Source organism: Equus caballus, chromosome 7 (assembly GCF_041296265.1).
Source record: "Equus caballus isolate H_3958 breed thoroughbred chromosome 7, TB-T2T, whole genome shotgun sequence".
NCBI lineage: Eukaryota > Metazoa > Chordata > Mammalia > Perissodactyla > Equidae > Equus > Equus caballus.
Window position 1 is genome coordinate 33,259,507 of NC_091690.1, and position 72,089 is coordinate 33,331,595.

Here is a 72,089-nt window from a genome sequence, read left to right on the forward strand (position 1 = left end):
TTATACTCTTTCAGCTTTCAATTCTAATAAGAAAAAAAATCTATATTTTATATGACCATACAGTTATTTCCAACAAGACTGTTGGTTTGAATAAGCCAGCCCACCATATTTCCAGTAATAGTCCTAATAATCTTTTGAATATTTACTTTTCCTGAAATAACACAAGTTTAAATGATGAACAGTGGTGTTTTTAACAAAATTAAAACCAAAAAAGTATTTCTGAGTTGAAAGTGAACCATCTCTAAATCAATGCAATATAGCTCTTTAAAATATACAGATATTTCAAAAATAATATTTCTGAGAAGACTTCTAGGAAACCAAAGAAAATGGCAGCTACCTAGATCTTTGCCTCCAAGTATTTCTGGTAAATGCAATATAGAATAATAAGAACTAATAAAACTCCATAGAAACAATATCCACAGCATAATCTAAAGACATAAAATGCCCAAAGTTCAAAATAACTATAAATTAAGAAAGAAAAAACCTCTAAATCTCAGGGAGCATTCTCTGTCACTCCTGCTCTGCTTCAAGCTTTTGCAGTGAGCAGGACAGGTGGGAAAATGCTGTGGAGAAGAGGGAAGAAGGGCATTTGCGATGGATCTAATTTGATCTAAAACCATAGGCAGAAAGAGTAAGTTCACACTAAATATGAAAAAGGAAAATGTGTCTTGATTGATCAGAGCAAGATATACAAGAAGGGAATGAAAAGGTTATGCAATTTGAAATGGAACTTCTTGGTACCTCAAGAGAAGGAAAAAATTAAAATTCTGAAAGTACCACGTGTAGAGTAAAGAAATAATAGACACTAATAACCAGAGAGATCAAATAATAATATAAAATTTGTATTTTAATGGTTTAAAAGTAAAACCTTAAAGACTGCAACAAGGGAAAGAAGAAATATAGGCAAATCAAGTAAGGAGTGAGATCCTTCACAAGGGTTGGCTTTCTCCAATCCCCAACTGAGAAGAGTGTTCTATTAAATCTCACCCAGAGTTATGCATTTGAGGGGGAGTTCATTTTCTTTGCATCAGTCACGTTTTAAAGATGCATCTCTTTCAGAAGAAAACTAAAATTAAAAGTACAGGCATTGAGCAGCAGATATTGAGTCTTTTTCTTTCCCACTTCTTCATTCCCCCTCCTCATTTGAACTCCAAAAGCCCAAAATATCTCTGGGATAATCTTGGGTGTATGGTAATAAAATTAGTGCTTGCCACATTGACAACCGGAAGTTACAAAAGTAGGTACCCAGATAAGAGCTACTCTCTCTCATGGGATCTGAGTATATGGAGAAGGGCCATAGAGTCCCAGAGGAGTCTTAATATGGTCTCATGGTAAGCCATTTTCCCCATGAGTTATGCCCCAACTCTTAGTAAGGTCCATTTTGAAATTTCAGCTAGGATGAGATCAAGCAAAGAAGTGATCTTTTCATGGCTTGAGTCAGTATAATAAAGTTGGAGATACATATTAGTGAGAAAAACAGTGGGTCTATTGTCTACACATGTAGAAATTATGTCCAAGAATAAAGCCATCTAGAACCAAGCATATTCAAGAAAATGAAACAGAGAGACACAACCTCCTTGACCCTTTGGATCCAGTCAAATCTGAAGCAAAACGCATCCCTGAACTTTCCAGTTAAATGAACTTTTTTTTCTCTCAAGTTCAAATGAAACGTAATTTATTACACTGAAAAGTTTTTAATAATATATACCATTATTGTACCTTGTACAAACTACTATAGTAGCACCTACTCCCTTTTTCTACGTAGCATTGTAAAAAAAATTAATTTTACATTAGAAAAGATTTGTGTCTGAATCCTGGCTCTCTCATTAGTTGTGACTTTGGCAAAATCATTAAACTTGGCTTTGGTTTCTTCATATGTAAAACAAAGATACCTGTCTCAGCTAGTTATGAGTGTTATAAATGACAAGTTAATAAAAGAATTTAGTATTGTGACTAGCATCAGTTATCTATAAATTGCACAATTTTCAGTTTCTTTTGTTGCTTCTTTAATTAGACTGAGAGCGCCAAGGGGCAGGATCCACATCTTATTCCTTTTCCTGTTCATAGTGCCTTGCATCCTCAAAATAAAATAAATCCTCAAAGAGACATTTATTGAATGAAATTAATCAGTAAAAGTAATAAAATAATCAGATAACTTGTTTGTGGAGTTTAAACATCAGGGACAGTTCCCTTCTCTAAGTAGGGATATAACAGCTCAGGACATGGGTGCTTCGTTACCAAGAGACGAAATCATGCTGACTTTGTGTTCTCCTAGATATCACCTTAGAAGTTCAGTGATAGGCCTTTTGACTAGAGATAATAGATTGAGCACATGCATTTAACCACTCTTACTTTCTGAACACCCACTAAAATGGTAATAAAGGCATTAAAAGTCAGAAGCACAGGTATGTTACGTTAACTCCCTGGGAGAAGGAGAACGGTAGGGGGAAGAATAGCAGGAAGAAATTTGCAAATCTGGAAAGCAGAGGAATGATCAGTAACTGACTCAGCAGTCCCGAGAAAGCTTAACTCTAAGCTATGTGGTAGAAGCAAATATCACACACCATATCATCTCCCATATGCTCAGCACTTTGTTAGCACAGATCACCTCTGAGAGTAGAGGTGAAGAAGAGGATAAAAACAGGAGAGCTACAGGGCCGGCCCGGTGGTGCAGCAGTTAAGTGTACATGTTCCGCTTTGGTGGCCCGGAGTTTGCCGGTTCAGATCCTGGGTGTGAGCATGGCACTGCTTGGCAAACCATCCTGTCGTAGGTGTCCCACACATAGACTTGAGGAAGATGGGCACAGATGTTAGCTCAGGGCCAGTCTTCCTCAGCAAAAAGAGGAGGATTGGCAGCAGATGTTAGCTCAGGGCTAATCTTCCTCAAAAAACAAAACAAAACAGGAGGGCTACTTGAAAGTCTGTCAAAGAAATAGATTCCCAGAGTCTCTCTTCCACTCAGTGCATCAAGGTGAATGATCCTCCTGAATCCCAGCAGAAGACTGGAAGTTATTCTGTAGAGAATGTAAAATGGAGGCTCTCTGGAAGGAAGGCAATAGAGTGTGCTAGTACTATACTGAAAACAACAGAAATAATCAGAAGTTCACATACTGAATGCTATCATATCATTTAAATATAAGTTTAAAATAAAGACACTTTCAGGCATACAAGATGTGGTCAAGACATACAAAATGTGGATAGGCTAGCTGTTCAACAAAATCATTTTAGAACTCATTTCCCAGCATAACTTTCAGTTACATACAGCCAGTTGCCTGAGTTCTAGTGAAAGGAATACAAGCAAAGTTAAGTGTGTCAGTTCCAAACCCACAAAAACTTCATTTTCATAATCTCTCATATTTCCCCTTTGGCCAACTTGTTGTAAAAGAGCATGTGTTAAAGATGACAAGAGCTACAAGAAGGAAGGATCTTGGGTCTAAGTTTATTAATTTTAGGGAGCTGCCTACCATTTAGAAAAACATACTTTGGGTTTTCTGTTAGTTAGATAGGAACTTTTATTGTATTTTCATTATTTTACATTTGAATTTGAACATTTAAAGGGTGTGTAAGTATAGAAAGATGATTTAAAGAACTAGGGGAGAGTGTTGAGATGAATTAATTATAAGTGTACACGAAATTGAACAAACAAAAAACCAAGACCATTATTTACTCTAGAAAGAACAAACGTTGTGAAGAAAAAGTAATCAGCATGTTTTACTACTTAGATGTGCAAAGCATTTACATCTTCATAATCATGTAAACCACTGAATATTGATGTTACTAAAAAATAAATTGTATTGGCAGGATTAGGAAGTATATTTGTGGTGATGGAAGATGAATATTGGCTAAATTCTCATTTCTCAAACTTAAAGTCAGCTAACGAGGCCTAACACTGAAAAATCAAGATGCAATTACATGTTATTTGGAAATATGGAGTTAAAGACCAAAAAAGCAAAAATCCATTAAGAGCAGCATGAATAAAAATAAGTAAGATTGAATCCTTGCCTTCTAGGAGTTTACAGCCTAAAGGTAATGAAGGTACACACATTGTGTATAAATAGGAGCATGCACAAGATGCCACAGCAGCATACAGACATGGGACTTCAGGTGCTGGGAGTGGGGACAGGAGAAGAGATCAGAACAGATATTCTATCAGAAATGAGGACAGAACTGACTCTTTGAGTATCAGTAAGGGTATCCAAGTGAACAATAAGGGAGAAGGCATTTCAGGAAGATGAAAAAACATGTAGCCAAGAAATCATCAGAATGTGTGAGAGGAACTTCAAGCTCTTCAATACTAGAAAGTGAAATTCAAGGAGTGGAGGCATGGGAGGTAAAAGGCTGTGAACATAAAAATCGGGGAGCAGACCCTAGAAGGCTTTCTGTGGCAGGCTGAGGGGTTTACACTTGTGTTGAGAGAGAAGCTGAAGAGTTTTAAGCGAGGGAATGTTGCATTTTATATAGCTAATTCTATACAAAATGTGTGAAGAATACATTTCCAGACTTTTTTGTTTGAATCGAGTTAGTCTCACCTACAATGAAAAGTAAAAACAAGCTCCCCAATGACTTTCTCCCTTGTATAATCTCCTCTTCTTTGAGTGTGGGTGGAACCAGTAAATATAATGAGATACTGCTCTAGTGATTATGCTGTTATATGGTACAGTTGACCTTAAATTAGGGAGATTGGCAAAGCAGGCCTAACCTAGTCACACGAATATTTTAAAAGCAGAGAGTTTTTTCTCAAGCTAGTGGCAGAAGGGAAAGTCAAGGAATTCAAAGCACAAAAATAATTCAGCGTGTTATTTATTGCTGAGTTGAAAACAAGTGGGCAACTTGATGAGGAATGCAGGCAGCCTCTAGAAGCTGAGAGTGATTCCTAGTTGACAGCTAGCAAGGAAATGGAGATCTCAGTTCTACAATTGCAAGGAACTGAATTCTACTAACAACTGAATGAGCTTGGAAGCAGATTCTTCCCCAGAGCCTCCGGAAGGAAATGCAGCCCTGCCTACACCCTGATTTTGACCTGGGCAGAGAATCCAGCCGGGCCATTACATACCAGACTTCTAATTTACAGAACTATGACTAACAAGTGGGTGTTCTTGTAAGTTCTTTTAAGTTTAAGGCAATCTGTTACACATCAATAAAAAGCCACTATAACAGGTAACAGTAGAACTCAGGTTAAGGAAACTTTTAGAAGACAGTCATGCACCGCATAACATTTCAGTCAATGACAGATTGCATATACAGTCCCATAGGATTACTACCATATAGCCTGGGTGTGTAGTAGGCTATACCAACTAGGTTTGTGTAAGTTCACTCTATGGTGTTCGCACAATGACAAAATCATCTAATGATGCATTTCTCAGAACATGCCTGTGTCGGTAAGGAACACATGATGGTATTTGCGACATAGTAAGAGAGGTAAAAGAGCTTTATCAAATGAAGAGGAAGGGTCAGAAACCAGGAATTTTAAGGAAAGAAGAGCAATGTAAACTTTGAAGATCAGATGCTAATGGTTAGTGAGAAGGAGGAGTCCAGAATGACAACCTGTTTCTGGATTAGCTAACTAGGTAGAAGATGTTGCGTTGAACTTAGAAAAGGATGATGAAAGGAGAAACAGTTCTTGGACCACAAGGAGATGCTGAATTCAGTTTGAGTGTGGATATCTAGTAGACAGTTGGATATAGAATTGTGGACTAAGGGAGTAGGCCCAGGCTAGATGTAGATTACGATAAAGACGAAGGAAACCTAATACTGATTTAGCACTTACCATATGCCAAGCAATGCTCTAAGTGCCTTAGAGTTTATAAGGCATTTAATCCTCAAAGCAATCTTAGGAAGTAGGAATTACTGTTAAACTCATAATGTAGATGAGGCAAAAAGGCTCAGAGAGATTAAGCAGCTTGTCCAAGAGCACACATACAGTAAGTGGAGGAATTTGAATTCAAGCTTAATCAATCTGACTCCAGAGCCCATTCTCTTAACATGTGCCTGTTATACTTCTCTATAGATATGAAAGACAACAAAAGATGGATAGTAATTAAAGCTATGACATCTACTCTATTAATCACAGAAAAATGTAAAAAAATATTGTAAATGGCAAATGACTCTATCCCTGAGCACCCTTCTTTTAGAATTAAGCATGAGCTCTAGAGGGTGACTAGGAACAAAAAGGAGGCTACTCACTCCCTGTCCAGAGAATTTGAAATTCTTAATATGAGCTGATACTTGGATAAGAGCATTGAATCCCATAGGAACCAAGGTTAATTCCTTGACAGAGGATGTAAACACAGGCTCAATAATTTCTTCCCTCAGGAGCCTTATCAAACTTTCATCCTAAATGAGACACGTTTTCCAAGTTTCCAAACAAGTTGCTGAGATCCGCAGAGAATAAGACAAATTCACAATGTTAGCCAGCTGGTGATTTGAAGATGTAAAGTCAATGCATTTGCTTTGCCCTGAAGACATGCAAATCCACAAACAGAAGCGATGTTGCATCCTCCATTGCCTGAACCTTTTTCTCCTTCAGGACAGTGAAGGGAAAAGAACACTTAAGGTTTGGTAATAGAGAGGTCTCCAGAAGGAAGTTGGGCAGCTGAGTCTTCTATTTTGTGATGTTTTCGATCCCATAGCTACAGCAGTGGTGAGGTGTGGGGAGGCTATCTGTCCTTCCTCAACAATTCCTTGTGATTTTGAAGTAAGATTGGATGAAGATAATGGATAGGAGGAATACAGGACAGTAGGGGACACTCTCGGCCCTTTCACTAAGCCAGGTACTGAGTTTCTGAAAAGTAAGAAGCAGAGAATGGGTTGAGCAATGGGTGCAATGGGGACCACACCGACATCACTATTTCAGAGCTTCACAAATTTCCTTATAAAGTGGTCCTGAGTACTACTCTTGTCTCCTTTGCTCTTTTGCTGTATGACCTTGGCAAGTCTATGCATCTTTTCAAAATACTGTTTCCTTATCTTTCAAATGTGGACATCACTTCTGGTGACCATATGAAAAGACTTTATTCTGGGTTGTGTCAGCCCAGGGTAGGTGAGGAGTTGCAGTTGAGATTTTAAAATATAGAAGGAAGAGGCCGGCCCTATGGACGAGTGGTTCAAGTTCCACGCGCTCTGCTTTGACATGCAGGTTTGTGGGTTTGGATCCTGGGTCTGGACCTACTTCACTCATCGGCCATGCTATGGAGGCATCCCACATATAAGGAGGAAGAAGATTGACCCAGATGTTAGCTCAGAGCGAATCTTCCTCACAAACCAAAAAATAAACAAACAATCAAAAATAAGCAAAATGGAAAGAAAGGACAAATGAAAGAAGAAAGTTAAAAGATAGGGAGTTGTTGCTCTGGCTCTTCCTTCAGAGTGCTGTCCCAGCAGTCACATTTGAGCCCAGTAGAACAAGTCCTCACTCTGGAAACAAAGGATCTGAGTCTCTTCCTAATGTGACATTCTTCTTTCATTTCCTCACAGATCACATCCTTGCAGATAATGGCTATGGAAAATGACTCTTCAGTAACTGAGTTCATCCTGGTAGGATTTACAGATCAACCTCAATTCCAATTACCCTTCTTCTTTCTCTTCTTATTAAACTATATGGTCACTGTGGTAGGGAATTTGAGCTTAATTAATCTAATATGCCTGAATCCTCACCTTCATACTCCCATGTACTTTTTCATCTTCAACCTATCCTTCATAGATCTCTTTCACTCTCTGGTCATTACTCCTAAAATGCTGATGAGTTTTGTGTTGGAGAAGAATATCATCTCTTTTGAAGGATGTATGACTCAGCTGTTTTTTTTCTGTTTCTTTGTCCATTCTGAGTGCTATGTGTTGACAGCCATGGCCTATGATCGCTTTGTAGCCATCTGTAAGCCCCTGCTGTACACAGCCAACATGTGCCCTCAGATCTGTTCTCTGCTGATGTTTGGTTCATATGTAATGGGGTTTGCTGGTGCCATGCTCCACACAGGGGACATGGTCAGATTGTCTTTTTGTGGTTCCAACATCATTAATCATTACATGTGTGACATCTTCCCCCTCCTCCAGCTCTCCTGCAGCAGCACCTATGCCAATGAATTGGTGGATTCCATTATTGTGAGCACAGTTGTAATAATATCCAGCTTCATTATTTTCATTTCTTATGCTTTGATCCTTTCCAGTATCCTCCAGATCTCATCAGCTCAGGGTTTGTCCAAAGCCTTCAGCACTTGTAGCTCCCACATAATTACTATAGCCTTATTCTATGGTTCCGGCTTATTCACACATCTGAAGACATCTTCTTCTGGTTCTGAAGACCAGGGGAAGTTCCTCTCAGTATTTTATACCAATGTAGTGCCCATGTTGAACCCCCTCATCTATAGTCTAAGGAACAAGGATGTCAAACTTGCTCTGGAGAAAACCCTGAAGAGAATTGCAAACTAAGCAGAACCAATGTTATTGGGTTGTTGGTGTGTGTGTGTGTGCTTGTATATGTATGTGTTTCCCCATAATTTTCTTCAGAACAAGATTTTTGCTTTAACTACTTTTTTTCCTCAAGCATGTCATTTAAACATGCTAACATGTTATTGAATCTCGTGATTATTCTCAGTTCCATACTTACTCACTTAACTGAGCTTTATTCTTAACAGTATGGTCCTGAAATTCAACCCCATTTCTTTTCCTTTTTAGACCACCTCTCACTTGCCCCTTTCCATGTATTTTTCATACATAAGCAAACATTATAGTGAAACACTGTCTGATGAAGTCACTCCTCTTTGTTTTCCCTAAAAACAATTATATATAGCCTTTTCTTTTTAAAGCATTTTAGCAATGTCTACTGTATTATAAGAGATTAGGCTATAAAGTTAAAAGCTTCGCAGATTTTCAGAGTTCTTTTAGTCATGATTTCTGTACATGGTTTCTTAACTCACAGATGGGGAAAGGTAACTTGGTGAGCTTTTGGTTTTTTATTTTTATTTCATTCCTGAGGATGGGTAAGAATGAGTGAGGGTCACCAATCTGCCCATCTTCTTTGAACTCACTGGAGATAAAAATTACAGACATTTCTTGAGAAGCATGGCTATGTTTCAAAGCATTGAGCAAATGGTCTGATGTAATAGAAGGAAAGAAGATTGCCACTGTCCTGTCTGCTGATCAGCTTTTTTCTCCTAGTGTTTTTATAATTCTTGAAAAATCTTGAGATCTGTAAGTAAATCAAATAAAATTCACAGCTTAGTGAGTGTCCTTGGTTTCAAAATAAAGTGTCAAATTCAACAAGAGGCTTCTATGCCCAAGTGTACAAAAAGAATTCCCCTTTGCATAGGTTGGAAGCTTCTGTTCAAGACATAAAAACAAGAATGGGCAGAATTTTTCCCTGAAGGGCTTTATGCTTTCAATTTTAAATTTTCTCTCTAGATAAGATAGAATTAACATTTGTTGAGTTCTTACCAGGAGCTGTTACTTTTTAAATGTATCATAATGTAAGTCTCAATGCCCTGTTTTATAGATGGAGAAACTGAGATTCAGCTCAAGGTCACACAAGTAGTTCACAGCAGAGCCCAGATTTATACCCAAGCCATCTAACTTCAAACCCTGTGTCCTTTCCACATTATCATTTCGCTTCTCAGGATGGAATTGAAAAAAACAGGAAGTGTTAGAAAAAGGAGAAAAAATCTGAAAAATTATTTTGGAATCAGCTTGAAAGTGAGAGTAAGAATTACACTCTTAGCCAAAAATCCCTGCAGTGAAAGCATGGCCCCTTAAGGTTTTCCACCAAACTATAGAAATGCTTATGCTTCTAGAAATCTTTAATCTGGCTTCTTATAATAATAGGTATAATATAGTATAATATTGATGATGCACGACAGAATCACCATGGACATTTTAAAAGTGAGATAACTAATTATTATGATATTTTACATTTGTAAATATAATAAAAACCTAGTGTTTTCATAATGCAAAATATCAAAAATAGAGCTCTACCAAATTTCTTGTTTTATGCATATACAGAGACACAATGCTAATTTCTTTCCTTTGATGATTCTCAATGGGATCAAAGGAAGACACTGTCTTAGGTGCTGCATCAGGGACTATGGAAAGCTCAACAGAGGCTCAGTGGTATCTGTGAGATATTTATGCTTAGGCAAAAGGAATCACACACATTAGCTTATAAGAATAAGTGTGGAACATGCTAATACCAGTTAGGAACTGAGAGAAATTAACCTAATTAATTTAAATTAATTTAATCTGACTTTTATAATAGCATTGGGGATATGATCTATAATATATATGTATAATATATTTATGTGTATATCAGACTATCATAATTTTGCTTAGATTTCTGTCTAATCAAGCAGAATTTTACCATCTGGTGTTCACTTCTTCCTTCTTTCCCCTACACATGCTTAGACTAGAATCTGGCAAAATAAATACTCATGAAATTTATATCTTGAATTTGTTTGATATAAATTTTATTATAAAACAAATTAAAAGTTTGTTAGTAAAAACTTTCATGATTTTCATAAAAAGAGCTTTCTTTAAATTCATAGCTATAAATCTTCAATACTGAAAAGACACTGGTTTGATATAGAAATAAATGTCATTTTTTCTAGTATAACACATTTATCTTTAAAACTGACAATGTTTCTGAGTAAATAGCACTCCTATTTGCAAAATATCTTGTTCTTTCTGAAGAACTTGAATCTCCTTTGAAACACAAAAGAATTGTTTGCTTTGGTTACAACATAAATTAGAAAAAAAACATGCAATTTTAACTTCAAAAACTAAAAAGAAATAGAGTTGTGTTGCATTTACTTATATATATGAAATTAAAAAACCTGTCTCCAGAATTCAATCTAAAGCCTACAACAGTAGAATATAATAAAATCAAGTAAATAAATTAGCTGAGCATGCAAAGTGGCTGTGGCACTTTTAAAACACAAAAATTCATCATGGTAGATAAAATCTTGTCTCAGAGTGGCAGCAGAAACAGTAGAGACATCCCTCCCTATTTTGCAGCCTCATGCCTGGCTTGAACCATGGTGAACTGGTTGCATTTCAGTTTCTTTCTTTCCTTTTTTTCCCTGAGTAAGATTCACCCTGAGCTAACATCTGCTGCCAATCTTCCTCTTTTTGTATGTGAGCTGCTGCCACAGCATTGCCACTGACAGACCAGTCATGTAGCTCTGTGCCTGGGAACCAAACCCTGGGCTGCTGAAGTGGAGCATGCCAAACTTAATCAATAGGCCACTGGGGCTTGCCCACATTTCAGTTTCTTCATGAGGACTGAAAGTGGCATTGCCCTAAATCTAAGGCCAGTAGAATGCTAGGTATCAGATACTACACTGGGAAAACAATCATTTATGATTTGGTGTGTTACCTTCAAGTCTTGTTGCACCTGCAGGTACATTTAGGGGGAAATTGGTGTGATATTACACATAAAGTTATGCACTTTTTTTCCCTAGCTTTATTGAGATAAAGCTGACAAAAAAAATTATATGTATTTAAGGTGTGCACCATGATAATTTGAAATACACGTACATTATGAAATGATTACCACAATCAAACTAATTAACATATCCATTACCTCACATTTTTTTGGGTGTGATGAATAAAAACACTTAAAATCTACTTTCAGCTAATTTCCAGTACAGATCCCCAGAACTTATTCATCTTATAATTGAAAGTTTGTACCCTTTGACCAATATATCCTCATTTCCTCCACTCTGTACGCCCTGGTAACCACCATTCTACTCTCTGATTCTATGATTTTGACTTTTTTAGGTTCCACATATAAGTGAGATCATACAGTATTTGTTTTTCTGTGCCTGGCTTATTTCATTTAGCATACTGTCTTCACGTTCCATCCACGTTGTTGCATATGGCAGGATTTTCTTCTTTTTATGGCTGAATAATATTCCATTGTGTATATATATATATATATATATATATATATATAGAACACATTTTCTTTACCCATTCACCCATTGATGGACAGTTTTATTTTATTCTTAGTTATTTTGAATAATGCTGCAATAAATATGGTGCAGATATCTCTTCAAGATCCTGATTTCATTTCCTTGGATATATACCCAGAAATAGAATTGCTGGATCATATGTTAGTTCTATTTTTAATTTTTTTTTTTGAGGAAGATTAGCCCTGAGCTGACTACTGCCAATCCTCCTCTTTTTGCTGAGGAAGACTAGCCCTGAGCTAACATCCATGCCCGTCTTCCACTACTTTATACATGGAACTCCTACCACAGCATGGCTTTTGCCTAGCAGTGCCATGTCTGCACCCGGGATCTGAACCAGCGAACCCTGGGCCACTGAGAAGTGGAACATGTGCACTTAACCACTGTGCCACCAGGTCAGCCCCTATTTTTAATTTTTTGAGGAACCTCCATACTGTTTTCTATAGCGACTGAACCAATTTTACATTGCCACCAACAGTGTAAGAGTGTTCCCTTATCTCCACATCCTCACCAACACTTGTTATCTCTTGTCATTTTGACAATAGCCATCCTTACAGGTGTGAGGTAATAGCTCATTGTGGTTTTGATTTGCATTTCCTTGATGGTTAGAGATGCTGAGCACCTTTCCGTGTACCTATTGTTCATTTGTATGTCTTTGGAAAAATGTCTATTCAGGTCATTTGCCCATTTTTTAATCAGGTTTTTTTTTCTTATTGATTTACATGAATTCCTTATATATTTTGGATATTAACCCCTTATGAGATACATGGTTTACAAATACTTTTTCCCATTCTACAGGTTGTCTTTTCATTTTGTTGATTGTTTGCTTTGCTCTTTCACTTGGTTTTATGATCACTTGCTGTCAGGGGCATTTTCCCCTGGCACTAAAGATTTCTTCTTATGAAGGCACTGTTCCTGATGCTGTGCTCTCTCTTGCCTCTTAGACCTTTCACTGCTATTTCTTCTTAGGATGCGGTTTCCTCTGGAAAGTTTCCTTTTACCACATTCTCTTACCACCATCACACCTCTACCTAGATTTTTCTCCTTTCTTATGTGTATATGTAGAATTGTAGAATGTGTATAATGTAGAATTAATAACTCATGATATTAGAGAAATACCACTTCTTGGTATTGGGGTTCTTTTTAATTATTTAGTCTTTGAGTCCATAATGCATTCACATAGTTCAAAATTCAAAAGGTACATAAAGAATATACAGTGAAAAGTTTCCCTTATATTCCTGTCCCCCAGCCACCCAGTTGTTCTTCCAGGAGGGACCCAGTACTATCAGTTACTATCAATGCTTTCAGTGATGTTTTATTCATATATAATAAAATTCGTATATATGCAAGCGATGGAAGCACAGTGGGACAGCTGGGAACCATTTGTGTGCCTATAGCAGTGTCCAGGAGCTGTGTTAGCTGTATGGAGCAGCGGTTTGGCCAGACTGTTCCTGCTGAAATACACCCTGCTCTTGGCCTCTGGAATTGCCTTGGTTCTGTCTGTTCTCCAAGTATGGTTTTACAACCTTACACCAAGTCTCTGCATCTCCAATATTCTTTCTCTAAACTCCTAGGGTCACTTTCTATCATTTGTAAATATAAATCCTGATACAGTCTTTTTCCCTTGCATCAATATAAGCCAAATCATGGACTAACTGGAAGAAGATATATATGTGAAAAGTTAAACATTGGGAAAAAAAAAAGGTTTTAGGGTGTTTTGATTCATAATTAATAATTGAAAGTAACAGTTTTTGTAACAGTCTCTGTACCTCACTTATCAAAACATAAAATTCTAGCTTCCTACTCTGAAAAGCAATATCATCAGCTTTCCTAATATTGAGTCCTCTTTCATGTAACATCAACCTCATCTGCTACAATTTTGAGATTTTGCTGCTGAAAACTATGAGAGATAAATTACATGCGAATTTTGCTTCTGTTAAAAAATATGGGGAATACAGGATCAAAAGACTTACATCACCTGAATTGCCTAATTTTGGCTACGTTCAAATCACACTAGGATATTTGATGATAATACCTTGGCACATTGGTGCCCAGCTAAATTCAACATAATGTTAATTTTACTCACCATGGACTCTAGAACCCACAATATTTATTCAGGATTAAAAGTAGAGCTGAAAAGGGGCTGGCCTAGTGGTGTAGTGGTTAAGTTTGCAGACTCCACTTTGGCAGCCCAGGGTTCACTGGTTTGGTTCCTGGGTACAGACCTAGACACTGCTCATTAAGCCACGCTTTGACGGCCTCCCACATACAAAATAGAGGAAGATTGGCACAGACGTTAGTGTAGGGACAATCTTCCTCAAGCAAAGAGGAAGATTGACAAGAATATTAGCTCAGGGCCAATCTTCCTCACCAAAAAAAAAAAAAAAGAACTGAAGAGAATTAATAGGGAAGACAGAATGTGCTAGATAATGCTCACTGTCTCTCAGCTCTACACGTCTTTCCTGTGTAGATCCAAGGTTAGACACCTACTGCCTGTGTAACAAACACATCATTGATACAATGACAAGTTAAACGTGGCCCTTGTCCTGGAAGAGCTTAAAGTATATGGTGGAGTCGGACAAGCAGTTTTGTTCTCACAGTGAGGATAACAGGTGTATTGGTACCCAAGCATGTAAGATTGGTTTAAGAGGCTTAGAGACTTAATAGAGAAAGTAATGTTTAAAGAGAGAACAGAAGAAGGAAATGACAACTTAACAAAAGGTAAAGTGTGTATTGTCAGATGGGAAGTTGAAAGCATGACAGGGAAGAGAATGTTTTAGAAGCAACAGCATGAGAAAAGGGCCAAAGGCGACAGAGCATGATGCATTCCTGGAAGAGCATAAGACTACAATGGAATGTGTATGGCAATTACAAATTAGGATTGTAAGGAAATCCAGCAAAATATTAATAGCAGTAAATTCTGGGAGATATGTAAGGTGTGGCCTAGGATTTAGGATGAGGATCTAGTCAGTCTCAGCAGAGGCTGGAATGTAATTAGGTATCCGAAACTAAGGCTGGGCACCAATAGAAGAAGCTAGGGTAAATTCCAAAAGGCCAAAAAGATGCAAGTTCCCAGAGATTTAGCATATGCCCACCAAATATTGAACTTAAGAATGCAAGCTAATGTCCCTGAGTGATGGGCATAGGTATCCATATTGCCCATCTTGGTTATTTATTGGATATTATATTTATATCCAATGGTATGGATGAACCTGCAGAACACAAACCTCAGAACTTGAGACTGTGTATAACTGAGGAGGCGTGGAGAGACTCCTTCCTCTCTAAGGTAACCAGCCTGAGAAATTCTTGTTGTGTTCTCCATGGCTCTATCATTTAGAAATAAAATGCTAAGCGAATTCGCTGTTCTGATTTTTATTGCAGTGATGACTCTCTTAAATTGCGTAAAGAAACAGTTAGTGGTAATATCCACTGGTTCGTTCATTCAGTCATTCCAAAAACACTTTTTGAACACCTATCATAGTAGGTGCTACGCTTGGGATATAATAGAGGACAAAACAGAATTCCTTACATTCATGAAACTCCCATTATGATAAGTAATTGTAGCTATGTCTTGGGGGAGAAATTTCCTATTTCCCTAAATTTTTAATGAAATATCAAACAGAAGATAGTAAAAATGATTAAGAAAAATCAACCCATAAAGGAAGTGATGTGTGCAGCTATGCATCTGGATTCACGCAGAGGAAAATGATCATTTTTCGTTTATGATTAATACTGTTCCTTTTTAATGGAGACAATTTTTTTTCTTTTTGAGGAAAGTTAGCCCTGAGCTAACTACCGCCAATACTCCTCTTTTTGCTGAGGAAGACTGGCCCTGAGCTAACATCCATGTCCATCTTCCTCTACTTTTACACGTGGGACGCCTACCACAGCATGGCTTTTGCCAAGCAGTGCCATGTCCGCAGCCAGGATCTGAACCGGCAAACCCCGGGCCACCAAGAAGTGGAACGTGCAATCTTAACCGCTGTGGCATCTGGCTGGTCCCCTGGAGAGAATTTTTTGTAATACCTAATCTTTTCCAAATATCATCAGGATTACAGTTATAATTAGTAAAGGAAAACCTCCAAATGACTGATTTCATTGTGAAAGCTAATGACTATGCTCATTTTCCCTTTGGAGTTCACGTGAATTTATCCTGACTCACAGAGACTCCTCATAACCATAGAAGACAAAGAGTTAAACTTAGCTGAGATCATCAATAAAACCTGCCAGGGAGAAAATTCTGATCTTCTAGACCCTGTTTCTAAAACCTTCTTTTCTAAGTATGATAGACAGAGTTGGAGGTCAAAACAAAAGCCCAATGGTGTTAAACCCCTTTATTTGTTCAAAAGAACACAGATTTTGAGAAAATCTTCAGGATTCAGGCATAGATTTTTAAGATTAGGCATAGGTTTAGGCAAACATAATTTTAAGACATGATGCCGAAAGCATAATCCCTAAAAGGAAAAATTTGTAAATTTAACCTCACCAAAATTAAATGTTTTGGCTCTGTCAAAGACCCCTAAGTTAATAAAAAGACAACCTACAGACAAGGAGGAAAATATCTGCAACCATACAGCTGACAAAGGGCTTGTATAAAGAATATATAAAGAATTCTCAAAACTCTACAGTAAAAAAAAAAAATACAATTAGAAAATCAGAAAAAGACATTTCACTGAAGAAGACACACTGGTGGCAGATAAGGACATGAAAAGATGTCCAACATCATTAGGTAAACATTCAAAACCACTATAAAATATTACTATAAATCTATCAGAATGGCTAAAATAAAAAATAATGACAACGCCAAATGCTGGTCATGATGTAGAAAAATTGGATCACTCATAAAGTGCTAGTGGGAATGTTAAATGTTACAATTACCCTGGAAAACAGTTTGGTAGTTCCTTATAAAACTAAGCACGTGATTACCCAGCAATTGCACTCTTGGGCATATATCCCAGATCAAGGAAAACTTATACACAAATGTTCATAGCAACTCTACTTATTATAGTCAAAAACTGAAATCAACCCATGTATCCTTCAATAGATGAAAGGTTAAGCAAACTGTATACATCTATCCATACCATCAAATACTATTTAGCAATAAAGAAGAATGAACCATTGATACATGAACAACCCAGATAAATATCAAAATTATGCTGAGTTAAAAAAGCCAGTCCTCAAATGGTATATACTCTGTCATTCAATTTATAGAATATTAATGTAATGAAATAATTATAAAGACAGAGAGCACATTTGTGGCTGTCAGAGTTTAAGGATGGGAATGAAGTTTAAGGATGGAGATGGATGTGATTATAGAAAGACAACACGAGGGATCTTTACTGTAATCAAACTGTCCTGTATATTGACTGCAATGGTGAATAAATAAACCTATACAGGAGATAAAATTGTATAGAACTAAATACACACACATACACAAATGAGTAAAACTGGGAAAATCTGAATAAAATCAATGGATTGTATCAGTGTCAATATCCTGGTTGTGATATTATACTATGGTCTCAAGATGTTACCAATGGGGAAAGCTGAAGAGGATACATGGGATGTTTCTGCATTATTTCTTACAATTGCATGTGAATCTACAATTAAAAGCAAAAGTTTAATTTCGAAGAAAGATAAAGAATGTAGGCTTTTATCTCTGAAACAGAGAGGTTAAGGCATTTAAGGAGTTTTTTGTAATTATATTCTCCTTGAAACTGAAATCTTAAGATTTACCCATTTAGGGTGATTTCTTATTTTGAATTTAATTCTAGATGAATAGTTTCAATGTAATCAACACTTTACATACTAGAACAGGTTTCTTAAACTTTGGTGTGTCTCTAATACATAATGCTATGGGGCATCCTATGTGCATATACTCCTTACTATATAAATTTCTCCCAATAATAGAGCCACCCAACATACCAAGGGATTCCCAACATTTAAAATGGGCCCACTAGAAGTGTGTGTGTTAAATGCTTGTTTTGCCCCACATCACTTTAGATTGATGAAAACAAACTTACACTCAAGCAACTTAGACTCAATATTCAGAACCAATTCTTGACCATATATCCCTAATCCCTATGCATTTGTCTAACTCATTCTCCTTAAATGTATGAGGTTTCCCATGCCCAACAAAGCCTAAATACATCTATCTTCCCTACCCTCTTTCACTATTTCTGCTTCAGATATCTTTTTAAATTATCTTACATTTGGAAGGTATCTTGAACTACCCTTCCAGAAACCTCTCTTCAATCCTCGCCATTCCCAAAAGCATTCACACTCTTTCTTTCCAGCGAACATTCATTTGATTGAGACCTCTGCCAGCTTTATAGCAACAAAAGCTTCGTACAATCCTGAGCATAAAGGAAAAAAAGAAGACCAACGCTTCAAAATGCTCAGTTTCTGGGCTCCCTAAGGGTCTAGGAACTCCATAATCTATATAAGAAAAATATATATATGTGTGTGTGTGTATTATTTATATATATATACACACACATATACAGAACTTCGAAATACTACATATTATATATATCTATATATATGGAACTTGGAAACAATTATACACACATATTTTTAACATGATATGCAAAATATGTTTTTAATCTATGATTCACTTGGACTTTTATTATTGTTGCTGTTGTTTTTTAGATTGAGCCTACAATTTCATCTAAAACTCATTAAAGATTGTCTTATTTACCAAAGCTGGTAAAATCAATACTTATTTAACAGAAGTCCAGATAAGCCAGGGAGATTCTTAATGTCTGATGAAGTGGTAGGCTCCATTAATTCACGGTGAGGGGCCAGCCAGTGGCACAGCGGTTAAGTGAGCATGTTCTGCTTTGGCGGCCCGGGTTCACCAGTTCGGATCCTGAGTGCAGACATGGCACTACTTGGCAAGGCATGCTGTGGTAGGCGTCCCACATAGAAAGTAGAGGAAGATGGGCGTGGATGTTAGCCCAGGGCCAGTCTTCCTCGGCGAAAAGAGGAGGATTGGCAGCAGTTAGCTCAGGGCTAATATTCCTAAGAAAAAAAAAAATTCATGGTGAGATGATCTGTTTTGCATCCATATTTATTTGTTGGGATAGATGCTCCATAAGAACTGGGACCGTATCTGCATAGGTCGGGGCTATATCCCCAGTGCCAGATACAGGGCCCAGTACCTCTTAGGGGCTCGGTTAAATGTTTCTTATGTGGATATGTGAAAAAGACAAAAAGCAATGAAAGTGGCCAGCATCCAGAAAGCAGCAGATGTGTGTGGGAGGTGGGAAATGAAAGACAAAGGAAATGGAATTCTGTGTCCTATCTGGTAACAGAGCCTCAGAAAATGTGTCTGTACTATGGACTGTTCTCTGAACTCTGGTAACAGAGGGCAGCATGCAAATCTGACAGAAAGTCGGGAGCAAAAGCAGCCATTCTCTTCCTCGCTGAGCAGTACATCCTCTGATTGTGAAGGAGGGGCAGTTGCAGGAGAGGGTCAGCGGAGGCCTGGACAGATAGCGTGCTGCCCGTGAGGTGACTGGTTCCTGAGCACAAGCAGATCCTTCTGGAGACTCCTGGAAATTCTTAAGGGAATTTCACAGGAGTTGAATTCTTGCATTAGCTGGTGAAAGCACAAGTGGACAAAAATCTATTTTAATGAATCATTAGTGGTGTTAAAATCTTAGAATGACAAGTCTAGTGCAACCACCCCCATCCCTGGTGAAAAACCTTTTAAGATAGCTCTGGCAGATTATCATTCTGCTTCTGCGTAGATATTTCCAGCCATGGCCACTTGGAGGAAGGGCCATCTCCAGCTCCTCAGATTATAGATATCATGGATCTGACAAAAATACTTTTCCCAGACTCTATTGAGCGGATATCAATCACCTGGAAAACCCACAAACCCCTTTAAAATTGCAAATAAGTAAAACAATAATTGTTTTTAATTCCACAAAATATTAAGTTCCTATGAGAGAGAAGGATTATAATGCAAAACTACATGACACTCTTGCCCTCTGGAAATTAACTAACTTTGAGGGGAGAGAAATCTTGCAATCACGTTGCTAGTAAAGGACCAGTACATACAGCATTTTGAAATACCTATATTTGTTTCACAAAAAGCTGTCTTGTAGGGACTGGCCCCGTGGCCGAGTGGTTAAGTTCGCGCGCTCCGCTGCAGGCGGCCCAGTGTTTCGTTGGTTCGAATCCTGGGCGCGGACATGGCACTGCTCGTCAAGCCACGCTGAGGCGGCGTCCCACATGCCACAACTAGAAGGACCCACAACGAATATACAACTATGTACTGGGGGGCTTTGGGGAGAAAAAGGAAAAAAATAAAATCTTTAAAAAAAAAAGTTGTCTTGTAAATTTTAATTACTCTAGTTATAAAATTCTTAATGTGATTTTTAAATACAACAATAAATAAGTAAGCAAGCCAGGTCAATTCAAGAATGGAGAGCATAACTCACAAGGGAAACTTTAATTACTGAGCCAAGCAGTTCACTTAAACTACCACCAGGTTGTGCTGGTGACTCAGTAACCTAGTTTAAAGGAAAAAGAAAAAAAAAAAAGAATTTTGCTTAAGATTTGCATTTTTCATCTTTCTTAGGCCACTATATTGTATAGTCATCGATTTTACATAACTCCTTATATAAAAATTTTAACTCGTTATTAAATCATAAACTTTAAAAAAAGTTGTTCTTTAGAGCAAAATGTAAATCAAACAGGTTGAATGTATTCAGTTTGCAAAACTTATTTGGCACTTACTATGTTGTGTAGTGAGGAAAGAATGGATAAGATATGCAATCATAATATAAATAATATACACAAATGTAAACAAATGATTCCAATATAAAAACCAGTAGAATGTTAGCTTTAAGTATTTTTTGTTGTTTTGTTTATTGCTCTATCCCCTACACCTAGAATATAGTAGGAGCACAGTAAAGATTTGATAAATTCATGATTATATAATAGATGTTTGTAGAAAGTGCTATGAACCTAAAATTTAGTTTTTATGTTCTCTAGTTTTAAATGCTTACCAATATAACCTATAGTCTAAATTTATTCCTATAAAACAATGTTCTCAACCATCTTAAACCATTTGATGAAAATTTAAATTTTACAAATCCAAAGACTCTGATATATACTTGAAAGGAATAGCCTTAATTGCCATTCTTTAGAATAACTGGTGTCAAAAAGATAAATTCTATCTTTTCCATATTCTTGCCAGAATATTTTATATCACTAAATTTCATTAGGAAATTATTTTTACTTATTTTACTTTGAATAAAAAAATCATATGACAACAAATTTTTTTAACTATACACGACATCCCTAAAGATTCTGACATATTCCAAGAATGAGATTGACACATCCCTCACTCTTGTGAGAGTTACTGTTGAAAACAAACCAAAATAAAATGTTTCTTTGTAGCTGACTTTCTTCATCCAGCCCCAGAGACAAACATTTTAAGGATAGGAGCAAGTGTCCACTTTGCAATCTAAACTGCACAGACTGTATCTGACTTTTAGGGTTCAGGACACCACCGCTGTGCCTACTCTGTCTTCTATTATGATTTGCAACCATTTCTCCAGATTGTCACTTTCTTCTCTCCTCTCATATTTCTTTCCTTCATATTTCTGACTCTTTCCATTCCTTCCAAGAAGGTGATGTATATTAGTGCAAAAAAGCATACGAGTTGGATCCAGATAAAGTGGGATTTACAAATAGTATCTGCCGCATTCTGGTGACCTTCAGCAGAATTCTTTAACTCTAAAACTCAGTTTACTCCTCTGTAAAAGATAATAGCCAGAGAAAACGCATTATTTCTACCTGCTAAGAAGCTGAAGACAGGTGGGAGTTGCATGGAAACGTATTCAGTTCACTCTTAGGAAGCTTCTCTGCCACATTTCTCTCCTTTCCCAAGGAGAAATAAAAGAAATTCACTTGCACTAGGAAGTTATTTTTGCAGTTAAGAAAACAAAGAAACTTCATGCTGTGGATAGCTTTTTGGTCCTTAACTAAGAACAGTATGCTGTAGTTTTTACTCTTATAATTAAGGAGCCCGGAATATTTGTCCAGGACTTGGAAACAGCTAGAAAATAAAAGGAGCTGTAAATACAAATGAACAAGTCAGTGAAAATGTTACATTTTACCTAATACAGCACGAGTTACTCAAGGTCAGAAAATTTGACAGATGAAATGTCTCTGTGGATTTTGTCCAAAGAGGGCAGGCAGTTTGATGAACATCAGATATTGCTAGAAATAATAGTAAACAGAAAGGAGCCAATAGGGTTTTTAATTCTAGCTCAAAAAGAGAGAGAGAGGGAAATCCAAACGTGAAACCATTTGGAATGAGTAATGTTTTTAACTACAACTCTTTGATAACTCTATTTATTCTATGGAACTGGACCCTCTAGATTTTCTATATGCTCCAGTATTAGTTTTATTAAATTATGTTTTCCCAGAAAATTGTCTGTTTCATCCAAGCTTTCTAATTCATTTGAATAGAGCTGAACAGAGCAGTTTGTTTTCAGGTTTTTTTATTTCCTCTATTTCTATTCCCCCCTTATTTCTTAATTTTTATATTTGTTCTCCCTCCTTTTTCTTCTGAATTAGAATAAGTAATTGGTCTATTTTATCAATTTTGCAAAGAACCAACTGTTGAATTTATTTATTAATTCCACTATTTTCTGTTTTCTAATTCAATAATTCCTTATTTTAACTTTAATTCCTACCCTTCATTTTTATTTAGTTAATTTTATTGTGTTTCTTTTCCTGACGTATTGACTGAATAACTCATTTATTTTCATCGTTCTGTTTATTCACACAATATTTAAAGTTGTGAGTTGTCTGCTTTAGCTATAGATATATCCCATAAATTGTGAAATATTGCATTTTAATATCCCTTATCTATATTTTTTGCAATTTTGAATTTTTCTCTCACCTATAAGTAGCTTTAAAGAGAGTGCTAATATCTAGGTAATAGAGGACTTTGTTTTCTTAATTACTGATGTAATTAAGTTTTAGTTTAACTACACAGTGATCAAAGAACATTTTACTAATATACAACATTTATTGAGGCTTGCTTTTATGACTTAATATCCATTCAAATTATGTGCCTGTCTCAACCTCTTAATAAGAAGGTGTATTTCTAATGTGTATCACACAGAACTACAAACACACACATACACATATATATTAAATTTATATATATAATGTAAATGCTATTATATAAATTAGGTTTATTTAACTAATTATCTTATTTAGACATAGGATTTTCTATCATTTGTCTTTCTCTTTTTCTATAACCTTGTTTTATCATGGACTGAGAAAGGTAATTTAAAATTTCCTTCCACTGGTGTGTTTATTTCTTCTTATAATTCGTTATAACTTCTTACTTATAACTTATAACTAACTTCTTATAACTATTTGGTGTATAGAGAGTCACAACAATTGCATACACATTGGAAATTTTACCCTATAATATTATAAAGTTTTCTTATCTAACAGTTTTTGGCCTTATTTCCATTCTGGCTTATACCCATGTTGTTTGTTTATTTGTTTGTTTGTTTGCATTTACTTGGTATATCTTTGGCCACCATTTTATTTTCAGTCTTTCTGAATCACTTGGTTTCAGATATGTTTTGTGTGTAGCATGGACTTATATTTTTCTTTGTGATCTAGCCTGATTATTTTTCAGTTACAAAGAAGTTGACATTTACAATTTTTTTATATAGTATATGTTTGCTTTAGTGCTATCATATTATTTTATGTTATGGCTTCTCATTTTATATTCATTGTTGTTAGCGCAGTCAAGTCGATTCTGACTCCTAGCGACCCTGTGCACAACAGAGCAGAACTCTGTCTGGGCTTTTTGCACCGCCTCTCACTTTCCAACGCTATACCAGACAGTGCTCCACTGATATCCACATGGTTTTCATGGCCAATTTTTTCAGAAGTGGGTAGCCAGGTCCTTCCTCCTACTCTGTCTTAGTCAGGAAGCTCCACCAAAACCTTGAAACCTGTCCATTATGGGTGACCCTGCTGGTATTTGAAATACCAGTGGCATATCTTTCACCATTACAGCTATAAGCTGCCACCACAGTATGACAACCGACAGATGGGTGATGCAGTTCTCTGAACAGGAAACAAACCCGGGGCCTTGGCAGTGAGAGTGCTGAATCATAACCACTAGACCACCAGGGCTGGCCATTTTATATTTACATTATTTTAAATCATTCACTAGGTGGTTTGTTTTTTTCCTCTTCATGTGCATGAAATTGTGATACTTAGAAAGATTTGTATTTTTGTACTACTGGTTGCTTTTATAATTATAACTTTATGTGATTCTCTTACTTTTTTTTTTTTTTTTTGAGGAAGATCAGCCCTGAGCTAACTACTGCCAATCTTCCTCTTTTTGCTGAGAAAGACTGGCTCTGAGCTAACATCCATGCCCACCTTCCTCTACTTTATATGTGAGATGCCTGACACAGGATGGCATGCCAAGCAGTGCCATGTCTGCACCCGGGATCCAAACCAGTGAACCCTGGGCCACCAAATCAGAACGTGTGCACTTAGCCACTGTGCCACCGGGCCGGCCCCTGTGATACTCTTACTATATCTATAACTTCCCTACTAATACATTTTCTTTTCCTATCCCTTCTGTTCCCTCTTCCCCACCACTCAGTTTTAGCCAATAATAAATCCTTCCTTAGTGTTTACTTTACACTGTTATATACTTACCCTTTCACTGTGTGTCAGCTTGTAGATATTCTTCTCTGACATCTTAAGACATATCAAATTGTTCTAATTAGACAGATGTTCTAATTAGAATTCTCAATTTTCAGAAAGCAGTATCAATCAATCCCACCTCACTTTATTTATCAGTTAAGGCATAAGGTTGTATATATTAACAAAACCAAAAACCAGCTATAAGTCCTAATGATCCCATAAAGTGAAATCTGGAACTCTTCACCTCAACGTAGTAAGAGTGCAGTGACTCTCTATCGAAACCATAAATAGTTGGGCAAATCTTGAAAGATAAGCAATTTTTTAAGTGATATTATGGATTCTCTAGCCTAATTTTCCTTGTCAAATTTCCCTATTAGCTCTCAATGAGCCCCTCTGTCCTTGGCCCTATTTGAGTTGCATTGTGTGTCCTCTCAGTAATTTTGTCTTGGTGTTACCATACCAGAATATGCTACCCCAAAATATTCCACTTTGGCATAAGGATTATTTTGAGCTGAAGGCAATCGAAAAAAAGTAGATACAAGAGAAGCTCTTTGCCCTCCCCCTATTTACCTAAAAGCAGGATATAAATTTGAAAATGTGTCCTCCATCCTGACCCAGCAAGGACAGAAGCTAATCACCAGAGACAATTCTAGACCCTCCTCAGCCCAGAGACTGCACCAGCAGAATCTACATAAACTTAACTAACTAGCCCTTATCTTCCATTAGTTTTTCCCGTATATTTACCTTCCCAGAATTTGCCACCCCTAGAAGCTCAAAGCTCTGTTCCTTTGTCTTTTCACTTCTCTACAAATTTATTGTTCTTTGTAAAGATGCTATACAAGCCCAAGTTCTAAACACTCCTTTGAGTTACTCGTCACCGAGTATTCCGATGTGTGTGTGCAATGCACATGTTAATACACTTCTATTTACTTTATCTTGTTAATCTTCTTTGTGTCATTCTAAATTTTAGTGCCCAGTCAACAAACCTAAGATGGACGGAGGAGAAGTTTTTTTTTTTTCTCCCCTATAGTTTCCAATAACCCTTTACAGATCAAGGGGGAGCATCTCAAAGCATAAGAAACTGAGAGCTTCTGTTACCAGAAGTCTCTTAAGCTAAAAGTGTGAAGACAACCATAATGTGGGAGGCTTAGCAACATTAATCACTCACTCTCTTCTCCTGTGAGATCTAACTGGTGAGAACAAGTACAAGGAGCCAAAAGGGGATCAAAATCCCATTGCATCTTTAATTGTAGCCAAGCTGAAGAGAGAAATATATCAAGACTCAAACTTCCCTCTCAGAACCTAGACCCAAACTTCACCTAATAAGAGACAGGAGCAGAAGTTGAAAATGAAACAACACAGATCTAGCTTGTCTTTATCAAGATTTTGCCTTACTTTAGTACCAACAGGTCAGTGATAAGTAGACATTAGGTACAGTTCCATCAACAGCCAACTTCTCAATCTTTTTCAATCTTATCTGTCGAATTAATCTAGCCTCCTCTCATAGAGTGGACCAAGCAATGAAGCAAAAGTAAGGATGAAAAGTGTTCACTTCTGAACTGCTCCCTTCTGGCAAGTGGAACCAATTCTATCCTTTGGCAGAGATTGCTAATTACCTACCAATAGCCATTTGCCCTTTCTTAATTAGTAAGAAAATCCTATTGTTTACCAGGATGGCAATGTTCTGAAGTTAAATGTTAAGTTTCCCAGTCTCCTTGCAGGTAGGAGTGGCAGGTAGGAGTGGCTCATGAAATGTCAGTGGAAGTCACTCGTTGAATAAATAAAGCACCGTTTGCCTTCCTTCACTCTTTTGTCTTTCTGCTGCTTGGAATGTGGACAAAACCATAGGAGTTCTAGCATCCATGTAGAAGCCATGATACATCCATGAGAATGAAGTCACTACTAAGAAGACAAGAAAGAGAAAGAGACTGAGTCCTCCATGAGTCGCATGGTCATATTAGCCCTGGACTGCCTACCTCTAAATGCTTTGTATATTAGAGAAAAACAAACCCTCATATGTTTAAACCACTGCAATCAGACTTATGTTACTAGCACCTGAAACAATTATTAAACGATGGATTGCATTTTTGGAAGTGTGAGGGAAGAATGGGTGATATGTTTCTCTATCCAACACATGGGCTGAGGATCACAGTGAGCCATAGTCACAGACATCCTCTCATCTGCTCCATGAAATATAAGAAAGTACCTGGCCTGTCCCTCCCAAGCTCCACGAAAAGTTCTCTGTGGACTCACTCCTACTACTCGGTGTCTATCATTTATCTCTGTGTTGTCTTATATGTTTAGTATGTAGGAGAAGACATAGATTTCAAGAACATTTTATTCTTCCTTATACTCCAAAGCTATGTCACCAGTTAATCATTACATAATTCAATATGGACATCAATGTTGATAATGCTTTTATATTTCTAATTTATAACGAATTACAGATTGTAATCAGAGAGCAAGACCAGAGTTATGGATTTAGGGATCACCATCAGATATGTGTTTGTTGAAGCCATGGGAACTGGAGAGATGCCTCAGGAAGAGCCAAGAAGAGAAATAGACCAAGGACTGTGCCCAGAGGAAACTAACTTTACCATTGCTTTTTAAAGAAAAGAAAATTCTGTCCTGAAAATCAAAATGTCATGATGTGATGAGGTGACAGAATTTTGATATCGCAGCAGAGGCATTTAGTTTAGGATCTCTGACTCAGAGCATCAAATCATGTTTCTCACTTGCTGCAAATCGGAAGCCCCCAAACCTGTTCCCATTTGTTGACTACTGAAAACCAACAATTCCTCAACATCAACATCAACCTAAAAGCATATGCAAGATTAGCTAACCTTGGTTTGGGAGAGAGGTGAAGGTCTTCAGAATTTATAAAATTCTGTCTTTTCTGTGGAAGTAATAAAAAACTCTTATATGATTGTTGTAAGAACCAGGAAAAGTACCTCTGTTTTTATCCTTTTATATCTTCAATGATAACAGGACTGTTTCCCAAAAGATCCAAGTCAGTGTCTCATGAAGCCAAACTTATGCTTCCACATCTACTCACCCAATGGCAGTACAGAATGAATGTAAGGAAAGTTATACTTGGGCTTCAATGCATTTATTTCATAATTCTCCTTTACATTCTTATCCTTGTGGTTCTTATTTATTCCTTGTTTCTACTCATTTATACCAATGGTAATTGTTTTTTTCTTTATCCATATTAAAGTATATTTGCTCTTATTCTTCCTCATTCTTGACTCTTTCCTAATATCCCAAGATCCCCTCATGCAGACACCCTCTGGAGGGTAGAGTCCAGTTAGGCCCAGAGGACTGACTAGCAGTAGTTCACTATAGCATTAACACAATTCCAATAAGTGAGTTAACGTATGTGAGGCACCTCAAACAGTGCCTAAAATATGGTATATGCTCAGTAAATGATAAATATCATTATTATCATAATCTAGGCATAATCCAAGTATCAGATTTTTCCACCTTCTTCAAAGATCTCCTCCCTTGAGCATATTTGGAGAAAATAAGCTTTATCTTGCATCTCCTACTTAGTCAGTTTCATGCTACAGGTGCTTCTTTGTGCTGCTTTCATCTCCGTCTCTTGCTTCTGGTCATGACCTGGAACACGTGACCTGCCTTCTTCTCTGTGTTATGCTGCTACTTCCACATAGCGTTAACAGGTAAATGTGAGGAAGACCTAAGTTCCCTTTGCTGCCTTGTTTCTTGTACCAACACACACTGTGCAACTATCCAATCTAATGGAAGAGTCGGAGAAATATAAGCATAGCAAAATATATGGACTTAGTACTTTATATGACTCTCCCCATATCCAGAAGAAAAGTATTAAACGCTGTTCACGGAAGGTCTACTCAAGTATCCACCAAATTCTAGACTCTACTTAGAGTGTCCCCATTCTTCTGACCACACTGTGAGTCTCTATCCTCCTATTTCTCCACATGGGTTAGTTTAGCTCTAAGTTTACCTTCCTGCCTACACTCTGGGAAGTTTATAGGGTTTATTTCTCAAAATCTGAGCTTTGCAATATAGAATAGCAGAATCCGCAGCAGAGTAGTACACGATGGTCTTTGGCACTCAAAATATGGATCTCTTCAAAGTCTCCCTGAAAGTGGAAAATGGAATATGACTCATCTTTCTTCCTAATTCTCTAATAGTTAACTGTAATACACACACACACACACACATATTCTTAGAAACAGTAAAATCTAGATCATCTTTAAAAAATAAAGGAATTGTCCTAAATGCCCCCATAATGTGCGTACTATCTCCAGGGCAGGCTATAAGTTGTAGTTAACATAATCATGTAAATCCATAGAATTTCTCCTTTGTTCTTCTTTTACCTTCAGCCTTAGCACCAAGAGCCCAAGAAACTGGCCCAATTACAAGGCTGCCTACCCCACAGTTACTATTCTAAGGCCTAAGAGTTTTGAACTTTGAAATGAAAGAGTTTGGTTTTTATTTATCCTTACATTTCAGGCCATGTAAAGAACTCTTGGATGAGGCCTTCTCTTGTGTGCAGATGTACGTACATGAAAGAGACCATTTATGATTTCCTAGCCAGGAAACCTGCTTAGGAGCTGGGAGACTATCTTACCTACAGCACCAAGGTATCTACCTTTGGTCTTTGGTAAGGCTGCTCCCGTAACTGAAGAAAAAATAAATTCACTGTCCAGGACCCTCAAACCACCACCTGCCCCATCTCCCAGCCAGAAATGTTGCTTGGACAAACCCATTTATCCTACCAAGAAAAAGATGGGAGTCATAGAGCCTCAACTTATTCATCTATTGGGCCAGTATATGGTCTAGTAAATAATAGGAAATTAATAGTTCTTAAATTGCATGCAAATAACCAATTTAAGTAGCACAAAATAGTATAATCCTCAACAAGAGTATAGGCAAGAGATTTCCATTTTTTTTTAAGTGAAAGAAGACCCTACTAAAGAAAAAAGATTGAAACTCCTCCACCTGTACATAAAAGTGTACTTGAGTATGATGCTTTCCAGGAACTAATTTATACAAACGGAACCATCAGAAGAGCACTCTCTTCAGAGTTTTACTCAGAGCAAGTTTAACATCCTTATTCCTCAAACTGTAGATCAAAGGGTTGAGCATGGGAACCACGTTGGTGTAGAAGACTGAAGCAAATTTACGCTGGTCCCTAGATCCAGGAAAAGAGGTTGTTAAATAGGTAAATGCCCCGGACCCAAAAAACACAGCAACAGCAACTATGTGGGAGCCACATGTGCTAAAGGCTTTGGACCTACCCTCAGCAGAAGGAATACAGAGGATATTGGAGAGAATGAAAGCATAAGAGATGAAGATGCTGATACTGGATAGTGTGATGACCACTCCCACAACAATAAAAAAAACCAGCTTATTGACATGGGTGCTGGTACAGGAAAGCTGCAAGAGGGGCAGAACTTCACACAGATAATGGTCAATGATGTTGGAATCACAGAAGGTCAGTCTCAGCATGCTTCCAGTGTGAGCCATGGCCCCAGCAAACCCTATCACATACGAACCAAACACCAGCCCAGAACAGACTTGAGGGGACATGGTGACTGTGTACAGCAGAGGGTTGCAGATAGCCACATAGCGATCATAGGCCATTGATACCAACACATAGCATTCAGAATTGACAAAGAAACAGAAGAAAAATAGTTGAGCCATGCATCCCATATAAGAAATGATATTTTCTGACACAAAATCCTTCAGCATTTGGGGGGTAAACACGCAGGAATAACAGAGATCTATAAAAGACAAGTTAAAGAGGAAAAAGTACATTGGAGTGTGAAGGCTGGAACTCAGTGCAATTAAGGTGATCAAACCCAAGTTGCCCACCACAGTAAGCACATAGATCCCTAAGAACAAGAGGAAGAGGATAAACTGGAATTCTGATTGTTCTGATAATCCCATGAGGATAAACTCAGTCACTGAGGAGCTGTTTCTCAGAGTCATTCTCTTCTGGAGAGACATCTGTGGAAACAAGGGACAAAATACATATATTGATGATAGGCACAAGCATGGCTGATGGAAGAAGGCTCTAGAAGATAATCCAGTGCTTAGATATCCTCCCTTTTGCCTTTCTTCTCTCATCTAAGTTCCCCTCCAAGCTATTGACAATGTGTCGGTGACTATATTTCAGCTCTCCTGGGCTTATCATGAATCCAAGATAGGGTCTATTAGCATGAGCAGCAAGAATTCTGCCTCCACTTGAGAGAAGAAGAGATAGAACACTTGAATTCCCTGCCCAAAGATTCTCACAAAGACACCCTATGAGCCAGGAGTACAACCTGAGCCCACTGCCTCAGACTTTGAGAGACAGGAGCTCTCATGTGCCCCCTTGTCTCCACCTCTTCTCTGCTTCCATCTCCCAACCAGATATAGGCGTGCCACACTGGAGAGAAAGCCAAGGGTGTCCCCTACTGTCTCTGCACATCCTACCTTCCTCCTATAAGCCCCTTCACAACATTTCATGTCACAGTAAGAGCAGAGAAGGGATCAATACATCCCAGATCCCCTGGTTATGAGTTCAAAAGAAAACCGCCATGAAAGATGGGATTCAGACATTTACCTTCCTGTTCGCTGGCCCCTCTCAGTTCTGGGCCTTACACAATCTCTTTTTCCATTGGCCCAAAGGAAAAAATGGTGTTAGTGCTTAAAGCAGACAGCCTTAAGTTTTAACTCTTCTGATTCCCTTGGTGTTGAGACTCAGAGCTTTTATAGACCCCAATCTCAAAGGTGCTCTAGGAATAGACCAAGATTTCTGTTTGTGGATTTTCCCAGATGGTCTATATCAACGTCAGGAGAAAAAATAGCAACCCTCATTTTCACCAGAACCCCAGCTGGCATATCATGGAGAACTTTATGCTACTTCATGATCTCAGAGACCTGATCAGGCACAATTTCCCCTGAGAATTTCTTAGAGATTTGTCCCTATGGGGAAGAAATTGCACTGTCTTTGTTTATGTCTTGGATTATGATTTTTACCTAGCATCTTAAGACTCAGGTGTTCTACTCAATCTTCTCCTTAACTTCAGGGATTTCAAGTCATTCAATGCTGAGTTTAGGGGCACGTTTTTCCTCTCCTTCATTAACTCTTGGTAGTTAAGCTTGCTTTTCAGGGAGAATGCTTCCCTTATTTTAGCCACCATTTACAAATTTTCAAAGAGAGTTTTGAGACTAGAACCTCCCCAAAGATAGATCAGACTTGTAAGTGCTATGGAGAACACCACAGACTAAGTGTTTCTGGCACCATGAGCTACTCATAACAGTGGAGACACCACACGATCACCACCACAAACATCACCTACCCTAGGTCTACTAAGGACCACAGACAGGCCTTTAATATGAGGAGATTACTTCCTGTTCCTCCCATGGCACAGGATCGAGGTGAAAAGGAGAACCCCATGTGGGAACTGTGCATCTGCAAGCTCTGCCTCAATATCTATGTAGGGGAGAGCACGGACAGACTGACCCGGGCCACCGAGGTGCTGAAGCAGCTCACTAGCCAGACCCCGGTGTTCTCCAAAGCTAGATAAACCATCAGGTCCTTTGGCATCAGGAGAAATGAGAAGATTGCCGTGCACCAGTCTGTGAGGCCAAGGCAGAAGAAATCTTGGAGATAGTTCTGAAGGTGCGAGAATGCAAGTTAAGAAAAAATAACTTCTCAAACATTGGAAACTTTGGTTTTGGGCTTCAGGAACACATTGATCTGGGCACCAAATATGACCCAAGCACTGGTATCTACAGCCTGGACTTCTTCGTGGAGCTGGGTAAGCCAGATTTCAGCATCGCAGACAAGCAGCACAGGACAGGCTGCATTGGAGCCAAACACAGAATCAGCAAGGAGGCGGCCATGCTCTGGTTCCAGCAGAAGTATAATGGGATCATCCTTCCTGGCAAATAAATTTCCATTTCTCTCCAGAGGCCAATAAACAGTCTTCAGCAAAATGTAAAAAAAAAAAAAAAAATATGAGGAGATTAAAATATCACAAAACATATACAAGGAAGCACACACACACATGTATGAAGTTACTCTATAGATGTGTGCAGGCTTAAGGTATAACAGGAGATGTACCTAAAAGTTTTAATCCTGTCATTCTCCACATGACAAAGCTGCTTTCCATATGATCTGCTACACGAGTATTCTAAGAAACACTCAAAGACATGCAAGCAAGTGCATTTGTAAGTTTCCACTGAGGCTGCCTAAAATAATCCCAGTTTTCCTGGAGCAGTCCTTATTTACATCCATTATCCCTGTATAATTATTAATAGCACATTCTCTTACTCTCCAAAGTGTCTGGATTTGGATAAGAAATTATGTGGTCACCCAACTAAAAAGAGCATAAACAGTTATTCATACCTTCTGGCTTCTGCTGTCTCCTAGACCCACTGACTTCCATCCCCTTTCTGACTAAGAGAGTCTTTCTCTGTCTTTTACCTTCTTTGCCCTCAAATTCTCATAAACTGAACCTACTCTTCCTGGTCAACCAATACTACGTCTTTAGTAGAGCTAGGCTTCAAAAATGAGAAGGACATTAACTGCAAGCGGTTCTGATTTATACATAGCCAAAAATCCTAAAGGAAAGAAATACAAACCCTAGCTATCTGCCTAAAATAGGTGGAAGAGGAATTACACAGGTACAAAGAATAAACATTGATACAATTTTACATAGTAACCACTGGTACAATGGTACAACATTGTTGTATATCGCTGTACAGGGTACCATAGATTGACTAGCAGTATTTAACAAACTTGGATATATGCATATATTTTGACCCAGGAAGTCTACTCATAGGTGTATACCCAATAAAAATAAGTACATGTGTTTACCTAAATATATACCAAGAAGATTTATAGCACTGTGACACATAATAGCCAAAAAACACCCACATGTCAATCAACGATAGACTGGATAATAAATTGTGGGATACTAATAAAATAGAATTTCATACAGCCATGAAAGTTAATAGCATAGACAAATGTCTCAAACCTATTATGGAGCAAAAGAAGCCAAGCACAGAAGAGTGCATACTTTATGATTCCATTTACATAAATTTCAAAAACAAGGAAATTAATCTTTTGTGTTAGAAGTCAGACAGCAGTTATTCATGGTCGAGCAGTTAGGGGCTGGTGGCTGGAAAGGGATATGAAAGGTGTTTCAGGGTTGCCAACGATGTTCTGTCTATGGTAGGAGTGCTGCTTATGTGGATGTGTTTAGTTTGTGAAAATTCATCAAGCCATATCCTTATGTTAATGTTAAATTAAAAAATTTACTTAAAACATACATGGGAAATGAAAATAAATTAATATTTTAATAAATCACCCTTCTAAACTACTTTAACTTTAAAATTACTAAATACATTTGAGCCACAATTCCCTTATTTTTAAAATGGGCATTTACTGACCTAACAACTTAGTATGTAGCACATGCAAAAAAACATCATTTTTATTTCTGGTCTATCTGGTGTCTCTTGAAATAAAACCCACTTTTTTCCTTAAATAAAGGGAGGAAATCAAGAGGAAAAAGAATTAATGCATATGGAGCAACTGCAGAGTGCCTGGCATTATCCTGGATGTATTCTAATGTAATATTATGTTTAGAACAACTATACAATGTGCATGTGTGAGGCAGACTATTTTTCCAAAGATGGCCATACCAGAGCATGCACACACACACACAAACACACACATATCTTGCATCCCACATGCTCTTGGTACAATAGGGCTGACACTCCTCCAATAAAGAGATTGGGTCTATGTTCCCTACCCTTGCATCTAAGTAGGGACTTGGGATTTCTCCAGCCAATAGAGTATGACAGAAGTGATGCTATGTGACTTCCAAGGTTCAGTCATAAAAGGATACAGCTTTCACCTCTATCTTTATCTCTCTTTTTCTTTCTTTCTCCCTCTGTCACTCTGTATGCATTGTTATTTCTCTTTTGTCATGCCCTAGCCTTCAGGACAGTCATTTTGGAACCCTTTGGCTTGTCTCAAGATATACCACAAGCCAGCAAGTTTATGGTCATTTATCCAATGTTGAGCGGAAGCAAAAGCCCTCTAGGGCCTGCATGCTAGTGGGTGGACATCAGGAAAAATACTCAAGGAAAATGGCCAGGGAATAATCTAATATACGTCTAGATTACTTGGTTCAATTCCTCTTCACTACTCAAGCAGGTTGGGAGTTTAGAACCGTTATCAACTCATTATACTGGATCCCCAAAAAAGAAACATCATCTGTGGCTAAATTAGATGGAGAAAAAGTCAACATAGGAAGGGGGCAAAGATATGTGCCTGACATGGCCTTGGCTCTAGAAGGGCAGAAAAAGATATAAAATATTCCCTGAGAATGTCTAACTACCTCTGTTTCAGGCAAAATATTCATATTACATATAGAACCCAAAAAAACCCAGTTATTTTCTGGAGAATAGAATTTGAACCCAGATATCAAAGAATTTCCCTAGACGAATATCCAAGGATCATGAGCTCATAATGAAAATCACTAAACAAACACAAAATAAGCCACCAGGAATGAGAATCATCATGAATGATAAAGCACAAGCTACAGAATCAGACCTGCAAAATTAGTAGGCTCATAGGGGAAGGATACAAAATAAATGTATTAATGTGTTCAAAAAAATAAAAGAGCAAGTTGAAAGGATAGAGAATGAAACATCAAAATTGACAAGGCAGATTTTTAAAAGAATAAAGAGGAACTTTCAGAAATAAAAACATGATGTTTGAAATTAGGAATTCTATAAATACATTAAACAGCCTATTAGACATAGGTAAAGAGAAAATAAGTAAACTGGAGGATAGATCTAAAGAAATTATCCAGAAGTCAGCATCAGCTGAGGGGAGGGGGTGTGACTACGAATTAGAAATATAATTGATGAAATGTAGAAATAAAGAGGGTCCAACAGATATGTAGAGAGCATCTACCACATTCTAGGCCTTATTATTTGGTCTAAGAATAAAGCAAGAATTAAAATAGACACAGCCCCTGCCCTGTCATATATGTAATCTAGATGGAGAAACCTAGAATAGACAGAAGTTTACACATAACTAGTTATAAATACAATGATTTTGCCAGAAAGAAGTTATGGGTTGCTAGGAAATCATTTAACCAGGGGCCCTATTGAGTCTGGAAGGTCAGGGAAGGTCTCTCTATGTAAGTAAAATTCATGTTTAAAACAAAAAAGTAAATAGCGATAAGAATAGTGAGGTTTTTTGTGACTGTCCAACAATACTGTGTTTGGTATTGCACAAGCCTTGGTTGGAGCTAGGACTCAGCCTTCTTCTGTGAAATCTCCCCAAAAGGATAAGCCCTGAATTTGGCCAGTCAGATGTTTGCATGCAGGCCTCTGAGCCTAGGCAAGTGACACAAATAAACAGGAAAAATTTATATTTCATGTCAGCAAGACAAAGACAAAAACAATCTACCAATTGATAACAAAAGTTGGGGTGTTGTTAGTGCCAGCAGGAGTGACCAGCACAACCTAACCAAGTGGTTCTGTGATGTAGCTTGGCTGTAATTCCGCCTCCTGGCTTCCTCTAGATCCTGCTGGCTCCAAAGGCTGGTTCCCCAGCCTGCTCTAAGAGTCTTTGAACCACCCTGTTTCTTGCCAATTAAATCCCTTTTTTGCCAAAGTTAACCAGAATCAACTTCTGCTGTTTGCAGTCAACAACCCTGGCTGGCATAATAAGGTCTGGAGGTTAAGACAGGTTTGGGGGAGGGCAGGGATTGGAAACAGGAAAAGCATTCCAGGCCATGGGTCATCTTTCTCATATTCCCATGATGAAGGCAGACACACCTACCAAAATCACCTTCTTAAAAATTTGGAACAAATTCCCTGTCAAAGTTCTACTCTATTTTGAATGGTTTTCCCTTTCCAGAGAAATGTTGTTTGGACGTGGTTTGGAGGATAAAATGAACAAACATTCTCAATTCCAGGGATTATTCGTCATACTCCTGCACAATTCTTTGCTGGCTAAGTGGAGATACATTCAGTGAATTATCTAGCCAGCTTTTTTTTTAACACAATGCACACCATAGCAAAACAAAATAATAATGAAAAGGATTATGTTTAACTGCTAAGGGAGCTAATGACAAAATAATTATTTTTATTGATTAAATAGCTAGTGTATGTTTAAATTGGCCAGTGTTATAATAGGGCTCTGTTTTTCATGGACTGTGTATTCACTTTGCTGCCTTTGAGATTCCCTATAAAATCAATATATAGAATAACTTTTTGCATACTTCATAAAACTTGGAAAATAATTTTGCTCCTAAAAAATTATTATAGGGTATTATAGAAACTGTATCTTTTATTTTTACCAAGTTATTTTATGCTAGATCGTTATTCAGAAAGTCTCCAATTATTACAATATTACTATGGAAATACACAATCTGTTTTGTGATATAGTTTTAGAAATGCATTGCTATTAGTCTTGAATGATAAGTAAAATGTTACCAGCAGAGAAAATCAGGAGGACTTTCTGAGCAAAAGGAATTACAAAAGGATATACAAAAGGTCATAAGGGAAAAAAGCACTGCAAATTTGGGGAATGGCAAATGATATTGAGACTTGAATCATTGTCTCCATGGCAGGGAGGGATGGGAGAAAGTTGAGAAGGGTTAATTGTTGATAGTTGAGATAGGTTGAGAAAGAGTCCCTTTCTGAATCCAGAATCAATTGAGAAGTCAACTGACTTCTAGATACAGAAGACAGGAAAAAGAAATGCCAGCTTTATTGCTGTTAAAGTTGATTGAAATACCCAGCTTGAATGGGCGTCTACATTAGTACTTTGTATTTCCCTTACTGTACATCACCGACTAAATTAATGAATCTAGGTCTCAACTGAGCTTGGCAACTGTTGGTCTTCTCTACAAAGAATAATGGTTGTAAATGGAAAAGTTGAATAGGGGTCCTGAGAATGTGCCTATCCTAACTAGAAATGAGGAAAGAGGCTGTAGGAACGAGACTGGGCCACACTGAGCCACATTATAAGTTCACTCTCCCAATTTCTCACCAGTCCTATAAACTGCCCCTTTCCTTTGCATTGGATTGGGAAGGATAAGAAGGAAGAGAAAGAGTTGTCTCTTTATTTGCCTGCTTGGGACATTGAGACTTCTCCCTCACTAGAGAAAGTGAAGGGGGAACTATAAGTGAGGATAGAATCTCCAGACTTGCCTTTTGACTTTTGGTAAAGGGTGAAGGAGAAGGGTGGTACTGGAGACCAGGAAATTTGAACTAAGGTGGTGGGAGGATTATGCAGAATTTGACACTAAGAATAAATCAAAGTGAAAGCTACTCTTAGAATTTAGAAAAGAAGTTTAGAATATCAGATGAACATATCACTATTAAAAAACTCTTTGAAAAGAAGAAAACAATGCTATCTTTCCATACAGCAAACAGAAACATTTTTCATATTCCACTGACCTTACAGCTTTAAACTCAATGAGCATAGTCATTAAAAATATGATTTTGATATATATTTGATAACATGGGAAATGTTTACAATGTGTTACAGAATGAAATACAAAGTTACAAAATCATGCTTAATATGATCCCATCTGTGTGTGTGTATCTATCTCTCTCTATCACAACCACACAGACAGAAAAATATTCTAAAAGAATATACACCAAAATACTAAGGGTAGTTATCTCTAGGTGGCTGGATCATGGATTTTTTTAAATAAATCTTTTGCTTATCTCTACTTTTACATATTCCTACAATATTCAAGAATTTCTTTTGTAAATTTAATAAAAATCATTTTTAAAAATTAAAAACAAAGCATTGCATAATTTAATATTTTAAGGTCTCACTAGGGATTCATTCAACACTTATTTACAACCTTCTATATCTACCAGGCATTAAATTCTGTGTGTGTTAGATCACCAGGCTGAGGTTGGGAATATAACCTCAAATAAACATTTTCTAAATATATCACTGCACAGTCTGTATTACTGTAGTTCAGAAGGTCTCACATATGTTTATATTATTGACCCCATTAGTTGAGTACATTAAATAAGAAGAAAAATCCTTGGTTTCTTTCCCTTCATATACCTTTTTGGCAAATCGTTTCCAAATGAGAGTGACTGTCTTGACTTCTTCAGCTCAAAGGCAGCAGGCACTTACACATTGTACAAGGTGAATATACGTGCATCACATGTGCTATTTCTTACCCACCCAGGGTGAGCCTCTGGAAGGCAGTGAGTGTTAAGAGTATGGGCTCTAGAGTCAGACAGTCTAAATTTATTTCTTTACTTCACCAATTGCTATCTGTATAACTTAGGCAAGTTCCTTAAGTTCTTTAAGCTTCGGTTTACTCATCCACAAAACAGGGATAATTATGTCACACAGTTGTAGAGAAGATTAAATGAGAACTTGTATGTAAAGTTCACAGGACATAAAGTTTCAAAACTTATTATTAGGGTTTGAAGAACATGAGTCCTTTGAATGTGAAACTCTTAGCCAACTTTATTTTCAAATCATGGGAGTCTGGAAAGTTAGAATAAAAGGGGAAGGTAGTCATTGCAAGATACAATATGAATGTAGGAAGCAAATGGGACAAAGAGTCATTTATTTAAGAAGGACTGACTGAATGGCATCTGCAACCAAATTGTGTGACAAGAGTTTCAGGGCTTTTTTCCCCTCCCACTCCAGGCCTAATTCTTCCTTTCATGTGGTCTCACCAGTCACTGATGAGAACCTGAGGAAACTGTCATGTGAGCAAGCAGAAAGTGGTAGAAGGTCCACAGATGACACTTGGCAATCTTCGACTTTGGGACAGAGCAGTGGCCCATTCACAGAAAGCAAGTCAATCGTTTGTACACAGACAGGTATCCTCAAGGGTAAAACATATAAATGAGTATTTTCCAAACATGAATTTTCTCCCATTAAATACCTGCTTGTAAAATGACATTAAATACAGCTCATTGCATCTAGCATTCAAGTCTTGGTTTTAAATACCATTCTTCTCTAAATGGAACCAATGCTGGGACAGGGAAAGGAAAGAGTGAGCCTGAAGCATATTGTTTTGCCAGAAAGTAATAAAGTGTTCAAAATCTAATGGAGATATATTAAAAGGCCATTAGAACCAGTGTGAAGAGGCTTCCAAGGGACAAATCAGGGCGAAATTGAGCATCAAGGTAAATACTGAGAATAATGAGTAACAACCCATTAGATAAAATTAGAATGCATGAGTCCAAAATGATATAAATGAATAAATAAATGAACGGATAAATAAATAATAAATATAGAAGAAGAAAATGTTCTTCCTGATAGAATGCCAACTAACAAATAATGAAGGATTGATGGATTTAGAAAATCTCCATTTTTCAACCATCAGAGTAATAACTGATTCAGGCAAGAATCATTAATGGATGCTAAAATTAGTGTGTGAAAAATTGCAAAGAAACAAGACATTGCATAGTCTCAGAATAGGGCTGCACAACTTACTTTTAATTACAAAGGGAAAAGTAAGAGTCTTCCGCCATAAAATTACTAAGGAACTTGAAAAGTTCCAAAAACTCTGTATTATCAGATGTCCCCAGAAGCAATTCTTACAGGATACAGAATATATTCATTTGTGAGAGTCAAGAAAAAGGAAGGTTTGCTCTGAGAAAGCAGTACTGTGTCCTGCAAAGTTAGCAAAGAAGAATCAGTCTATGGTCTCCATGACTTTTTTCTAAGTGCATTTATATTTTGAACGCAATCATTTGGATTTACAGTCTGTTGCTCTGAGGAAAATGGGAGCTTCATACATGAATGATTCATTTTTTCATTGTGCAAAGTTTCTTCATTATGTTGTCTCTGAGATGTGAGTTAAAATGGGGAGTACTAAATGAATGCACAATTGTTGGTATTTTATAAAACTTCCTTCGATAGTGATTTAGAGTTTGCATAAGTTAATCATTTTATATAACACTATACATTTGACCATAAAAAGGAGTGGAAAGTTGAGGTTTAGGAATCTAAGATAGTCTGATTTTTGCTACTGCCACTAGGTAGCATGTGCCTAAAGTTGGGGATCATGAGTTAATACACAAGAATATAACCAGGGTGATGGGATATTAGAGATCAAACATATGTTGATCAATATGCTAGAAGAGAAGAATGAGTTGCCAGAAGAATGAGAAAAGGGAAGTCCCTTTAGTAAACCAGCTGCTGAAACTGCTAGATGCTCCATTCTTGCACCCAATAAATATTTGTTAAACTCCCACTCTACATGTACCAGGCACTGTGTGAAATGTGTGGATGTATCAAAACAGGCATTAGGGACTGCTCACACAAAACTTACAGTCCAATTTGTGGTAGGGGTGGATACAGAAAAGTAATCAAGCAATGGTCCTACATTTTGACCATCACTTAATAGGTTAAGTGCCCTGTGCTGTAAGAACACAGAACAGGGGCATTGAAACCAACAGAGAGGTAGGAGAAAGATGTTCCAGAAAAACACCTCACAATAGATTATCATAAAGGCAAAGGCTCCAGAGTATATTCCCTTCCTTGGATCAAAAAGATTACCAGAAATGTGATTAAGGTAAGAAAAAATCATTTAAGAAAGAAAGGATGAAGGGGAGCAGAATTTGCCACAGCAAAATATTTCTCTTTGGCATAAGGATTATGTTGAACTGATTATTTTTAAGAAATAGCAGACAGAGGAGAAGCTCTGAAAACCAAGTAGAAGTTGCCCTTTTGTGAGGAAAATTTATATTTATAAGGGAAATCTCCATTTGTAAGGATGTCTCCCTCTCTGTACCAGGAAGAGGGGATGACTAAATCTCTGGAAATTCTTATCAATGGAGAAGGCAATGACTTAAATCTGTACAACAACCAAACTCTCCTTTACTGTGCTTTGCCTGGTAACCTCCCATAACTGGCTCCCCCCACCACATCTTCTTTTGTTTTTCTCTGGAGATGGTATTTAAGGTGGTGGCTTAGGCCATTTTGAGGAGTTACTCATTTTCCCTGGGTATCTCCTTTCTATGCGGGGGTTATGCATGATATTGAACTTCTCTTTGTTTTTCTCCTGTTAATCAATCTTTTATTACAGCAGGGGGTCTCAGCCAAGAACCCAGAAAGGTAGAGAGAAAATTGTTTTTCCTCCTATACAGGAATTATGTAAGGAAACAAAGGAAAAAGAAAACATTTTCATTTTTTCTCCCTCTTTTCTTTATGCATACAGATACCACAAGTAGTTTATGAAGTCGAAAGAAGAAAAGATATGAAAGGAGGAGATGATAATACAAACACTACCACTATCAAAATTAAAGGTAACTTTTCATGAGTGACATCCTTACTAGCACAGAATCTGGCCAAGAGTAGATAATCTGAGTATGTTTTTGTTGCTAGTGAGTGTGTAACTTGAGATAAACTTTCAAGAAGGAATTTTGGAGTAATATTCAAGAATCTGTGTAATTCAGGAATTCTGTCTATAAATATATCCTAATTGGGGGGAAACAAAGATTATTGAATGAACCTGTTAATCAAGCATTATTTCTAATTTGGAAAAACAAAAATAATATACAGCAGTATAAAATTGTTAATCACGTATATTACATCCATACGGTAGAATTTTATGCAAGCGTGAAAATCAAGGTGGAGGCAAAAGATTAGAAAAACCAAATTCTTGTGATGAGCTGTGTCTTGGGGCACACACTTTCATAACCAGAGTTGACATTCCCGTGTTTTCACAGAATGCCTTTCTCTCTCCCTCTTTTTCGCTCTCCATGACTCTTCATATGCATCTTTTCTGCTTATTTATTTATTTGCCTTTCCCAGTAACAACCCCTTATTCTCTCCTCTTCTAATTAGTTTTCCTCAGTAAAGACATTTTAAATGAGTTGCTCATAGACTTTGAAAACAAGGACAAGATTGTGTGCATGAATGTGCAGGCACCATCTGTAGAAAGACTCTAAAAATATACAACTAACAAGCAACAGTGATGGACCCTGGAGAGGGTACAGGAGAACCAGAAAACTGGCATAAAGGGAGACTTCCTTTCACTGACTTTTCTTTGGCAATCATTTTAAATACCATAAACATGTACCACTCAGTCAGTACACAAATGTCGGGGAGGGAAAAATCCTCCTCCTTCTACCCTTCTTGTGTTCTTATGGCTGGACTAATGATAAAATTGACACATGAACAAATAAACATGAGAAAAACCCAATTTAATTATGTATGCACAGCAGAATTATGAGAACAATGCTCAAAGGGTGAACAAAGCAGGCACTATACATATTTTCTGGATAAAGAAACAACAGATTTGTGAGGGATTGACTGCATAAAGAGACCTAGGTTTGGGGTACATACCTAACTAGTGAGGAATTTAAACAGAGTTAAACTTGAGATAGTAAATTAACAAGGTTTGTTTATGCAGGCTTCTTGGCCTGGAATTCCCCAGCTCTGGTGATAAAGATGCAGAGACAGCACCTTTCACATGAGAGATTTATTTCCTGCTTTCAGGGGAGCAGAGAAAAGAGGGTCAGACTGCCCTTTTTCTTTCTCAAGTAACTTTAAATCAAAATAATCAATACGCCATTGTGGGATATTTCAGGGTGGCCTGCCCTGAGCCCCAACACAAATAAATATATATTGCAAATGGAATGTAGAAACAATTCAGTATAGCATGATCATTTTTAATATGAGCAAGCATGAGCCCAGAAAGATGAAGCAATTGTCCTGAGGTCATGCAAGAAATTAGTGGAAGTGCTGATACTAAGAAAAAGAGGATCTAGCAGGGATGGAAGAAAAAAATTTACTGAGTACCTGGTATTTAATTCTCTTAATAATCCTGCAAAAAAAGTTTTAAAGACATTGGTGCTCTGAGACATCAAGTAACTTGCTTAAGGTCAGAGAGCTACTGAGCAGAAGCTAGGGTTCAGATTAGATTCTACCTTCCAACTCCCTAGTCCCTGCTCTTTCTGAATCTTTATGCTGCTCTTCTCCTCTCTGCTGCCCCAGTAACCCAAATTTCATGCTGGTCATCTATTCTATGCTGTCTAAACACAATACTCTCATTCCATTCTCATCCTTTTGTATTCATCCCTAGTGATCTGTATCATCCCAAGGGGCAAAACTTTATATATCCATCCAAACTTCATTTATCCAAATAGAAGAAAATTTTCCTAAAGAGAATTCATAAATCAAAAGTACCTTCATAGAATTTCACTTGTTGCTTTGCAAAAAAATCTTTACCATTTAAAGTTTTCTTTTAAACCAAAGGAAACTCTACCTCCCTTTATACAGTACCATTAAGCTGTGGATTTAATAACCTGAGCTACACAATCCTTCCACCTTTGCTGGAAGGTGTGCCATTCAGGGTCCCAGTAGAATATAGATGATCCACTAAAACAAAGTAATTGAAAAATATAACAAGGAAACTGTTTGCATAGGTGTAGGCAAAAGGATGATTGAGAGAAACCACAAAAAGATGGTAGCACTCCCCAGGTTAGCAATAGCAGGGAGACATTACCACTTGTTGGCATGAAGAGAAAAAGGAGGGAGCAGTTACTGTAACCATGTAGGAAATAGACATTAAGTTGCTGCTACTGTAGCCCAGGATTATGGAAGCCAGAGAAATAATACCACAATATCACACTCCTCCTGCCATCTGATTTCCTCTGCCAATGCTGCCATTGGTCTAACCTAACCAGAAACCAGAGAGCAAGGAAGTACATTGACATGATCCATTAGGGAATGCCTTCCAGGACTTCGAGTAATGTATAAAGGGGCAGAAGTCTGACCTGGAGAGGCACACAGAGAATATCCCAGCTCGTCTCTGCCCCACACAGTGCCATAACAGTCAGTGGTCATTTCCTCTGCTGACTGACTGCTGTGTGGTGCTAACCCGATTACTGGCTTGTAACACAAAGTTTTCTATGTTTCTGAAACAGTCTCTAGATCCTTAGCTGACCGCTCAGAGCTGCAGATTTCTCCACTCTTGCTTGAAAAGCACAATTTGAAAACAGAGAAATGATTCTGTGTTAAATAATTCCCAAATTCTGTCCTTCATAACCTTGACCTTTTCTATGAGGTCTTCAACCCAGCATTGCCAAATCCTTTAAAGTCCAAGTCTCCAAAGCTCCATACCACCATCTCAGGAGGTACCATGCTTGCTGCTCTCTGAGTCCCAGCACATTTCCCCCACACACTCCACACAATTCTTCAAGAATTTGTCTGGTCATTTAGCCAAGACGGTCTCAACAAAATCCTATACCTCCTACCTTCTTCCAAAAATGTGCTATTTAAAATTAGCCCTTGCAAAGTTCCCTGAAATTTCTGTAGACAGAATCAGATTTTAACATCCCAGACCAGCTCACATTTTAAATTATATCTTCTGGGACTGAGGGAGGAAGAAAGTGAGCCATAATGGAAAGCAACCAGTATTAGAAATCAAGAGCCTGGGTTCTAGTCACAGTTCAGCTATTGAGTAATTGGGTTACCTTGGGGAAGGGACGTAAGCCCATATCTATTCTCAGAGATGTTAAAGAACTGAATAACATCATCCTTAAGGTCCACTAAATGTGAGTATCCTACAGTCTTAAGAATCTTCTTAAAGGACACTTAAAATGGGAAGGGTAAACTTGTTTGAGAAAAAGTTAAAATTTCCTCCATGTAACCAATGGAACCCGAATCATGTATGAAAGGAAAAAAGTCCCTTTCCTAAGTGTTGCTCCTTTCTCAAGAGAATGATTTTTTGCTCAGGATTTTCTTCAGAGCAGCTTTGACGTCCTTATTCCTCAGACTATAGATTAATGGGTTGAGCATGGGCACCACAATGGTATAGAATAAAGAGGATACTTTCCCCTGGTTCATAGGTAAAAGAGAAGATGGTTTGAGGTACATGAACGCCCCTGACCCAAAGAAAAGAGAAACTGCAATTATGTGGGAGCTACAGGTGCTGAAAGCTTTGGACCTGCCCTCAGTGGAACGAATATGGAGAATGCTGGAAAGGATGAGGGCATAAGAAATGAAGATGGTAACTGTGGGCACACCAATATCAATGCCCACAACAACAAAAACTACCAGCTCATTTACATAGGTACTGGTGCAAGAGCGTTCAAGAAGGGGAAGGATGTCACACATGTAGTGGTCAACCAGATTGTTGGCACAGAAAGTCAGTTTTACCATGCATGCTGTGTGGGCCATGGCACCAGCAAACCCCATCACATAGACACCTAATAAAAGAAGTAAGCAGACCTGGGGAGACATGGCAGCCGTGTACACCAGTGGGTTACAGATGGCAACATAGCGGTCATATGCCATTGCTGACAGGATGAAGGACTCAGAGATGACAAAGAAAAGAAAGAAGAAGAGCTGAGTCATACACCCTGCGTAGGAGATGATGTTCTTCTTTGAGACAAAACTCATCAGCATTTTGGGTGTGATTACAGTGGAATAGCAGAAATCTATGAAGGACAAGTTATAGAGAAAAAAGTACATGGGGGTGTGCAGGTGAGAATTCAGTCCAATCAGTGTTATCAAGCCCAGGTTCCCCACCATAGTGACCACGTAGAAACCCAGAAAAACGAAGAAGAGGGGGATCTGGAGTTCCGGTTGGTTGGTTAAGCCTGCAAGGATGAATTCTGTGATGGAGGAATTCTCAGCTACCATTCTCACTTAAGGCATTCTGTGGGAATGAGGGAAAGGAGTCACTTAGAGGGAGAGAGAGAGACAACTGTTGCCCTCCCAGCCACCACCCCATTCTTGTAAATTGGACCCATGCAAAGAAATTTTAGACTTCATCAGAAAGGCATTTCCTGAAGCCTATGGGTCCTTTCTCACAGCCACCTAGTGACTCTGCCTCCATTAGAAGGGTAGATGCTGCCAGGATGAAGGGCCCCAACAATGAGCTGAGTCTCGGGGATCTTTACTTTGGTCCCTTTATTATGTCCTTACAACTCCAGTTTCTGCTCAAGTTTACAATAACTGGGGTCAATCTCTGAGCAGAGTCCTCTCAGAGATTGGAGCCAACTCAACTGTGCCTGGAGTGTCTAGCTCCATGGTCGACATGGACAGAGCAGAAAAGTGAAGTGGTTTTCCCAAGGCCTTTACTACCTGAGGTCGGGGACTTAAGAAAAGTTCAGCTCAGATTCAGTCACTCACCCTCCTTCAGCTTGGAGCTTCAGTGATGTACCTTTCGATCTAACTCTTATCCTCAGTTGTTTGGACAGATAAATGGCCATGGTGCTAACACTGATGTAGGAACTAAGCATAGATCCCTTTAGTTCCTATCCTGTCTGGAGGATCAGAGCTTGGACTGCCTTAGAATTCTTTCTGAGCTAAATAACGCTATTTATCTGATCCAGGCTTTGCCCCAAGACTTTTATCCAACTTGTAGAAGGGAGACAGCATCCTTGCCTGTAATAAGTGCCAGCTGGTGACAGGAGACTTAGTTTTATTCTAGGTTTAGAGATCTGGAGACCTGATTAGAAGTAAAAAGCCAGAGGTTCCCCTGGGATCACAGCCCTAGAAATTAGTTTAAAAAGAAGGGCTATTTTCTAATACCCTTGATAATATCTGAGTTGGCTTTTAGAAACACTTTTATTTGTTCAATTAACATCTACTCAGTAAAAACAAGTATTTGTGGGAAAACAGTAATTTATTGAGTACTTACTATATATATCCAACACTATTCCCATCTTGGTGCTTATATACTGACACAGCATGCCAAGATCCAATACCATTTTACATACAATACTTCATTCAACTTTTCCCCAAATCCTATGAACTGGGTTTTATCACTCTCATTTTGTAGATGAACTAATTCACCAGATGTACAAAAGTCATATGAAATCTAGGTCCATCTGACTCCAAATCTAGTGTTCTTAGTAATTGTGTTTAATATCTCTCTGTGGGAGATAAAGAAATGTATAAAGCAGGGTTCTTGTCTTCAAGGCTCTGACAAGCTCTTGGAAAAGATAAGATAGAATACATCTAACTAGATATGTGAAAAAATGTGATAAGATCCAGAAAAGGTAGACATAAAATGCTACGTGAGTTCAGAGGACAGCATTCAACACACCACTTGCATTTCTGTTTATCACAGGAATTGTACAAAATCTAGTCCAGGCAGGAACAAACCTCTCCAGTCATCTCTTGGAATTTGAGCTTGACAGTAAAGAACAATTTGCATTAGTTAAGAACAGCTTTTTTTTTCCAAAAGTGCTAAATTGTTGGGATTCTTCGTGATGGCCCATGTCCTCCATCCTCTCAGTTCTCTTTTGGGCTCCCAGTACCTTCATGCTGACCCTGATGGCCTTGTAACATGATCTCCCTTTATCCCAACTGGACTCACCAACATTTGTTTCTCTGTTTTGTTTGCTTTGCTCTTTTCCAAACTCCCCTCACTCATGACAAAAGTTATCCCTCTGTGTCCCAGTCTCTCAGAGCCTTGCTTGAGCTCAGTGACAACTAATTCACACTTGCGGGGCCTCATAGATTTGAAGCAATATTAATAATCATCTAATCCTGTGATTCACAAACCTGACTGTACAATTGAATTTGATAATTATATGCTTATTAAAAGTACATATCCTGCTGATCCAATCCAGACACAATAAATCAGAATCTCCAGGAGTGGGACTTGATAATCTGTTTTCTCTTCTAAATCTTCCCTGATGTTCTGGATATTTAGCCAGGTTTAGGATTCACTCATCTAATCTTCATAGCCTGTGTCTTCTAGACAGGGACATTGAGACCCAAATGATCACAGAGCTGGTTGGTGGTGTAGTCTGAAATAACACATGGGTCTCCAACCTCTGTAGTTGAAGAAGGTCTCCAGCTTATCCAGAAGAAGCCCACCTGGTTTTTAGTTTGGCTAAAATGTTAAGTACAAGTAAAGTGTGTAATTGGACATCAGGCCTGAAGCAGCACCCCAGGGTCATACAGGGGAGAGACTTGGATGTCATGACAGGGAATATGTGTGCACTGTGAATCCATGGAACATTTTTAATAGGAGAATGACATAATCAGGGGAGGGTATGATCAGATGTACTGAGGAGGATCAACTAGTCTAATGGGCTACTGGGTGTCAATGACTTGATACAACAGTCCCTCCAGACACTGTTTTATCTGCATTCAGACAAGATGCCTTAACTCAAAGCACAGCAGTAAAATAAGGGATAAGAGAGAGACTTTCAGAACAAGTAAAAGGTTAATGGAGCAAAAGGTTTTTCTAAGCTTTTAACACATTACAAATCATATAATGTGAGCCTTGCCTTATAGCTGCGGTGTCCTCTACCCTGTACTCTGAACATTTTTCAAGGCCCTGAGTTCAGGTCCCATCACCAAGCTTTCTGTGTTGGACATCTTTTCTGCCTAATTGCATATTACCCAGCCCATCTTTTCAGCTTCTACTGTTGCTACAGCAGCTGGCTGCATGCAGTCGGCACACAACACAGTTCCTTAGCTGCATCACTTACGCCCTGATTTCTGACCTAGGATGTCTCTGCCACCACATGTGGAATGTCTCTGGGAATCTGCTCAGCCACGGTGAGCACCAGTACATGTGCAATAAGTATGCCCTGTCAAAATGCCAAATGCCAGAAGGAGGAGGATCTCAAATCATCATCAGCTCCCACCTCAATAGAGATTAGCCAAAAAATGCTACAGTAGCTTGTCCTTAGATCTACTGCAGCTCTTCTCATAACATATTACTACTGTCTTTGTGATAATCCATGTGCCTCCATGAACTGTGACGAATAGGAACTAGGTTTATTCACATTTATATCTTTAGAACCAAATGTAGAACCTGACTTGCAGCAGCTCGCAAAACATTTATTAATGTCAGATTCTCAATCTCTTCATCTGCAAAATGGGGATAATGATAACAATTCACAAGGTTATTGTGAAGGTTAAATTAAATCATAAAGTAGAAGAGCCTAGCAAAGAGGGAGACACTTAATAGAGCCTTAATGAATGCTTTAGGAAATATACATAAAGCAACTATAGAGTATATATAATTTAGGGAGGAAAAGAGAAAGAGAAAAAGCTTGTTAAGACCTAGATGAGCCTGAAGGGGGGAAGAGAGAGGCTAAAATAGGATGGAAGAGGAGAGCTGATAGAAGTGAGAAGAGTTCTGAAATAATATTTTTTCTTCAAAATTTTATCTAAAGCCCATCTCCCCATCATAACTTCATCCACAGACAGGACCAGGGTCCTTGATTATTTCACCTTGTCCCTACTTCCTGTCCTACCACCAATGCCCTATTTTTCAAATAATCATACTCTACCACTCCACAAAGCCCTAATAACAAAGTCAAGTGAGATTTCCTTTCCAGCCTCCAGTCTTCTCTTTCTGTACCCGTTTCTAGTCTCAGTAAAAATTCTTTCCCAAGTGCTCACAGTCCTCATGTTTGCTCTACCTTTGAGTCTCTGCCAAAACCAGTTCTCAGGAAAGATTGCCCAAATTCCAATAAAGCTTGTTGGGAATCATCCACATTCCACTCCCTCTTCCAGGACATTTTTTTTTTAATATAGACAAAATCTCTAACCAAAAAACAGATCTCTAGTTAGGAATTATCAAGCAGGACTCAATTGATGAATCATACATCTTGGTCAGGATGGGGCAGCTGGAGTCATCATGTAGTAAGTTTATAATTAGAAGCACGGTAGCAGCTACCTGTCCTCCACTTGGCAAGCTAACTATATAACCCCTACATCAGTCCTGTGTATGAATGTGTATGTGTTTTGTGCAAGACTGTTGGGTGACATTTGCACGTACCCAGTGCTTACCATTCCAACACATGGGGGATTATATTTTGATCACTGCTCAATAACAAGAGCCCTCAAGCATAAGTCTTACACTTAGATATTTGTCACTGCCTTGGTGATCACAATAAATCTCAATCCCTGCTCTTATTCCCACTATAGTCAACTCACAATTAAAGAAAATAGATCATTATTACAAACCTGAAATGAGCCCCATTGGAGAGGGGCTCCTTGGGGCACAGAAAGAAAAGAAGACCCAAGCTTCATTAAAAGTTGGCTTTTCTCTAGGAGCCTTAGAGGATTCTTATTTGGATGATAGAACAACTGAGAAAAGTTCCTCTGGATCTATGTCACTTCAGAGCCTGTTGCCATGGGAACTGTGCTTCACAATCTTCTCAACTGGGGCTTCGCTAAAGTCAAGTTCCCCAATGAGCAGATGAAGCCCCAAACAGGAAGCAGTGTAGGAAGAACTATTCTTAACTGTATTCCTTTTGTTACAGAACTGCCCTCTTTCCAAAACTTCAATCTCTATATAGTTCTTCTTTATTTTATTTATTTCTATTTTTCCACTTTTTTTTATTACAGTCTATTTGTGGCATTCCATGTGTGATATGTGTAAATGCAATACAATGTTTCTCATGCACATGCATTAACCCTCAGACTTCTGGTGGTGTGAGGTTGGCCTCAAGTGCATTGACCAACACTACACACCAGGAAGGCCAAGCACAAGTTACAGTTTCATACGAATAGGAACAGAACCTGACAGAAGAGAAAAGATGGCGGCTGAAAGATCTTCATTTGAAATGTCCTCAGTTAGCTCCTGAGAAAGCAAATATCAGGAGTTATATGGTTCTGCATTATATTTAATCTCAATTTACTTTTGTTAAGCATTTTAAACTCCATAACATACAAATTTACATATAAAACATATATATATTTAACATAGAATCCTAGAATTAGAAGGGACCTTGGAGGTCTATATTGGGGGTAATTAACACGTATTGAAGCTACATACCAAGCACTCTGCTAGTAGTTTTACATACATTATGTCATTTATAGAAAATTAATAATTTACAGAAAGTACAGATTTGGCGTGCTTAAAAATATCATCCAATGGATTCAAGACTATTAATACTAGTGCTAACATTTTACATTTTTAAAATGCTTTTTAAATGTGTCGGGAACTATTTGAAGTGCTTTACACACATTAATTCAGTTAATTTTTTAAAAATCCTATTATTATCTTTATTAAGAACATTTCCTTAATCAAAGGAATCAAACATGCTTATCTCTTCGGTATGACATGCTGGTCTCCTTAAGCCTCCAGGTATTTGTAGTGATGAAGGAATAAACAAGATTTGCTAGATTAATGATCGTGGGGGAAGAATGGAGAGGAAAGATCCAGTATCAAAGGTGACTAAAATTTCAATCCCAGGACAGAGAAAAAGGGAAGGAAAGGGGCCAAATGTAGAGAATTTAGACCTGACTGTCAAGTGCTGAAAATACATCTAAGAGGGATGGTCAGTGAACACGCTGTCAGTGAGAGATAGGAGCATGGGAGGAGATCATCAAGACATGAACTGGGAATCATGTAAATAGAGACGACTACAGAAACCTCAAGTCAAGGGTTAAGGATGGAATCTTTCAATGCAAGGGGAGAGGAAGTTCTTAGGAAATGTGTCAGAGAAGGCAAGTGTGGTGGCCCTGAGCAGGCTTTGTAGCCAAATGACCTGGGTTCTAATCACATAACTCATTGGCCAAGTAAGTTTATAGTATTTGCTCCAAAGTGGCCCCATCTATAAGCAGAGATGTTAACACCTAATGCATAGGATGGTTTTGAGAATCAACTATCATAATCTTTAATAAGTAGTTTTGAATTAATGAAGTGTCACAGGACACTTATTCCTCCACATCTCTTTTTATCCACTTGGTCAAATTCTGCCTTTTACTTTACATTCAGTTTCAAGAGTGAATTTTCTCATCCCCAACTATATTATAAGCAACTCAAGGCAAGATCATATGTTGTTTAACTTATACACCCTATATTGAAGACAATGGGAACACACATGTTGCCCATTAATATTTACTAAGTTCAATAGAAAGAAATATAAGTATGGTTCAATAAAAGCCCAAATGTAAAAATTGAGAAATTCAGGGATACATTTATTTTTTCAAATACTGAAGTAATTCATTAGAAGTTTCCTATAAATAGCTATGTGGTCAACCCATTTCCAAAAGATAAATAAATAATATAAATTACACATAACTGGTTTTACTGCAAGTATTTTTGGCATTTTAAATATGCTAATATTAACACTGAACTGGCAGTCATGCTAGATGATGTGTGCTTATTGGGTGTGACCTCCAGGATCAAGATGTTTACAGAATAAAAGGAACCTCCCAATATTTTGAGGACTGTCAAAGGAAAGTTACTCAGTGACAGAAAGAACTGCAAAGCCTTCCCAAGTCAGGAGCTGCCCAGAGCTCAGTTTCATCATAGCCCACAGTTTGGGGCTCTTAAAATAGAAATCCATTTTTAAGTGACATTTATCTCAGGGATATATGTGCTATAATTACCCTAACACTGGCAATGTAAAATATGTGATTTCAAGGTGGGTTAAGGGCAAACCACGGTTCCAAGGTTGTGGTAGAGGGAGAAAATGCAAGGAGATAACATGGCCTTATTTAAAGGCAATTTGATGGAGGGAAAGTTATTCTAGGCATTAGTGGGGATGTCTCAACTGATTTAAAAAAATAAATCCTAAAAATGAAGACTCACTAATCTCTTAGAAAGCAAGAAACTTTCCTTGTTGGACAGAGATGTCTCAGAAATCTTAATTGCAGGATGGTGAAGGCTCTCTGCTATTTTTTAACATCTCTACTTGTCAAGAAAGCCACAAAACCCCTATAAAATTTTGTACTTGTGCTTTCCAAAGCTTTCTCTAGGGAACTTTCCTGAAGACTAGTTTTAATCAAGAAGCAATGTGATGTAGTGGAAGGAATCACGTTTAGAAGTCCAAAGATCTAGTTGAGTAGCCTTGGATAAGTAAGAGTGTTTTCCAGTCTGGGAATTCCTCTTCTGTAAACAGGAATATCAAAACCTACCTGATCTACCTCATAATGTTATGTACAGTACAACAGATATCATCTTCTCTGTCCATTATTAAATGTTGAAGTTCCTCAAATTTCCAACCTTACCTTTCTTATCTCCTCATCCCATACAATTTCCCAGACTAATCCAGCCACTCCTATGGTTTAAGTATCATCTACTGATGTGTTAATTATTCATAATTGCCTTAAGTATTCAGTTGCTGATAGGATTCAGAAGACTCAAACCTTTTATACTCACAGACAGCTTTATCACAAGTAAAGGATATAGAAACTGCAGGAGGAGGGTAGGCAATGAAAGGGATCCAGATATTTCTCCCACCACTGGGTTGCACAAGATGCCCTTTGTCTCCAGGTCTTGGACCACCACCAACATACCTGGGAAGTTTGTTGGTACCAACAAATCCAAAGTCTGATAATCTTATAATGAGTAGGTCTTGTAGGCATGGTCCACCTATGTGACCAGCCTGAACCATTGAAAGCCCCCAGGCTCTGCTGAAACCAGGTGCAATTTTTTTATTGTTATTATTATTGTTGAATTATTGTAGTTTAATTATTATTACCAGACAATTTTGGCAAGCTGGTACATTCTGCCCCCAAACAGCTCAGGGATGCATGGTTATAAAACACCATTTATCTTTAGTAAATATACTCCACACCATTGGCCAATGGTCTGTACCATGCCTCAGGCAGTTCTAGAGATAAACATGTGGTCAATCCACACTGGCTAAGATTAACCCCGCTATATAATTGATAGCTGACAAATGTATGTGTCCAGCTCAGTTATGTACTGTACTGTCAACAGACTATCAGACATCCCCACCTGAATATCTCACAGACAACTAAAACTCAGCCATGTGAAATAAATTTATCTTTTCCCTAAAATGTCCTTCTTCTTGTATGCTTTTTAATGAAGGCAAAATACAAAATCACCAACCAAAATTGACAGAATCTTCTTATTCTTTTATGACCTCTCCATTCAGTCCCAAATCATAGCTATTGATTACTGAGCCTTATTGAAACTTAACTTCTCAACTATGATTCAAAAGCCTGTCACTCATTAGTTAGTTTGTTACTATATACAAAGCAAAACTAGCTATTTGGCATGGATACTAAGAGAGCTTCACCTTTTTCTTTTTGATCTTTTAACTTTCATTCTTAATATATATAATGTACCCACATATATATGCATAACTTTGCATTAATGCACATGTGAACATGTAATTTTTTGTGAATGTGTGCATGAGATAAAAGGCCTAAAATTAAGGTCCAACTTTATGCGTTGCCTCAACATCTGGGAGAAACCAGGATGGTCTAGAATGCCCTAACCGTAAGTTCCCCTCCCGACTCTGGTTCCACTGATGAGGTCTCCTAGCCAAACAACCCTCCTTGTCTTGGGGTCCAGGCACAGTCTCTGCTTATCCCTGAGTACCTTAGAGTTTCAGTGCCCTGCTAGCCTGAAGAATTATTCAGACAAGCCAATTATCTTCTCCCATGGGAACTAGGGGGAACCTCATCCTTTTAATACTAGAAAGTCTGCTTCCCACAGCCCCTGGTTGTTCACTCTGTTCTTGAGTGCAACACCTTTGTGGATCTGCATGATGTGCAGTGTCCTCCTCACAGGGTTGTGAGTATATTAGTCCCATAACTAGTAAACTTCTGTTAACTCATCTGCCCAATGCTAGATGTTGTATATTCAGCCGTCCCCATAATCATAGGGTGAGGATCCTTCCCTCACTAATGGTGTGAATAGGAGATGATTAAAGTAGTGCAGCTTTTTTGAAAATTTGTCTCAAAGACAGCCTGGCCACAGTACAGATATTACACATGTGACATCTAAAACAAGAAAGTTTTTTTTTTATTATCCTCTTAGTATTTGACTGCTTTTACTCCATTAAAGCTGATACCTTTAGATCCTTCCTAAAATGGGACCCAGGTGTCAACAAACAATGCTTTCATCCAAATTCGTGCTCCCTGTTTCAGTTGTTGATAACCTCCTCCCAAATTTGCAGAGGCCCCTGCTGTGTTGGACAAAAAGGTTCAAGCCCTGGAAAAATTAAAGATAAATCCAAATGCCTGGATGAAAGCCTACACTTGAACAGCATATTAAAATATGAAAAATACTTCCATACGTATTTTCCTATATATGCCTTAAAACAACTTGAATTTATTTGATTCTTTCTTCATTTTATTGATAAAGAAATTGACTTGTCATTTTGCAAAAGATAAAACTGAGATTCAAAGGCTAGTCCAAATCCTAATGCCAGGCTCTGTCAGCCACTCCACCGTGCCATTACCAGGATTTGGGATTATGTAGCCTATTTTCTCATACCCTGGCATACATTTGATGATTGCCCAGATGAAGAGGAAGATTTGATTTCTGAAGTGAAGTAAACTACATCAGCAAGTTCAACTAATGAAATAGTCTTTTAGAGTATTTGAAAAAGTTGTAGCCCAAAAGTTCTCAACTTTGGCTGCACAGAAGAATCACTCAAAGCTCCTAAATTCTCATTCCTAGGCCACACTACAAACCAATAAAGCAGAAGTTTTGAGATGAGGCCCTGGCAGCAGCAGTACTTTTTTAAAGCTCCTCAGAAGATTCCAACGTGTGACCAAGACTGAGAATCACCATCATAGGCAGTCAAATCTCCAGACCTTGGGCCCCCTTTCCTCTCACCTTCTTGATATCTGAAATCAAGAAGATCCTGGTTGGTTTGATAGAGAGGAGGAGCACCTATAATAAATTGTCTCATTTCTGCTCAATATCTTCTAGATTGTCCCTTCCAAAAATTCCTTTAATAATGTTAAAGAAAAATTTATCCCAAACATGGAAAAATGTAAATAGATGATTGATTAATTATTTGATATTGAGCAACAGCATTTTCCAAAATACCTGCTTGATCCTAATCTGATACTCTTGGAGACTATCACAGTGTATTTCTCTAACAATTCGCAACTGATAAAGGGGCAGAGATTTCTAAAGCCTTATAAAGCCTTATAAAGGTGAGAGTTTTGCATAAATTGATGTCATTATGGTTCAGTAAAGAAGTTAACTCTAAAGGGAATGTGGTTTTATTGCCCTGTAAGACATTAATCAGTCATATATTTAACATGGCTATCTTATTTCAGCATCTTTTTCCTAATTATCTACATGTATATGTTTGATTTTTTATGTACCTATATAAAATCATATGCTTGTATTTGTGTGTGTGTGTGCCTATACTGCAAATGCTCTTAGTACCAGCTTCTTTGTCTTCCTGCTGGTTGCCTCACTAACAAAATAAATATAATTCTGATATGTGCTAATAACAAGTAAATATTTAAGAGGTGAGCTTTTTCAAATTAATAGCAATAATACGAGTAGTTAACATTTCTTGGGCACTTAATATAAGCTAGACATTGTACTAAGCATTTAAATGGCCTCTCATTTGATTCTTAATGAAATAGATTATGTTATTACACTAATTTTACAAATGAAGAAACAGAAATTTACGGAAGTCAGTAATTTTCTAGAATTGGCAGAAGTGACAGACCTGGAAGCAAATCCAAATTGTCTTAATCTAGTGACCAAATTCTTCACCATTGATAATTCATTTTCTCTGAGCTTGTAATCTCTCTGTATATTGGCCTAATAGTTTTGCTATAAACATGCACTTCACATTTTAATACCTCCTAAAAAATAGCTTCCTCAGATCCCCTTCTTCTACTATCTGCTCCCGAATCCCTCTCTTCTGTCTTATGACCAAGGAAAGGATACAACCTTAATAATAATCAGGATCTTTATGCCCCTGAGGATGTATTTCTAATACTTCTACCTTTCCTATCACTCTGCCTCAGTAAGTTCAAAACCCACACTTAAAGCAAGAGCTGACACTTACACTGCTCTGTATAGTTTAAAACCCACTTTACACTATATTTTAATCACTCCTTGCAATTCTGGGAGAATATATTATTTCCCTATTTTACAGAAAAGAAAACGAAGGCATATATAACCTCTGTAACCCCAGTGGGGTTCTTTTGCCTCCAAATTTCAAAGTTCTTTATCTTTCTAATATTCTATCCTACCATTCATTCCCTAACATTTCCTGAAGACCTTTGGGTCTAAAAGGAAATTCTAACAGTGAGGTTAAAATATTTTGGAAAAAGACCAGAGTCAGGGATATAAACTATGCACCAAATGCAGGGCAGTGTTGGGGAATGAATCAGGGCCCAGAGCCAAATGTCCCTGGGACAAAGTGTACTACAAGGGAAGGCAATCCTAGCTGAGTTTTGGATCTCCTAACCCAACCCAAACAATAAAATGAAGGCCTTCTGTGCATTTTTTAAAAAATGAAACCAAATTCCACACCAATTAAATGGGTGGCCTGGCCCCACAGCACTCCCTCTTCCTACATACCTCATTAATGAGAGAGCAGCGTAAAACCACAGGGCCCCACCTATTCAGAGAGGGCAGCCTGGCATCCATCCCAACCAAAGTCCCAATCTCTGCATCCTCCCCCAGCAACAACCTACTCAAGATCAAGCCTCCCTATAATTGCTAGTGTCATGGCCCATAGTCTTGTATGTTATTTAAAGACTCATCTCCTACTCCCAGCACAGATACTCCTAACTGGAACTGTAGACACTCTGCTCAGAGCCAGCTGCCTAAAACCATCATGTCCTCATTCTGCCCATCCTGGGATTCCATCCTGACAGCTCTGCTTGCGCACACTCAGCAATATCCTGTCACTGACACACACAATTTCAGAGTACATGCTCACAGGTACCCCATTGCCTCACCACCAGGGGCTCACCTCAAGGGACTACGCTGGTGTGTCCCTCCGATCTGACGTTCAAGTTCATAGCTGCAGGCTTCCAGCTATTAATGGTGTTCCTGGCATTTTCCCAAGAGTTCCACTGTAGTGAGTTGTTGCCATGGTCCACTTTTGAATCACAAGCCACAGTTTGAAAGACACTTGTATGAAGCATGCACTTTGGAGGCCAAAAAAGAAGAGGCAAAAAGGTAAGGAAGTTATTATATCATCTTCATAATTGTTAACATCTCTTCAAACATTATCGTCTCCATAATTTTTAAATCAAAAACCTAGAAACCAGCTATTTTACCTTCAGGTTAGTTTTTATTACCTTGAGAAATAATATATCTAATCATGTTGGTCTGGCATTTGGGGCACAATAATCCTTTTAGAGCCTCAAAACATTTTAGGAAACACAAGTATTACCTCTGAGCTACCTTTCACTCCCCACTTACAAAGCTGTTGGTTAGATATTATTAGTACCTAACACTGCCTAACGTATAGTATGTGCTGGATAATGTTGCTTTTACTTCTTCAGTACTTTTCTTTCCATCTCCTGTGAACTCTATCCAAACCATTATTATATGTACTGTTTTGGGCTCTCAATTTATTCAGTCACTCCACAATCCCTGTTAAAGAGAATGTGGAACAGCTGGGAACTGGGACACCTGACCTTCCTTTTTCTTGTCATGCTATTTTCCTGTTTCTTCACCATAAAATGGGGGAAAACATCAGTTTCTCTAATATTCTGGGGAATGATAACGGGAAAACCAAAGCCAAAAGCTTTCCCACTGCATTCACATTTTTCCTCCAAGACCATTCCTAACCTATATCACTCCTCTATATCTAAGCTCAAAATTGAGCCAGTAAATCCTCTAAAAGATGTCACCCATCCCAGGAAGCAGATATCAACATCACACTGCTGGGGTGCTTGTGCCAAAATGCAGGTTAGCAGACATAGCCTGCTGATGCCCTGCCTAGGTCTAGCAACCATTTGGAAAGAGAACTCCCAGACCAGAAGCCTGAGTCAGTGCATTTAGCTAGCCTGGGGCAAACAGAAGAATTAATGCACTCCCCTTTCCTACCATGACACAGCAAGGCCCAACCAGAAAACTTGTTCACTGGAGATGGACAGTGCCTGCCAAATGCAAAAATTTGGAAAGAAGAGAAGTTGCCTCCAGAAAATTCCTGGTGGATTGTGTTCCAATTCTCATTCTCCACTCCAGCAGAGGGCTGCCTGAAAAGAGTATTCCTGTTCCAGGGCTTCCTATCAGGGTTTCTTTCCCAGTAACTTCTGTAGCCAGCAGGGTGCCTTGTGGTCAGCTCACCACAAAAATGATGAGACTGGCCAATACAAGATGACAAGTCCTATTTCCCTGCATTAGATAGACAGTGTGCCTCTCTGTCTATCTGCCTCTAGATGTCTTCTGCCATGTAAGACAGGTGCAACATAACATTCTCTGTTTCATTTGAGTTTCTTTTGTTCATGTTGTAATTCTTCTTCAAATGCTCAGTGGTCCTTGGCTGTTATCTTGAAACTAAGAATATCCTAAGTTGATAGAATACTCAATGGGCTTGAGGCACACTTGAAAACTGGAGGACTTCACTCTTGAGCAGTTTACGTGGGCTGTGTTATTGGAGGAACCATAACCATAGGTTTTTCCTCATACGTTGGTCAGTTTCACCAGAAAGGATATCCCAATCTCTTAATTTAAGAGGTGGAGGGGAGAGTGGCCTTAAGAGTGATGCTGCCCACATTCAGAGAGTTCAGAGATTAACTCCAGGAATTTCATGAAATCCCTGTCTTTTCAGTTCAATGTCCTTGAGCAGAGCTGTTCCCAGTGTACGGACTCCAAGGTCCCCCTGGTTCAAACTCTCCAAAGAGTAAACTTTAAGACTTCTGCCAGGCTGGGTGGGGAAGGGCAAAAAAATTGCAAAACTGTACCTGTGAGATTGGAGAAAAAATAAGAAAGAAAAACGTGAAATCATATTTCAAAAATTTGTCTGGCATATTAGCTATAAGTAGCAAGTTTCTTAAAGTCTGTAAGCTTCATTTACCTTATTTGTTAAGTCAGGTAGTAGAACCCTATTTCACTGTTGTACAGCTCAGAAAGTGGGTCCCTTTTTGGTCCTTACTCATCATATAGATTTTCAAAAAGGCTTTCACTAAATTGTATGTAGAATGTGAAACCTCATATTTCCTCTGGAAAGAAAGAAAATTAGGAGAAAAGAGGAAATTTCTGGTGCTATACAAAGTGCTTCATATAAATTGTGTACGTTAATCTTAATAGCAACCATATGAGACTAGTATTATTTCTATTTTACAGGCAACTAAACTGGGTTTAACAAAATGTAATAATCAGCTCAAATTCACATGGTTAGTAAAACACCCAGCAGAGCTACAAACTCATGCCTACCATATCCCAAAAGATTATGCTTTTACCAATGCACTGTGCTGCAATATAACCAAACCTTTGTGTCATAACTCTGATTAGAAACTTGTGGTTAAACGTTAGGTGGGTTCCATATAAGCATTCATTCTTTTATTCTCAGAAATTAAAACCATACAGCAATATCATTTAGTGCAAAGTATATGGGATTTATGGCCAGTCAAAGTTGGTTCAAACTCTAACTCCTTCATTTACTATAAGAACAAAGATGGACTCTGCTAGGTAGTAAGATTTATTCTGCAAGTTAAAGGCATTGGCAGCGTCAGTCTCCCAAAAGAGAAGTAGATCCTCAAACAAAAGCCAACATTGAGAAAGATTGCCCTACGTAGATTGAGGAGAGAGAAGTCAGTTTCCAGCTATATGTGGACACTGAGACCTAAACATATCCGAGTAAGAGTCTACATACTGAGGGTAAAAAATGGCTTCTTCTACAGGAGCTTGGATGAGAGTAACCCCTGTGGGACACATACTAAAGATGAGTAACAACACCCATAAGACACGGTTTCCACAAACATTCTGTGTTTTATTTTATCTAGCCTTTATTTTCTGGCTCAACAAAAAAACAAGTGTGTGTGTTTGTACATATATGTATATTCATTTTTATTTATTTTTTATTGAGATATAATACGCAAACAAAAAAGGGCAAGAATCTTAAGTGTCACTGAGTTTTCACATATGTATATGTTGGGGAAGTGGGAGAATTCCCCCCCAATGCTTTTTCTTAAGGTTCTTATGGCTGGCCAAATAATTAAAAAGGCGGGTTAGCAGGAGAAAATCAAACAAAGTTTAATAGTATGTGTACATGGGAGAAACTCAGGAGAAACTGAGTAACTCAGCCATCTGGCCGAGGCTTCCTGTTTAGGTATCTTCAACTACAGACAAGGAGGATGTCGGGGGTAATGATTTGGGATTTCAGAGGGGAAGAAGACACTTTACATGGAGATGAATACAAATGTTTGTTAAACAGGTTTTGCTGGGCCAAAAATTGGCTTGCTGGTATCTTTCTGTCACACCTACTTTACATCACACTGTAGCTATCATTTGGTATGACCTGCTTCCTGAAACAGGTCTTCTATATTCTTTTAGGCAGTTTAGCAGAGAAGGTCGAATGTTGTTGCTGAGTCTTCTGAGCCTTTATTGTCTTCAGCTCGAAATAATCTGCATACCAGAGTGGTGCATCTTGGGGTGGCCTGCCCTGAATCCCCTCATGTACATCTATGTACACACAACCCAGGTACTCCCTAGCCTTCAGGGCAGTCATTTTAGAAATCTCATTTGAAAGTCTATGGTCTTGCCTACACAGTCACTTTTACAGTGTTGAGGGAGAGCAACACCCCTCTGAGGCCTACATGCTGTTGCATGCCATCTTACCGATGTTGGCATCAGATAGAAGACGCAAGGGCAAGCGGAAGAAGAATCACCAGCAAAGAGAATGGGTCACTTGGTCTAATAATTGCTCTCCTTCCAGTTTCAATTTTGAATGTTCTAAGGTTTACTTTTAGAAAAACAGCATTCCCTTTTACCATGAAGACTCTTCTACTCAATGATTTTATCATTCCCCTATGAATTTCAGCAAATGTGAAGCAATAGCCAAGGAAAGATGTGAGACAAAAGTAATAATCTTGGTTCACTAGAATATAAAATAAAACTCATTCCTTGACTCATTTATTCTCTATCACTCACTTATTCATTAATTTATAAAATCTAAAAATGTGTATAGAGGCAGCTATTTTTGGCCATATAGCAGTTTGAAATTCAGAAAGGCTCCTTCCAGTTCAGCATGCATTAAAATGCTGCATTAAAAAAAAAAGTATAATTTTGGTGCATAACTGAGCTGCCAGCCAAAGTAAAGAAGTTCCTGGGAGGGCAGAAGAGACAAGAAGGCAGGAACCATATGAAGTAGGTAAAGGCTGCTATGTGTCTTGGGGGAACCTGCCAAGACTGAGTGTTCATATGTGAGTGACTGGAGGTGAAGTCTGGGCAAAAGCAGGCCTCACTCCCAATGAGTGGAGTAGAAAAAAGTGGCCCCACATAGGGACATGGCAGAATACAGGCTCTTCTCAGCCCTGGCTCTGGATGAAGCAAATAATGCAAACCATCTCCTCTGGGAATTCCTAACCGCAAGCCTGCATTTGAGTGTGTTTGGGGCTGGAATCTGCACTAGATGTACGGCCTGAAATTCCCAAGTCAAAAGTTTCAAAAAGTGAAAGCATCTAATAACAGGATAAACCTGATTGAGTTTCTTCACTCAGGAAGCGAACGAAATTCAGGCAGAAACTTGAAGGATAAGATGTGTCGATATCTATCCTCTTATTTGGTGGATTCTTCCCTTAGTTGAGTCTTAGCTGAATCTTCACACTTTGGAAAGAGCCCAACAGAACACTTCACCCAACCACAGGCTCTCAGATGCTCCTGCTCAGGACTATGCTTCTGAAGCAATGTAGAGTCCATAATGGCAAAAGCAGAGATAACACCTGCCAGGGCCCTGCTCTGGTGGGTGGCAATGTTAAGAGGTACCACCAGCAGTACTCAGTTGCCTGCAGAAGAGAAACCGGTAGGGCCAGCTGGAATCCCAACCAGTTTCTGCAGTGTGATTTGACTGAGTTTCCAGCTGCCTTCCTTCTCCTGACCCTGCCTGGTTCCCAAACTTGGCTCTTTCCAATAAACTCCCTGAAGTTAACCAGAGTCAGATACAGTTGTTTGCACCTAAGAACCCTGACTAGTTCTACTGGCACTTAGCCAGGTCGAAGCGATGCAGGCTTGGCGAGCCGAGGAGTCCAAAGAAAGATTTCTTGGACTCTCAAGGTCTGGCAGTAGTGCTCTTTTATTTAGAGAATAGTATGGAATAGCATGGGAACAGGACCCACGGACAGTAAAGAGCTGTAGTTATGGGGACAGGACCCAGGGGCAGGAACAGCTGCTATGTGTTGAGGGTTAGGGCTAAATTTATAAGGCATAGGTATATGAGTTATCTATTTACAAGACAAAGGAAAGAATGTGTAAAAAAAGTCGTTAAGTGATATCAGTGCAGGTGGGGTCTGGTTATTGGGTGGTCTTATAACTTTAGATAAGAATCGGATTGAATTAAGTCAGGATGTCCTATGCTTCCCTGTTAAGAGTTTTTAGAGATAAGGTCATCCCCACTTCTTCCTGGTACAGAGAGGGAGACACCCCCACAGATGGAGACTTCCTTCACAAATGCAAATGCCTCTCATCAAAGGGCAAGCAAATTCCACTTTGCAGAGTCTCTTTCCTGTCTGCAGCATTCAAAAGTAACCAGCCCAAAATAATCCTCATCAGAAGGAGTGAGATAGAGAGTGGGGAAGAGGAGAGCATGCAGGCTGTGGAGCAGCTCTCTCATATTGGGATAACATCAATCATGTTGGGATAACAGACCCTCTTCTTGCTTCCCACAAAGATTTGTGCTCTATTTAGATTAATTTGTTCCCTTCCAGGCTACTTTTTGATAGTATTTGGAGAAAAAAAATTGAACAAAAAGATGAGATTCTGGAGACTGCTATTCTTCATATGCTCATACCTAAAATCCTTTGTGAAATTCTTAAGCCTTTTTATCTTACAATGGCTATTTCTTTCTTTCTTTTTTTTTCAATGGTAAACACACGTATTTCCACATTCTGTGGATAACATACACAAGGTGCAGGAATCTCAAGTATCCAAATCAATGTGTACCCAGCTCAAGAGACAGAATATTGTTAGATTTTAAATGGTCAATGCTACGACAGAGGTGTAATTTTCATGGAATATTTTACATGTTAATGTCTATTGTGGCTCATATGTAATCAATACACAAAATAGCTTATTGTCCATTTTATAAAATTGAGGACCTGATTTTACATCATAAAATAATTATTGATTTTATATATGATATATCTTTGCTTTAATTACAAATTATTGATCACGTATTTATTTTACTATAATTTTTCACTCAGAAACCATGTCTCATTAATAATATTGTTACTATCGAAATACATGGTGAGGTTTATGATACACTGGGAACTAATTGCTATGAGTCTTGAATGATAGTAGAAGCTGACCAGCAGAGGAGAGGGCAGGTCATTCCAGGCAGAAAGATCAGCAAAAACAAAGACTGGAGTCCCAGGAAAGCCCTACAAATTTAGATAAAGGAAATGATACTAGGGGATGAATCACTGGGTACATGAAAGGGTAGATGGGATATTTCTGGGAGGGAAAAGGTTAAAGGTGATAATTAATCAGTCTCCATTCAGCATTCTGAGGAGAGATCTAGTGGAGAAATAAGACATAGGAGCCAGATGAAGGAGACCAAAAGATCAATTTTTAATATGGACAAAGTTGACTGGAAGAGAGAGCTTAAGTCTGCAACAATAGAATTCTCTAATTCCTTTGCTGCAAACTCCACATACAAATTTTTCAAACCCAGGTACAAGCAGAGCTAGGAAAACACCAGGGCTTCCCTACATAAGGGGAGAAGCACATCATATTTTCAGTTTGGTCAGTCCCAGAAGTCAGGAGCATAACTCCCCCTTGAGGAAGGATGAGGAAGGAAATGTAAGCCAGAAAAGAATTCCTCCTATTCTCTGTCCTCCTGGGACATGGAAAGGTAGGCGCCCAGTTAGACCAAAGAAGATTGGCCCATTCAGAGGAATTATTTGCACAAAGCCATATTTCCTCTCATGAACAAGCCTATAAATACATATCCTATATATGTGCATAATCACTTGCTTCCAAAGTTCCATAAATATAACTCAAATATCTTTGGTACAAAATACTTTTTAAGTCTCAAAAAAGTTTAAAACACAGATTTTCATGTATTATTGCCCCCTAATTTTCTCCATTTTCCTATTCTAGTAAGTACTGTGTCCTGATTTGGGAGCCCAGGATGTCCAGGTACAAATTTTTTGATAAACAAATGTTTCTGAACAATTTTAAGAATTGGTTCTTAAAGCTAATGGTGTAATTATTAATTTGATGTTTCAAATTCAGTCATGTTAGTCCTATTTGGGGCTGTATAATGAGCCTGCTCTCCCACACCATAAGTAACTCCGAGTAGGGAAGGAGTAGATGCTGCTCTAAAGTGATTCACCAGCACTTCCTACTTAGGATGACATTCCTGAATTCAGAGTGTGCACAAGGCACTCTGCCATTCTTTGTGTGGGCAAGTAGAGAAAAGAGATGTATAACTTTCAATCATAAGTTTTGTCTAACTTTTGTGCCTCTATCCTATGGCCCGGTGAAGTAGGTAAGTACACCAGACTTAGTTAGATGAGGATTTGGAAAACTGATCATCCAGTTCACCAGCTAGGCCCTCTAGTGCATGATCTATAAGCCTGAGCAAAGCAATATGGTTTACAAAGTCGTAGGTAGGATGTAGTAAAACCACAAGGGATCGGGCAGGAATTGTTGCCACCTGTAAGCCTGAAAGGACTGTTCAGCAAGGACTATTACCACCTGTAGGCATGAAGTTGCAAGGAGAGAGCAAGCTGTGTGGGGAGGGCCACTTGACTTGAGTGTGACTCTTGGTGGATGGATGCAGCCCACAGCACCCCAACAGGGAGGAGGCCAGAGGAGTAAATACCTTATCCTCACTCTCTTCTTTCCCCTCATTGCTTGCTGCAGACAGAGGGCAAGAGAACCTGCTAATGCAATCTATATCAGTCAGACTCCTAGGGGACAGGGCAAGATGGACAAGTGTAGAGAATGGATTTAAAGGGGCAAGAGGAGGATAGTCAGCATAGTCATAAACACAGTCCTTTTTAAAAATGAGGCCCAAATGAGTAGAAAGAATAAAATGATAAAATGCAAGTTATCCAAATATCTTGGGCATATGAGTCAGGAAAGCCGGGAACTGCAAGAAGACATCTAAATTCTCTGGGAGGGTGAGGTCTGTTAAAAACTGCCAGTTTTTTAGAGAATTGGAATAGGGCCAGGGTAAGTGAGAAGGAATCAGTGTTTCCAGCTCCAAATGCCTGGGAAAAGCAACGTTAGCAGAAACCAGGATACTCATCACTAATAGCAAAACAGGTCAGTTGCCTTCCATTTAAAAGAGGATTAATTGATTCCAACTGGCAAACCAAAAACCTCACCCAACATATAGAACCTAAGAAGACAAAGAAGTATGTCAGAAAGAGGGAAAGCTCAAGAGACAAAGGGACAATTCAGACGTAATGTTTTGGGGTTTTTTCCCCGCTAATGTCACAGCAGTAACACAAAGGCATCTCCGTCAGTTTGGAGGTGTATCATTTACTGTCAGTGCTTCACCCACATCCCTCCCATCCCCTTATCAAATGTTCATGCCCGCCAGCTTCAAGTAAGCTTTCACAAAATTCCAACACCTGTCTCTACTTCTCTTTGCCAGAGAGCTTGCCCCAGGATGCTGGAGACTGGTCTGCCTGCACAGGAGGTAAATCAGAAAGAATGATTGATTAGTGGGAAAGCACAAATACACCAGCTCCCTTAGTATTAAGGAAGACAACTCCAAGGTGTGATGAGATAAACTGAGATTATGGTGGTGAGAGTTGACCAAAACATTTAAGTAGAAACTCCACATCTTACAAAATGCCGCCCTAACAAGGCTAATTTCTGACAGTGTGCTCTGCACATTCCACTTAGACCTGAGTCATAGTGAGGAAAAGACTGTTCTCATCCAGAGAGAGAGGAGGCTGAAGGACAGCCTGTACCCAGATGAACTAGCAAGAATAGAAAGCAACCACTGTGGGGAAAATACACTGTTCACCTCTGTTTTGAAGTGCTGTATATTTTCTTCAAATGTGTCTAAAATCATAGGTTTGGAAATCAGACATGGCCTTTTCAAAAATGATCTTCTCAATCTCCCAGAAACTTCATTGTTTCTGCCGCTAGTTATTAAGCATCTATTGCACACGAGTTACTCTCCTAAGCAATGTTGAGATAATCAGACAGACACCACAGACCTGCCCTCACTGAATTTATATTCTTGTGTGGGGATGAACCACACATAAACAGGCAATTGCTTTATGGTGAGGTAAATGTTGTAACAGGTTAAGTGAAAGGTTCTGTGGGACCACATAGTAGTGGTACCTAATCTTAATGGGAAAAGGAAGAAATGGGTATTCAGGTTACACATCTCTAAAAAATTTATCACAAACCACAAGGTGTCTTATAAGTTCCATATTTCTCTCCCCTTCCAATTTCAAGAATGCCAAAACTGTGGTAAGATTAATGATACTGAGTCTTAGTGAATAAGGTTTATGTATCCAGAGAGAGAAGCAGGAAGAAAAGATTTACAATGGCCTTTCACTGTCATCCTACTAAAAGAGGCTTGTGAAGAGAAGAGAATAATGACAACTACTTTTAAATAATCAGTGTGATTACTTTTCATGAGCTATACGCTTACCAGTAGAGTGTGTCTGGCAAAGAGTAGACATTTCATAAAGGTATTTATCTACTGTTGGAAGTTCAAATTGGAATAAATTCACCAGAAAAGAAAGATCAAATCCAAGATGTCATGCTGTTTGATGCCACAATTCTCTGTGGAGAATCTATCCTGAAGAAATTGCCATATATCTAGACAAAGATTTTTTAGACAAAGGTGCTAGTCACAGTGTTAGTTGTACTAATGAATTATTGGAGGACTTGCAAAAGAGGACAAGAGTTTTATAAAGTATGATTACATCTATATGATGAAATAATATGCAACAAAACTATAATTTAAAGAATTAATTAACAAGGAAAAACCTCATATTACAATAACGAATGAAAACATTTTGTAACATGGAATATAGAGTATAATCCTACTGAAAGAAAATGCTTCAAAATGAGGACATCCTTTCCCAATCTTTGCTTAGTAGTCTTAGGGGAAATTTCTCTCTTTATACTTCTCTTACTTTCCAAATTCCTTAAGTAAGTTTGTATTATTTCAAAACTCCGAAAAGAAATGATCATAACTCTTATTTTTTAATTAATAGACTTTATTTTTTAAAACAGTTTTAGGCTTACAGAAAATTGAACAGATAGTGCAGAGAGATCCCATATATCTCTTCTTCCTCACAGTTTCTTCTGTTATTAATATCCTGTGTTAGTGAGGTATGTTTATTATAATATATGTACCAATATTCTCACAGTTCAAAATACTTTTTATTTTAATTTTTATTGAGACTACTTCTTTGACCTATGTGCTATTTAGAAGTATGTTATTTAGTCTCAAAATATTTTGGAATTTTCCTCCTATTTTTATGTTATTTATTTCTGGTAAATTTCGTTGTGGTCTGAGAGCATACTTTGTATTATTTCTATTCTTTTAAATTTGTTCAGGTATGTTTTATGGCCCAGAATGTGGTCTTCCTTGGTGAGTGTTTCATGTGAGCTTGAGAAGAATGTGTATTCTGCTACTTTTGGATGAAATATTCTGTAAATGCCAATTAGATTCTGTTGATGGATGGTGTTGTTCAGTTTGACTATGTCCTCACTGATTTTCTGGCTGCTGGATCTGTCAATTACTGATAGAGAGGTGTTGGATTAGCCAACTATGATAGCAGATTCATATATTTCTCCTTCAAGTTCTATCAGTTTTTTGCTTGACATATTTTGACACTTTTCTGGTGTGTGCACTTAAGAATTATTATGTCTTCTTGGAGAATTGACCCCTTTATCATTATGTAATCCTTAATAATTTTCCTTGTTCTGAAATCTGATTTATCTGAAATTTATATAGATACTCTAGTTCTCTTTTGATTAGTGTTAGCATGGTATACCTTTCTCTATCCCATTACTTTTTTTTTCTTAAAGAAGTTTCGCACTGAGCTAACATCTGTTGCTAATCTTTCTCTATTGGCTCAGGAAGATTCACCTGAGCTAACATCTGTTGCCAATCTTCCTCTTTTTGTACGTGAGCTGATACCACAGTAAGGACACTGACAGATGAGTGGTGTAGTTCTGTGCCTGGGAACCAAACCAGGGCCACCAAAGCAGAGGATGCTGAACTTAACCACTAGGCCACTGGGACTGGCCCTCTATCTCTTTACTTTTAATCTGTGTCTTTATATTTAAAGCAGGTTGCTTATAGATTGCATATCACTGGGTCTTATTTTTTTATCCACTCTGTCAATCTCTGTCTTTTAATTGGTGTATTTAAACTATTCATATTTAAAGGGATGACCTGTATAGTTGAATTAATGTCCATAATATTTGAATCTCTTCTCTACTTGTTGCACTTGTTCTTTGTTTCTTTTTTGATCTTTCACTATCTTTCTACCTTCTTTAGCTTTAATGGAGCATTTTTAATATTCCATTTTTTTCTCTCTTAGCATATCAAGTATTCTTTTTTAAAATTTTTTAATGATTGCCCTAGAGTTTGAAATATACATTTACAACTAATCTAAGTTTAAAATAGTGTGATATCACTTCATGGGTAGTTCAGATACTTTATAAGAGTATTCGCAATTCCTTCCTCCCATCCCTTATAACATTGCTGTCATTCATTGCACCTTTCCCTAAGCTATGTTTACTCAGGTTACCCAATATATTGGTGCTGTTATCATTTCAACAAATACATATATTGGATCAATTAAAAACTTAAAATTAAAGGTTTTAGTTTACCTTTATTTATTCTTCCTTCAGTGCTCTTCTTTTTTTGTGTAGATCTCAGTTTCTGACCTGTTTTCCTCTCTCTGAAGAACACCTTTAATGTTCTTGCAAGGCAGACCTCCTGGCAGAAAATTCAGTTTTTGTTTGTCTGAGAAAGTCTTTAAATTCCCTTCACTTTTGAAGGACAATTTTACTGGATACAAAATTCTAGGTTGGTGGGGGCTTTTCTTTTAATACTTTAAATGCTTACTCCACTCTTTTCTTGCTTGCATGGTTTCTGAAGATAAATCTGTTGTAATTCTATCCATGTTTCTATAACAGGTAAGGTAGGTATTTTTTCTCTGGCTTCTTTTAAGATTTTCTTTTTGTCTAGTTTTCTGCCATTTGAATGTGATATGGCTGGGTGTAGTTTTTTGGTATTTGTCCTGCTTGGTTTTACTGAGGTTCCTGTATCTGTGGTTCTGTGTCATTAATTTTTAAAAATTCTCATCTATTTTTTTTTTGAATTTTTCATCTGTTCCTTTCTCTCTTTCTTCTTTTCTGGTATTCTCATTATGTGTATGTTATACCTTTCATAATTGTCCTATGGTTTTTTGGTATTCTGCTCCACATTTTTCATTCTTTTTATCTCTTTACATTTTAGTTTGGCCAATTTCTATTGACATACCTTCAAGATCGCTGATTCTTTCCTCTGCCTTGCCCAGTCTACTGGTAAGCCCATCAAAAGCGTTTTTTATTTCTGTCACAGTGTTTTGATTTCCAGCACTTCTTTTTGATTATTTCTTAGAGTTTCCATCTCTCTGCTTACATTACCTACTGTTCTTGCTTATTGTCTATTATTTCCATTAGAATCCTTAGCACATTAATCGTAACTATTTTAAATTCCTGGTCTGAGAATTCCAACATCTCTGCTATATCTGAGTCTGGTTCTGTTGCTTGCTTTCTCTCTTCAGACTTGGTTTTATATTGCCTTTTAGAGTGCCTTGCTATTTTTTGTTGAAAGCCAAGTGTGATGTTTTGGGTAATAGGAACAAGATAAGTAGAACATTAGTGTGAGGTTTTATGTTTCCCTGGCTAGCAGTTATGCTGTGTTCACTGTGTGCTGTAGCTGTGGGTGTATGTGGCTTCAATTTCCTCTAGCATCATTTTTGTCTTGCCTTTTATCTTTGGATTTCCTTAGAAACTCTTTCTCAATTAGAATCTGAGCCTTGCCTTTCTTTCAGCTCTATACCGTTGTTATAAAGACTTGTTGGGACAGGAAGACTAGAGGGGAAGGGAGGATCAGGAGTTGGGTATTTCCCTCCCTCAATGTTGTTTAGTTTCTGGTAAAGTAGCTTCCCTGAGGGCAGGCAGAGAACAGAAAATGCTGAGAGTCTTTCAAAATGACTACTTTTCCTCTCTCTTTGCCCAAAACTGGAGGAGATTTTTCTCCTATCTTCACCATAAGAACCTAATGGTGCTCCTGGTAAAAGTGTGGGGGCCTCCCTAAGAGCAAGTCCCCAAGATTTTTTACCTTTCAAGCTACACAGCATTTCATCAATTCCCACTTAGGCATTACTACCAATATATATGTATACTAGCTCCAGCAGCTTCTGCCCCAAATAAGCTGTAATTCTGTATTCTCACCTCTCTCTCTACAATTTTCAGGGAGTCAATTTGCCCTGTGACCTCAGCTCTCTGTTGGATCTCAGAAGCTGTTAATTTTCAGTTTGTTCAGCATTTTTTCCTGTTGTGAGAATGAGTGTGACGCCTTCCAAGATGTTTA

General features: G+C 38.1%; 3 protein-coding genes and 1 pseudogene across 4 annotated transcripts; 2 read left to right on the top strand and 2 right to left on the bottom strand.

Moving 5' to 3' along the window:
- Window positions 1-7,491: 7,491 nt before the first annotated feature.
- Window positions 7,492-8,424, top strand: OR8C7 (olfactory receptor family 8 subfamily C member 7). The gene has a single exon (NM_001391572.1). It carries the CDS (start codon window positions 7,492-7,494, stop codon window positions 8,422-8,424), a length of 933 nt encoding a protein of 310 aa, NP_001378501.1.
- A 21,287-nt stretch (window positions 8,425-29,711) lies between these two features.
- On the bottom strand, window positions 29,712-30,659 carry OR8B4 (olfactory receptor family 8 subfamily B member 4). Its single transcript, XM_014741124.2, has one exon. The coding sequence runs from the start codon at window positions 30,657-30,659 to the stop codon at window positions 29,712-29,714; it is 948 nt and encodes a 315-aa protein (XP_014596610.2).
- A 1,400-nt stretch (window positions 30,660-32,059) lies between these two features.
- Window positions 32,060-32,592, top strand: LOC100064069 (large ribosomal subunit protein uL5-like; annotated as a pseudogene).
- Window positions 32,593-45,381: 12,789 nt separating this feature from the next.
- On the bottom strand, window positions 45,382-56,273 carry OR8B8 (olfactory receptor family 8 subfamily B member 8). Of its 2 annotated transcripts, XM_070272899.1 has the most exons (2): window positions 56,255-56,273; window positions 45,382-46,307 (listed from the first exon to the last, which is right to left on the bottom strand). In XM_070272899.1, exons 1-2 carry the CDS (start codon window positions 56,271-56,273, stop codon window positions 45,382-45,384), a joined length of 945 nt encoding a protein of 314 aa, XP_070129000.1. The 2 variants fall into 2 exon arrangements, with proteins under 2 accessions (XP_070129000.1, XP_001502085.3); XM_001502035.3 differs by lacking the exon at window positions 56,255-56,273 and having other exon boundaries at window positions 45,382-46,314.
- Between the last annotated feature and the right edge of the window lie 15,816 nt (window positions 56,274-72,089).

Bases quoted from the DNA above. Each gene is read 5' to 3' on its own strand.
- OR8B4 (XM_014741124.2), bottom strand. From the start codon at position 30,659: ATGTCTCTCCAGAAGAGAATGACTCTGAGAAACAGCTCCTCAGTGACT.
- OR8C7 (NM_001391572.1), top strand. From the start codon at position 7,492: ATGGCTATGGAAAATGACTCTTCAGTAACTGAGTTCATCCTGGTAGGA.